Here is a 72,089-nt window from a genome sequence, read left to right as displayed (position 1 = left end):
TCTGCAGGTTTCCCTTAACATCTACCTTCTCACACATGCTTCAGCTTTGTGGTGTTCATTTTTTATATTGTGTGTATATCAGTAAGATTATAGCTTGGAACTCTATCTCTATGTATACCATGTTTTCACCAGATTGTTCATGTATGTTTGTATATAGCAATGCATTTTTCGATGCTTATATCATATTACAATTTCATCTTTAAGAGTTAACCATCATATATGAAAGAACACATGCCCTCTTTCCCCTCCTGAATCTGATTCTCTTTATTCAACACAGTATCGTGCGTTCAGGTGTGTATGTGTATTGTGTGTGTGTGTGTGTGTGTGTGTGTGTGTGTGTGTGTGTGTACATGCTGCTACAGGTGCACAAACTCAGGGCCTCATGCACTTGCTTGCCTTTGCCCTCAAGGCTGGTGCTATACACCTGAGCCAGACATTTCCTACTTGCTCTTTAGTTAGTTGGAGACAAGTTTGCTGAGTAGCTAGGATTATAGGTGTGAGTCACCAGTAACATGTGCAACATTCTACACAGATGAAAGTCATTTTCCATTTTCTGATTTGTGTTGAAGAAAATTATTGATACAGTTTGAAATAATATATAATCCTTTTTGGGCACGTAATCCTTCCATCTTGATTGCCAAACAGTGAGAATACACATATCCCAATATTATTGAGTACATACCTGTTGATATCACAAAATTTGATGGGTTCAGATATTCATTCTCTTCCTATCATTCTAACATTGAAAATGATATCAAATTACACATCTTATATCCATCCACCCCTCCATCCCTCACCTGTGGAAATCTGTAGAGCTCCAGCAATGTTCCAATCTCAGCAGAAGTTATTCCCAGAGGTCCTGTAAGTGCTACTATAGACTTGCTGTCTCTTCCACAGGAGTAGTTTGGGATTGTGTACTTCCCAAAGAGCCAAAGGAAGGGATTCTTAAATACTCCCCAAGCTCCATTGTAAATATCATAGACATCAAATCCAAGAGTGAGGTTATGTAAAAGTTCAGGGTTTTTGTTGATCTCCTCAATAGCAAAAGCCAAGGCCAAAACAAATTGATAGTTCTTGAAGATGAACCTGCATTGTGAACATAGAAACTGAGGAGAAGTATTTCAGAACTCATGGATTTGATAGAATATTGTCTCCTTGATAACATTGGTGCATCACTTCTCAGCAAAATACTGACAAGTGGAATCCAACAACAGATGAAGAAATTCATACACTAAGATAAAATGCAATTCATTCCAGGGATGCAAAGCTGATTTACCTTATGTAAGTGCATCAACAAATTACTGAACATTACCAGAGGAGGAAAACACCAGGGAAACATCTTGACAGATGTAGGAAAAAAAAACCTTTTCTGATTAAAGGGCTTTTTGATTAAAAATAAAACAGTCCTTTTCCATAAAAGCTCTAGAGAAGTGAGGATTGCATGGAAATATCCCAAATATATTAAAGGCTGTATTTGACAAAAATACAAACAGCATTATTTTTAATATGGTGAAAACTAAAGTCATCTCCCCTATTTTGTGCTCCTAGAAATAAAGAATTAACATTGTGAAACTGGCAATTCTGCTCAAAGAACTTTATAAAGTCAATTCAATATCCATCAAAATTTTTCAAAGACAGAGAGAAGACTCCAACAGTTCATAAAGACTATAAAAAGTCTAGAATAGCAAGGGGAAGTATAAGCAAGTGGAAGAGTATAACAATAAGAAACTTAGAACCCTTTAAAGAGCCTTAGCAGTGAAAATAGATTGGTACTGGCACAGCTATAGGACAGCTGCCCAAGGGGACAGAATAGAAGTTCCTCAAATGAATCCACAGACCTATACCCATCTAGTATTCAGACCCAAAAGGAAAGGAAGGCAGCTGATTCAACAAAAGCTGCAGGACAAATTGTACTTCTTGGTGTAGAAAACTGAAATGTAATCCTCAGGCATCACCGTGCACCACCATCAATCCAAAATGGGTCTAAGAAGACCACAATGCAAAGACAGCAAAGTGAATTGTTTACAGGAAAGGGAAATGGAGATACTAGGACTCCTGGGCACAGATCAAACTTTCTAAGTAAAATTCTAGAACCAGAAATATTTTTTAAAGAAGGGTTGATAAATGAAACTCCATCAAAAGTAAAATTTCTTCACTGACAATGGCATTTGTAATAAGTTAGATCAAAAGGTCTCAGAATGGGAGACTTTTACCAGCTATCCTTCAGAGATGGGCTTCAGTATATAATATACACAGAGCTCAAAATATGCAATCCCCCAAGACTATACAACCCAACTAGCAAATGAGCTAAGGACTTAAAGAGAAATTTTCAGAAGGAGAAATAAGAATGACCCGTAGACACATGAAAACACTGTTCAACAATCCCAGCCGTAAAGGAAATGCAAGTCAAACCAACAGTGCAATTGTACCTCACCCCAGTAAGAATGGCCATTATAAGGAACACAATAACAAATGCTGACAGGGATGTGGCCAGAGGGGAACTGTAAGACATAGTTGTGGAAGTGTAAATCATTTCAGCCTGCCTAGAAAGCAGTAGGGAGCATCCTCAAAACACTTAAGCATCAAACCAACCTGTGACCCAGCAAGTCCACTTCTGGGCACATACTCAATAAAGAATGAACAAGGATACATTAAAACCACCATTTCCAAGATATAGAATCATCCTAGATGCTTCTCAACGTGCAAATGGATCAAGAAAATGTGGTCGATACACAGAATGGAATTCTGTGCCATTCATTCAAATGGCAGTGAAGCCTTCATAAGGAAATCAAAGAATTGCAGAGGATTATGTTAATTGTAGACAAACACAGTTTGAATGATTTCTCTCTTTACTGCCCATAAATCTAGAAGAAAGCACCCAAGCATTTATAAATGGATTAATTGAAGTATAAGGGAATCAGTAGAGAACACGATTAGTGTAATTCTCACTACTGGTTAGCTCACTAAATAACTACTGAAGTCTCTAAAATAAGAGAAAGTGTGGAAGTAGCTTCAAGAAACCTGGAGAACAAGTTACATAATGGCGGCAGTGAGGAGTGACCTGTCAACATAGATTGTGATGGAAATGAAGGAAACTACCCATGAAAGTTAGAGAAGCTGAATGAATGAAAACTCTAGGCCAAAACAAATGTTTTGTTTCCAAGAAACTCAGTCCTTCACTGACTGTAAAATAAAAATGACTGAATGGGTGACTGAGAGAAACACAGGTGATAAAAGTCTCACAGGATTTCCTGCCTGAGCTGGCATCAAATCTCAATCCTCTGCTATGAGCCACCTCTGATATCACTAGTTTGGATTACAGGCATGAGCCACCAAGGTCACAGTAAGAAATTGTATCAATGCCCTCAAAATTCAGGTGTTACTAGAGAAGTTGTCAGACTGATGGCCTAGGGTGGAAGGAAATTTGGCTGCAGCATGTTAGTACAGAATTCATGGCAGTGATTTAGATTGCTCAATAGAATCTCACTCCATTTTCTTTCGTGAGTACTGAGGTGGAGGAGATACAGGGATGCTGGAGTAAAGTGAAGAACTTTCTGATGTGCAAAGGAGAAGCCACATGGCAGGAAACAAAGTTCTCTCCTACTAGCAGGCAGAAAATCCCTCAACACTCCAAGCAACACAAAGGTCATGAAACGTAGCTTCCCTGGTGTGCTAGGGGTGGGAATGGACTGTAGAGGAGACAGAGAACAAGGATCTGTGCACCCAGAGTTCCTCCCCCATCCAACACCCTCAGAAGAACACAGCAAATGGGATTAAAATGATGAGTTACTTACGGCTTGTGCTCTCCTTGCCTGGAAGCATCTCTGCTACTGCGACCTGTTCCCATAACGTAGACAGGGGAAAACCCTCCTATCATCACATCTCCATCCATGTGTGCTCGGTGCTTCATGGTAGACAAGCAGCTGGTGCCAGCCAAAGACCTGACAAGGAGGGGAAGCTGGAGGAGAAGGAGTGTTAGAATCAAAGAGAACATCCCAGAAGCCTCTGCCACGCTGAAATTCTGGCTAGAAGTGAGGCTTGCAGTGTCCAGTACATATTTCATATGTATTTTGATATGTACGTATGTGTCTTTTTATTCAGAGATACCGTCACTATAGCTCATGTCATGAAAGCCTCTCGTGAGTCCCCAGAAACCCTGTGTAAAACTTCCCTGGGGCTCTGCATCTGTGGCCCGGCATCCAGGAGAAAAACATGAGTTGGAGAACATGTTTGCCCATTCTCCTCATTTCATCCTGTGATTTCATCTAAGATCACAGAGAGTGAGGCCCCAGAGATGATGTTACCTTGGGTGATTTTGTCTGACATCTGTGTCAAGGAGGTACTTTCAATAAAGCCATTTGTAAGGACACAACTAGATTACCTTTGGGGATACAATGTCATGTACATGGAGGGTTTTTTGGGGGGGTTCTCCAATCCATTTGATTCTGATTTTATTTTAATAATTTTTCCATCTACTGGATTAGGTTTAGTTTAACCTTCTTTTTCCAGGACCTTAAGGTGCATCATTAAATTGATGGTTTTAGATTTCTCCAGTATGTTGATATAGGCACTTGGACTTTAAATTTTCCTCTGTCTTTGCTCTATCCCAAAAGTGCAGGTATTTTGTGTGATCCTTTTTGTTGAAAATCATAAACTCTTGAATTTCTGTTCAGTTCTATTCAATGTCCCACTGGGGTTTCAACCATGTGTTGTTCAGTCTCCATGACTTTCAGGATTTTCTATGGTGGCCTTTTGTGTTGTGTTCCAATTTTATTCCATTGTGGTAGGAGAGAATGCAGGGAATATTTTCATTATTTCTGAATTTGTAACAGATTTGTTTTGTTTGTGCCTTAAAATGTTATAAATATTACAAAATATTCCATGTGCTGTTGAAAGGAGCATACATGCTTGTGTTGCTGAACGGAATATCCTATAGATTCTCTGTATGTGTTTTTTCAGTTCTGAAGTTGCTCTGTTGAGTTTTTGCCTTGTTGATCTATCCAGAGATGACATTGGTGTGTTAAAGTCAACAACGACCACTGTGTTGGGATCTATGTGCATTTTTAGTGTAAGTAACATTTGTTTGATGAAGATGGGTGCACCAGCATTTTGTGTATAGATATTAAGAATAATTTTATCCTCCTGTAGGAGATGTCAGCTTTTACCTCCAGGTCCTTGATCCATTTGGAGTTAATTCTAGTGCAGGGTGACAAAGAAGGATCCAAATTTAGTTTTCTTCAGGTGCTTAACCAGTTCTGCCAGCACAACTTGTTGAAGAGGCTGTCTTTCTTCCATTCTATTTTTTTGGCTCCCTTGTCAAAGATTAGGTGGCCATAGCTCTGTGGTTTAATATCTGGGTCCTCAGTTCTATTCCATTGGTCTTCAGGCCTGTTCTTGTGCCAGTACCAAGCTGTTTTGAGAATTATAGCCCTGTAATACAGTCTAAAGTTTGGAATTGAAATTCCTCCAGCGCTGCTCTTTCTGCTAAGAAGTGTTTTTGCTATACGGGGTCTTTTATTATTCCATATGAAATTTTGAATTGCTTCTTCTATTTCTTTAAAGAATGCCATTGAGATATTGATGGGTATTGCATTGAATTTGTAGATAGCCCTTGGCAAGATTGTCATTTTCACAATGTTGATTCTTCCAATTCAAGAGCATGGGAGGTTTTTCTATTTCCTTAGTTCTGCTTTAATTTCCTTTTTCAGGGTTTTAAAGTTTTCATCAAAAAGGTCCTTTACGTTCTTAGTTAAGCTAATTCCTAGGTACTTTATTTTCTTTGAGGCTATTGTGAAAGGAGTTGATTTCCTGATTATTGAGTCGTTCCTCTCACTGTTGGCGTAAGGAAGGCAGTTGATTTTTGAGGGTTGATTTTATAGCCTGCTACTCTTCCAAAGTTTTGAATCAGCTCAAGGAGCTTGGGAGTAGAGTCTATAGGATTCTTTAAATACAGAATCATGTCATCTGCAAAGAAGGATAGTTTTATTTCCTCTTTCCCTACTTGGATCCCATTTATGCTTGCTTCTTGCCTTATTACACTGGCTAGGAATTCTAGTACTATGTTAAAGAGGAGTGGAGAGAGTGGGCATCCTTGTCTCATTCCTGATTTTAGAGGGAATGGCTTTAGATTTTCACCATTAAGTGTAATACTAGCTGTGGGTTTCTCATACACACTCTTTATTTTATTGAGGAATGTTCCATGGATTCCTAGTTTCTCCAGAGCTTTTAACATACAGGGTGTTGGATCTTGTCAAATGCCTTTTTCGCATCTATTGAGACAATCATGTGATTTTTGTCCTTGCTCCTGTTGATGTGTTGAATTATATTAATTGATTTGTGTATGTTGAACCAGCTTTGCCTCCCTGTGATGAATCCAGTTTGATCATAGTGTATAATTTTTTTGATGAGTTGTTGTAGACATTTGGCCAGTATTTTGTTGAGAAGTTTTGCATCAATGTTCATCAATGAAATAGGTCTATAGTTCTCTTTCTTTGATGAATCTCTGTCAGGTTTGGGGATGAGGGTTATACAGGCTTCATAGAATGAGTTTGGTAAAGAACCTTCATTTTCAATTTCATTGAAGAGCTTGAGGAGTATTGGTGTGAGGTCTGCTTTGAAGACCTTATAGAATTCAGCTGTGAATCCATCTGGCCGCAGCTTTTCATGGCTTGGAGCGGCTGAGAGAGGTGGGGGAGGGGTCCTCGCTTTCTGAATTCTTTGATAAAGTTGGATGTGAGCTTTAACTGGATTTCTTTTCCGGTTTGAGTCCTTCTGCGTTGCTTTTTGAGTTTGTTGTTGTGGATTTCTTAAGAAAATTGGCTCGTGGGACTCCCTGGTTCTCTCTTTTTGTGAGATAGATCTAGGAAGCGTCCCTATTGTGTCAGCGCCATCTTCCTTCTGCAGTGAACATCTTTATGCTAGTGGCTTTAGTATGACAATTTTTATAGACTTGGGTAAATGCCAAGGAGTAGGATTGCTGGGTCATAGGGGAGCTCTATGTTTAGTCTTTTGAGGAATCGCCTTACTGCTTTCCATAGTGGTTGACGAGTTTACATTCCCATGAACAACAATCCCTCCAGGTTACTGACCAATTTTTTTATGAGTACATTTCTTTTTTAATAGTGTTGACCTCTTCCCTCCTTACATATTCATTCTTTTTTCCATATATTTTTATTGTAATTAATAGAAGGGTTACATTACATTCGCCAGATGGAAGGTGCATTACTTCACATATATTGATACCCTTTCTCATGTCTTGGTCCCCATTTCCCTTCCCCCCACTCCCATCCTCATCTTGGTTTCCCCCCTTTCCTATCCAATTTCAAATAACCAAATACAAATATATCCAATATATCATATAACAAAGTGAGATACTGTAACAATATGAGATAACCAAGGGACAGCAAAAGAGATGAGAGATATCATAGTACATTAAGGACAACAATCACTCATTATATGCCTTTTGTTTCTATATCCTAGAGGTCATACTATATGGCCTTATGTATCTAGGTTTTGCTCTATTGCAAATCTCTGCTAGAAGAGGCCAAGGTTTCTACTGATTATGACGAATGAGGGAAACCATTGAGCCTATGTTCCTTTGAGTCTGGCTTACTTCACTTAATATGATTTTTTCTATGTCTTTCCATTTCATTACCAATGGGGAGATGTCATTCTTTCTGACAGGAGCATAGAATTCCATTGTGTATAAATACCACATCTTGTTGATCCACTCATCAACTGAGGGACATCTGGGTTGGTTCCATATCTTTACTATGGGAAATAGTGCTGCACTGAACATCGTTGTGCTAGCGGATGTAGTATGTCCTCGTTTCTGGACAAATGGGTAAATGCCAAGTAGTGGAATTGCTGGGTCATAGGGGAGCTCTATGTTTAGTGTTTTGAGGAACTGCCATACTGCTTTCCATAGTGGTTGAACGAGTTGGCACTCCCACCAGCAGTGTAGTAGTGATCCCTCCTGGCCACATCCCCTCCAGCATCTGTTGTTATTAGTTTTCTTGATCCTGGCCATTCTAACTAGAGTGAGGTGGAATCTTAAGAGTTGTTTTGATTTGCATTTCTTTCATGACCTTACTGGCCAATTTTACAGGAGATAGACACATATCTAAAATACTGTGCAGACATTTATTTATTTATTTATTTAGTCATGAGGGGTGAACTCTGGCCTGGGTGCTGTCCCTGAGCTCTTCAGCTCAAGGCTACCGCCCTACTCTTGAACCACATCCCCTCTTCCTGTTTTCTAGTGATTAATTGGAGGTAAGAATCTCTTGGCTTTGTATTTCCTGGGCTGGATTTGAACTGTGATGCTCAGATCTCAGCCTCCTGAGTAGCTAGGATTACAGGCATAAGCCACCGCGCCCGGCACACATACACATTTAAAGAAAATAATTGGGGAGTGACAGTAAGAACAATGTGTCTCTTAAGCTGTCACTTTGTTTAACTCCTCAGCAATTACATCTCTCTACACACTACATCCCAGGTGTGGTGAAGGAATCATGCATGCGTATGTGAGACCATACGCATGATGTTGATAAAGAAGTAGGAGAGGTAGAGACTGGAAGGTTAAAGAAAGAAGAAAGATGAGAAAAAGGGGAAAGTAATGGATAAAAATCACCCTAGGAAATGGCAGCTGAAATCTATCTCCTCATCTTTTTTCTTTCTTTCTTTTATGGCCAGTGATCAGTCAAAGAAAAGTAAATGAAGAGGGTAAATGCAAAACCAATTTTGTTGCTGTTCCAATGTTCCAATGTGCTAAGACATATAAAATTAAACAACGTACTCGGGTCTGGAAGTGAAGATATTCATTGTGGTATAGCCAATAAAATTAACTATGATTGAGAAAACTCCTTTATGTCACATGTTAACCTGAAAAACAAAATCAAAGAAAGATATTGGGGTTGTAATTCAAGCTTATTTAAAATGTCTTCTAGTAGACTAAGAACCATCACCTTGACTGAATGAACCTCAGCTGAAATTATAGCTTTACCCACAGACACACAACCACTCTGTACTGTCCCTACCTTACAATGACTTTATTAAAGCGTTTTTCTTTTTAAAAAAATAAGGAAAAATATCTTTCTCATCTTAGAAAATTTAAATATTTAATTTCATAGAGTAAGACACCCTCTAGTAAATATTTTGTTTATGGTGTGTGCCTTGTAAAATAAAATAAATCACCTGTGAAGGGAAAGGCACTGGTTCTTCTCTATTTCCCATTGTTTGAACTTCTGTTTGATGAAGAAGCATCTCATAGAGAGCCTGGGCCACCTCATACACTATTGGAGATATTATAACTGTCTGTACACATATCATGTCAAATGTGTGCCCAGACAGCAAATCCAAGGAGTCATCATGAGGACAATTGTCCCATGTCACACAGTCAGATTCAGAATCTGAGCAATTAAGAGAAACCACAGCCTTGCAGAAAAAAAACGTCCTCAGTATTTTTGGAAGGGTTAGCTGCCTTGACAAAAATTTGTGAATCCAGAAACAGCTGCATGATGGCATGAAAAAATAAAAGGTACCTAGGATGAGCCTAGCATGAAAAATTACTTTCTCATGGATAAATCCCACTGTGAGTTCATAATACAAAACTTGCTTTACCTAAAATTTGCTCCATACACACTATTAAATCTAGTTGTAAATCATTATCATGATTTATAATGAGGACATTTGCTGAAGGTTTATTTATTTGATTATAAAATGCCATTCATTTGAGTATATGTGACAAGACATGTCTTGAGATCACTAGCCCATATGCTACCCAAACTCTGTTCTTGTTTCTTCTTTCAGCTCAGGAAAACATTCTCATCTTGTGAAGTCAACAGCCCTACCTCATTTCATCCAGCTGAAGTGAAGCAGTAAGGACACCATGGCAGGGGCTATTGCTGTGTCCGTTGTTGCCTGTTAATAGAGAGTTGGAAATTTGTTATGATCACTCAGGGCCTGATCAAAAGGTCTGAAGGTTAGCTAAAAATAGAGACAGACATTGGATACTCCATGAGTAAGAAGATTGCCATCCATCACAATCTCAGTCTTGCATTCTATTAATAACCAGTTGACATGATTGCAGGTAATATTTGGTTTTAGGTTATGAAAAAATTGCATTTATTTTTCTATAGTTGTACAACATCTCAATTTATTTGTAAAATTCCTCTTGGTCTTTGTCACTATTTCCATCACTCGTCTCTATTAACAAACCCACTATCTGAGTTTGCTAATTCTATTTTCACCTATGTACATTGAATTTTATGCTGTTTTTCCCCACACATCCATTCAGTGTTCCTTTATATTTTCCCTCTAACATCTGCTCTTCCCACATGTGTTTCAGCTTTGTGGGGTTCATTGTTTTACACTGACAGTAGATCAATAACTTTACACCTTGGAACTCCAACCCTATATATACCATACGTTAGTGAAAGTGAGTGTGTAAATGGCTGTGTATTGATTCATTATTGATTTCATATTACATGTTCCGATTTTAGATCTAACTGTCATATGTGAGGGGCCTATTTCTCCTTTTTCTTCAGAAATCTGACTTTATAGAAAAGTAAAGAGGAAGGATAGGGTTCCTGAAAAAAAAATCATGACTTTCTACTTATAATTCTAGAATCAAAATAAGTTAAAAAGAATTGATGAATGGGGCTACATCATACTTAAATTTTTCTGCACTGTCAAGGCCATAGGTGACACATAATGGGCATAGGTGACATAGAATGAACACAGAATGGGAGATTTTCACTGGCTCTACATCAGATGAAAGACTGATGTATACAACTTTCCAACTTGGGGGTAGAACTGGGGCTGGAAATACAAAATAGCTGTGGTTATAGCCAATTGAAATCTTCAGTCCAGTGAAAGAAATGGTGGGAAAGAAAAAAGAATCATTAAAAATCTTGCTAGCAATTCATCTCACAGAGTCTGAATAGCATAGTGAACCAAACTCTGAAACCTAAATACCAGTAGGAAGAAATCCAATAAAAAAGATATTTTTATTAAAAGATTTCATTAACACTGATTTTTTACAACATATTTCAAATGTTAGGTTTAACAAACAAGTATTCAAGAGTGGAATCTCTATATGCAATCACTGGCACACAAATATAAGAACAAAATAAAAATGAAGCAGTGAGTTTGTATGTCATAGCTACATGCCGATCTATATAACATTATGTCTATAGAATATAAATCCTATCATAGACTTATATGTCTATGTAGCTATATTGATATCCCCAAGATCATGTCAATGACCTTGAGAACCCAAGTATTGAGTCTTCACTCTTACACTGTTTGCATGTAATATCCACATACCAAGGAGACCATGCACCTTGTGTTCCTTTGGTCTTGACTTATCTCACTCAACATGATTTGCTCTAGTCCTATCCACTTCCCAGCAAATGCCATTATTTTATCTTGTCTGTTGGCGATGTAGAATCCCATTGTATGTATATATATATATATATATATATATATTGTATGTGTATATATATATATATATACCACAATTTTGTGTATCCATTCATCTGTACTGGGGCATCTAGGTTGTTTCCATCGCTTGGCTAATGTGAGTAGTGCAGAGATGAACTTGGCTGAGCAGGTGACCTTATCATATCCTGGATTATGATGCTCATGGTAGATGCCCAAGAGTGGTATGGCTGGATCATAGGGAAGATCTATTTTTAGTTTTTTGAGGAACCTCCAACCTGCCTTCCACAGTGGTTGCACTAGTTTACATTCCCACCAGCAGTGCAGTAGGGTAAGGAACAGATATTTTAAACATTAAAAACTATAAATATAGAATCAGTACAGAAAAAAGTATTCAACCATTTGGAGCATTCAGGAAAACTATCAGTTACCCATGAACCCAGGAAGAAATTGCAGTTTAGCGCTGGTAAATAAAAATTAAAGCTTCCTCAACAAATGACCTTTACTGATGTCTTATGCCTGTAATCCTAGCTGAACAGGGGGCTAAGAGCCAAGGATCCTGAGTCAATGCAAGATGCTTCAGAAAAGTTCAAGGTACTCTTTATCTCCACTTAACAACAACAACAAAAAGCTCATTGTGGAGATATGGCTCACATCTTTGAGGGAAAAAGCCAGAAAGAGTGCAAAACAGGCCAATAGTGAGTGACTCATTCCTAGCTACCTCAGAAAGGTGAAAGTGAGCAAAAGAAATTAGAGAGTGAAACAAAAGATGTGTGAGAAGATATGAAAATGATCATAAAAGAGTGGGTGGTTGGGAGCCGGAGTGTAGAGGTAGACTGACCCATGAATCTGCATAACTCAGTAAGATAACCACACAAAGATATGAGCTGTCATGTATGGCGCCATGCTTAGGAACTTTTGAGCTACACTGTCTGTGTTGTGAGCTCCCTGACCTTACTGATGTCTGATGTGTGATGTCTAATTAGAGTGTTAGTGGATAAATTTGCTAACTGTAGTCAATACCATATATAAAATGTAACTGACCCAGACTAGCCTTTATGCTCTATCTGTGGGTAGCTAAGGAACATGCTTCGGCTGAAACCATAATACTCGATGTATCTATATTAGCATATTGAAAAAAGTACTCAAATATATTTTCAGACATTAAGAGAATGAAAATAATATAAACATGGTGAATAGTGGGGAATAAAAAAAATGAGTTAAACCAGATACGAGAGCCTCAGGCTTGTCATCTTAACTATTCATGAGGTTGAGCTCTGAGGATTGTGGTTTGGAGCCAGTTTAGGCAAGGAAGTTTATGAGACTCATCTTTATTTAGACACCCAAAATGCCCTAAAGTGGAGCTGTGTCTCATGTGCTAGAGCACTAGCCTACAGCAATAGTATTCAGGGAAAGCCAGGTTTGGGCTTGTTAATTGGAGATAAAAGTCTCACAGATTTTCCTGCCAGGACTGGTTTCACACCTGGATCCTCAGATATAAGCCCCATAAGTAGTTAGGATTACAGGCATGAACCACCAGCCCACAATAAGAAATTTTATAAATGTTCTCAAATTATAAGGTTTACTAAGGAAAGTTCTCAGAATACCTGACTAGGGTGGAGGAGCTATAACTGCAGCCTTTTAGTACAGATCTGGTGGCAGTGACTCCAGTTGGTTTTAATAACATCACTTCATTGTCTGTAATGACAGCTGAAATGGAGAATATACAAGGATGCTGGAGTAAAGAAATGACTAACTTGGAAAGGACAAGCTGCATGAAAGGATAGACTCTTCTACAGGCAGAAAAAAATCACTGAAAAGTAGATGTAAGATAAAATAATGGAATTGTATAGTTCCTGGTGCAATAGGGATGGGAATTCATGTAGAGGACACAGAGAACTTTGATGTGTCTACCCAGACTTCCCTCGCCCATTACTGTCCTCGTGACTCCCTATCCCAATTGATTCATTCTTTATCCCACTCTTTCCGTCATTCACCTTTCTTCCCCAAACCATGATTCAGGGGCAAATTCCAGCATACATTGATGAGTAAAGTTTTAAGGCAAATAAACAATAATAATTTTATATGGCTACATTTTCCTTGCTTCTTTGTTCTCTTATTCTTACTCCTCTCCTATTTATCTGGGAACTTCTCTCTCTGCCTGCCATACTTTCACCTCTGCTTCAACACATCATCCATTCATGTGTACATTCTCTTCACTGAAGAGCAAAGAGCATTGTATAAGTTTGCTGAAATCCTGATGAAGAGGAAATTAACAAGAAATACAAAATGATGTTCAAAAACACTAAAATTCAAACAACTTCACACATTGAGGGTTCAATATTTATCTGAGTAATATGAAATTATAAAATTTCCCAAGTAAGTAAGATAGAAAAAAACTCAATAGTCTATTGAGTATTTTGATCATATATTGTTTATCTTACTGAAAAAGTTACATGTATAGTATAATTACATTTACATATGTTAAACAGTATGCCCTCAAAAGGAGAATATGGACACAGTAATTTTGTAATATAATGTTATATTCTCTACAAAATATTTCATTAATACAAGCGTATAGTTGGCTTTTCATAAGAAATGTAAATGTGAGAAGAAATTCAATCAGCCTAGCCAGAAAAGTTCATGAGACTCTTATTTCCACTTAAACACAAAAAAGCTAGAAATGGAGTTGTGATTCAAGTGGTAAAGCAGGCTTGAGTGAAAAAAAGTTAAGGGAGAGTCTAGACTCGGAGTTCAAGAATGCATAAATAAATTTAATTAGTAGCAGAATAACCATGGAATGAGACTTCTAACAGACAATAAATGATTGTGTTTATGTCCATAATTCTTAAATATGTGATTCCGTAGAAATAATATGAACCCACTATGTCAACATATTTGAAATAAGCAATGCTTCTCTTATCAATTTAAGTTTTGAAACGTGACACATAAAAATTCTCTTATGTCAATAGATTGTAAACTATGATACTATTACAAGAAACATTCTTATTTATATTTAGCAAGTAAACTTCTATATACCAAAATAATAAAGAGTGATTAAAAACAATTAATTGAAAGGTATATCCAGGGAAAGAGGAGCAAACAATGATACATTACAGACTTTAATCTGAAGAGAAACTCAAAATATCATAGACATTGTAATTCTAAATGGAGAATATTTCTGGAGTGTATGGATGTCATTCCTAAAGTTATATCAGGAAAGCAAAGTGAGAGGGAGTGGAAGAGAGAGAAGGAGAAGGAAAATGGCAGAGGGAAAGAGACCAAGGCAGATACATAAAGATCCCACAAGAGTCTAAGAAGTATTACAAAAGGCAAAGCTGTGACTAGAATTACAAAAGTATTGAATAAACAGTCTCTTAAGGATCATATTAAAAGGTGAAACTTTCTAAAAAGGAAAATGCTAAGGAAATGTGTTAGACGTTCACACACCATGGTAATATGTAGACAGGAAGTTACTGTATGTGAAAATTTGGAAAAATAAGAGATCAGTAAAAACTAACTGAAGACAGGAAAAGCAGATTAAGTACAGATTAAATAGGAAGAAAAAACTATCCAAAAATATTTAAATTTAAATGGTGATTACCACTAAATTTAGCTGCAACTATTGAAGTAAAAAAATTCCAAAATACAAACCAATATAACAATGGAAAATCCCTATAGATTTAGAGCAGATATTCTATATAGAAATCCAGCATATGAATTTAATGACAAGAAAGCTAATTTCTCCTACTGTGTCTTTTCTCCCTGAAGCCATGCAGAGATTTTCTATTGGGCATTAACATGATGATGTAACACTTTGGGGCAAAAATGCAGCCCAAAAGGCCTGCACTGGAGGCCAAGATGGAGAAGACCTCCACAGCCACCATCACCTTCCCCTTGGCACTGTGGTAGACAGGCAGGAAGGTGAGCCACACACTGCAGAACACCAGCATGCTGAAGGTCAGGAACTTGGCCTCATTGAAGGTGTCAGGCAGGTTCCTGGCCAGAAAAGCCACCGTGAAGCTGGCCAGGGCCAGGGAGCCCAGGTAGCCCAGGACACAGTAGAAGGCAGTGAGGGAGCCCTTGTTGCACAGGATGATGATGTGGCCATGTTCAGAGTGTGCATCTGTGTCCACAAAGGGAGGAGAGCTTCCCAGCCAGAGGCCACACAGACTCACCTGGATGAGGGTGCAGATGGGGATGAGGAGGTTAGGAGCCCCAGACACCAGCAGCCACCTCATCCTCCTCCCTGGACAAGTGGCCTTGAAGGCCAGGACCACAGTCACCGTTTTGGCCAACACTGTGGAGACAGCCACCGTGAACACAACTCCAAATGTGATCTGCTGCAGGATGCAGGTGGCTGTGTTGGGATGGCCGATAAAGAGCAAGGCACAGAGGAAACACAAGATGAGGGAGATGAGCAGGATGTAGCTGAGAGCCCGGTTGTTGGCCTTGACAATGGCAGTGTCTTGGTGTTTCATAAATAATCCCAGCACAGCAGCAGTGAGTATAGAGAAGCAAAGAGCCATGCAGGCCAGAGCCATGCCCAAGGGATCTCCAAAAGCCAGGAAACTTGCAGCTCTCAGGAGGCACTCATCTCTCTGTGTATTGGCATACTGGTGATCTGTACACCTCACACACTGCTCCATATCTGGAGAGAAGTGTAAGCTACCATCAGTTCTTGTTGTGAACTTCATTTTCTTCAAAGGAATTTGGATAGAATTCACTTAGATATAATCCTAACATGTTAACATTTACTATCATAAAAGCATTTTTGTTTCTCTTCTAAAGCATAAAACTTTCCCATTCACATAACCTTCTATATTCAGGGTTTATATTTTGATGTTTTTCCTTCATTGACTATCATTTATATTGATAACATACCCTTTGGGGCATCCTAAATTAACAGTATTTTCTTTACATTTTCTCACATGTTGTACCAAGTAGAACTGTGTACAGTTCTGCAATCCAGTCAAAAAATTTAAATAATATACTTACGTGTCTCTATAAACATTACCTTTCAGTGGGTCATGGGGCTTGAACTCTGGGCTGGGCACTGTCCCTGAGCTCTTCAGACCAAGGCTACCACCCTATGCCCTGAGCCACATTCCCACTTCCCCTTTTCTAGTGATTAATTGGAGATAAGTGTCTCAAGTTCTTTAGTGCCTGAGATAGCTTTGAACTGCAATCCTCAGATCTCAGCCTCCTGAGTAGCGAGGATTATAGGTGTGAGCCACTAAGCCCGACCAACATTACTTTTATTCTTATGGTATATAGTTGAATTCTTCTTATTTTTATGTGTCCAAATCATTTGTGAAGCACTCGAATCACAGAAGCAACTTTTGGATAGTTTAAATAATGTGAACTTATTTTTTTCTTTATTTTATTTTATTATTGGGATAATGTGTAGAATTGTTACAGTTACATTTGTCAGGTGGTAGGTGCATTACTTCTCAGATATTGATACCCCCTTCTCATGTCTTCTCACTTTTTTTTGCCAGTCCTGGGCCTTGAACTCAGGGCCTAAACACTGTCCTTGGACTTTGTCCTCAAGGCTAGCGCTCTACCACTTGAGCCACAGCACCACTTCAGCTTTTTTCTATGTATGTGATATTAGGAATTGAACCCAGGTCTTTGTGCATGCTACACAAACACTCTACCGCTAGGTCAAACTCCTGGTTCCCCCTTCTCATATTTTTGTCCCCCATTTTCCTCCCCCCACCTCTCCCAGTCATCTTATTTTCCCCCCTTCTCTTCAATGTTAACTTTTTAAACTGAATCCACATTTCTGAGCACATTTTCTGTGGCATGACCAGTTCTGGGAAGTAAGAATTATAGATATGCACAATTCATGTTTTCTTTGAGGACTCAATGCAAATTTTAAATGAACACTGTCCTTATGAGATTTGTGTTTAATTTCATATTTTATACTTATTTTACCCTTAGTGATAAGAAAGGTATGTGGACATAACTTTCCCTGCAATAGAGTAGAAAATATTCCTACACTATTTAAATCAGACCTATAATATATCAGATTTCAAATAGCAATACCAAATACTTTCAATATTAAATTATTAACAATGAAAAGTAAAGTGGGTAGTGTAATCATAATGTATAAATTTTGCATTCATTCGGTTGGATTGAGAAAAATTAGAGTGAAATGCAGAATTTCTTCACAATTCATGAATTTACCTGTCTCATTAGCAATCTCATTCTCTGGGCAAGCTGTACAATCAAAGCAGCAGGCAGCCTTTCCCTCTTGAGGAGATTTCCTGAATCCAGGACCACAACTCTCACTGCAGACAGAATCAGGAATCTGAGGAAAAGCAGGAATATGTCAGTAACTTCAGATTTATACCTACCACTCTAAAAATCGATTGCATGAAACAATTGGATCAGCAAAATAATGTTTTCATGTAGCTAAGTGTAGTTGGTTACTTGGAATATTGAACAGTATCACATCTTTAAAAGGTAGAAACTAATGGTGAGAAATAAGTTTTAGTGCACAACCCTATGTAAAATTCTTGTATTCAAGTCTCTATCTGTAGTCACTACTCATCTGTGAAATGGGGAAAAGCAAGGAGGAGGTCCTCCTTTTCATAGCATTTGAGCACCCCAGGCCCATCATATCTTCCCCTTAGTTTTCCAGTGGCTCTGAATTCAGCATCTCAGAGCTGCCTTCCATGTTTCCTTTCACCAAAGGTGCCTAAAGTAGGAAGTTGACAAAATCTTGAATGAACCTTCCATAGAAGAGAACAAAGTAAACCTTTTAAGCACCTAAAGTGATCCTCATGTACTCTATCGCAACACAGGAAGCCCACTGGAAAGATGTACTTTATATTTTGTGTTAATATTCTATCATCAGTATTTTGAAAAAACATTAACTTTCATATTGTTTATACTGGAGTTGAACTCAAAGTCCTGGAAGTAACTGCGAGCTTTTATTGCTCAACTTCAGAATACTACTAAAAGGAGACATGGCTCTACTTCCAGATTTTTTTGTGTGTTTATTTAGAGAGAAGAGTCTCACACACAGTGACCTTAAACCACGATACTCAGATCTCAGCTCTCTGAATATGTAGGGATGGAGGACAAAGTTGCTGCGACTCAGCCAGGTTTAAATTTAAAGGAAGACATTGAATTACACATATGCCTTTAAAATCATTATAATTAGATTCAACCCACCTCTGTAGCTCCTATGGCCCACTCTACCATATCTTCAGATAAAGACAGTTGATTACCATGCCGAACATATGGAGAAAACATTCCCACTTTCACCCCAAGTTTAAGTCCTTCTGGAAAATTCCAGATGTTCAGAATGTCATACTCTGGCTCCAATTTCCTTTTCTCATCCAAAATCACTTGATCACCAACAGGATTGTAAAACTGGATGTTCTTCAGAAAAGGATGCAGCTAATAGAGATATAACATCTTATGGTAAAGAACATTCCAGAATTTAGACAGAAACCCGGAACTAAGGAAAGCTGCTGTGCGCCCTTAACTTCTAAATTAGAATTCAAGCAAAGATACCTAGTGAAGTATTGAAGAAGAAAACCTATAGAGGAACACAAAATAATCAGTTTCATTCTATTCACCCAGAAAAGGACATTCTTTGAAGAGAAACTAATTCCAGGTAAATAGCAATGAATGAGACAATTTCTGAGTTGCCCAACTACAGCTTGTGAGAACTATTAGTTCTATTATGCATGTCGATAGACTGATCCTGTCCCAGATTTTAAATGTGAAGTTGAATGGAGCTAGATGCCAGGAAAAATATTCATAATTCTGTTCAGCAGGTCATTCTTAGCTAATACTGAAGAGCCATACAGGGAAAAGCTACATATATAGTTTTGAAAACATTAGGTATGAACATGTACAGATTGCTTGTGAATAAACACACTTATAACTTGGGTACGGTTAGCTCACACCTTTAATCCTAATGATTCAGGAGGCTGAGATCTGAGGATTGGGGTTCAAATGCAGTCTGTGCAGAAACATCTGTGATATTCTTATCTCTACTAAAGTACTGAGATAAAGCTGGAAGTTGTGTTCAACTGATAGAGTGCTAGACTTGAGCACACAGGCTCTGACGTCAAAACCCAGGGCAGGCAAAGAAATTTATACAAACATGGAATGCATCTTATCTTTTCTACTGGTCATTCTTGTTTATGGGAGAGGATATAAACACAATCTACAGTAACTCACAGACTTTTATACAAAAATAACAACCTGGGAGTTGGAAAAACACTGGAAATATTTAACTTCATAGAGTAAACAACCCTCTAAGGCTGCCTTTGCTCATGGTGTGTACCTTGTAAAATAGAACAAATTACCTGTGCAGCGAAAGGCACTGTCCCTTTTGGATTTCCCATTGTTTGAACTTCTGTCTGATGAAGAAGGATCTCATGGAGAGCCTGGGCCACCGCATAGACAGTGTTATATATACTGTAACTGTCCTCAGACATACTCGTGTCAAACATGTGTCCAGGCAATAACTCCAAGGAGGCGTCAGGAGGACAGTTCTCCCACATTACACAGTCAGACTCAGAATCTGAGCAATTAAAAGAGACAAGCCACAGCCTCGCAAGAAAATAGTCTTCTGGGTATTTGGAAGGGTTAGCTGCCTTGACAAAATCTGTGAATCCAGAAACATCTGCATGGTGGTGTAAAAAAATGAGAGGCACATGCAATGAGCCTAGCAAGAAATATTTCTTTCGCATGGTTAAATCCCACTGGGAGTTCATGATACAAACCTTGCCTTTCACTAAAAGTTGCTCAATACATATCATAAAAGATTGCAGTGACTCATTATCACCATATATGATGAGGACATTTGCTGAAGATTTATTTATCTGGTTATAAACTTCTATTAGTTTGAATATTTGTGACACACCTTTGCTTGAGATCAGTAGTTCATAGGCCACACAAACTCTGTTCTTGATCATCTCTTCTTTCAGTTCAGGAAGAATCCACAAACCATTCTCATCTTGTGAGGTCAGCAGCCCCACCCAGTTCCAGCTGAAGTGAAGCAGTAAGGAGACCATGGCGGCAGCTATTGATGTGTCCTTCTTGGCCATCTGATAGAGAGAAGGAAACTTCTCATGGTCACTCAGGGCATCATCAAAAGGCCCAAAGGTTAGCTAAAAGAAAAAATTGGAAAGTCAATGAGTGAGATTTCCAGTCATCACAGTCTGATTTGAAGTATTCTGTATTGCCATCAGAAAGAATGCCATTGCCTCATTTGTAAGGAGGTGGTAAGACTTGGGAAAAAAAACATATTAAGTAAGCTAGACCCAAAGGAACATAGGAAATGGTTTCCCTCATTTGTAATAATTAGTACAAACCTAGGACTCTCCTAGCAGAGAATTACAGTAGCTCAAAACCTAGATACATAAGGCCATATAGGGTGAGGCTAAATGAAAGGATCTCCAGGATATGGAAACACGAGCTTTACATTGTGTAATTGTTGTTCTTAGTGTAGTATGTTATTTCTCTTCTCTTTTGTTGCCCCTTGGTTAATCTCATATTGCTACAGTATCTTATTTTGTTACCTGGTATACTGTCATACATTGATTTGTTTATTCGCGATAGGGAAAGGAAGGGAGGAAAACAAAATGATTGGGAAGTGGTGGGGGAGGGAAATGGGGACAAAAACATGAGAAGGGTATCAATGCATGAGAAGTAATGAGCCTTCTATCTGGCGAATATAACTGTAACCCCTCAATACATTACAATAAAAGGAACCACTTAAAGTAATTAGAGGGTACTTTTAGTTTTTGAAATAGTGAGTTGATTTTTAATTGTTATACAACATATTTATAGTGCATGTTGATCTTTATCACTATTTACATCAGTTCTTTCTATGTTTAAGAACCTCACCCATTCCCTGAGATTCCTAATTCCATTTTCACATATGTACATTGAATTTTATGATGTTTTTCCCCATGCATACATCCCTGGAAATTTCCCATAGTATCTACACCTTTCACGTATGCTTCATCTTTGTGATGTTCTTTTTTTCATACTATCTGTAATTCACTAAGGCCACACCATGGCATTCTACCTCTTTGTGTACCATATTTTAGTTAGATTGATCATGTATACATGTATATACCTATGTAAATGTTCTATTTGATTTCATACTACATATCCATATTTTAGATTTTACTTTCATAGATGAGAGAACACATGGCCCCTTTCTCATTCTCAGCCTGGACTTACTTTACGCAACATAAAATCTTGCATGCGAGTGTGTATGTGTGTGTGTGTGTGTGTGTGTGTATACAATTATAGATACATGAACTCAGGGTCTCAGCACTTGCTTGAATTTTTCCCTCAAGGTTGGTATTCTAGCACTTGAGCCAGATAGTCACTTCCTGCTTGTCGCTGGTTAATTGTAGATAAGTTTCCTGAATAACTACGATTAAAGGTATGAGTCACCAGTACTCTGCTCTTCATATCTTCACCTTTGAAAGTCATTTTCCATTCCATAATTTGCTTGGATAAAATTATTGATAAGGTTTGAAACATGAAACCATTTGTTTGAGTAATATCTCCATCTCATTTCTCATGATCTTTGAGTACTTGCTTGTTGATATCACAAACTTTGATAGGCTCATGAACTCATTCCTTTCCTATCATTCTACCATCTAAAATGGCATCAAATTAGACATTTTTGTATCCATCCACCCCATCAACCTTCACCTGTGGAAATCTGTAGAGTTCCATTATTGTTCCAATCTCAGCAGAAGTTATTCCCAGCGGTCCTGTAAGCGCTGCTATAGACTTGCTGTCTTTTCTACAGGAGTAGTTTGGGGTTGTGTAATTCCCAAAGAGCCAAATGAAGTGATTCTTCAATACTCCACAAGCTCTGGTGTCAACATTATAGATATCAAATCCCAGAGTGAAGTTATGTAAAAGATCAGGGTTTTTGTTGATCTCCTCAATAGCAAAAGCCAAGGCCAAAACAAATTGATAGTTCTTGAAGATAAACCTGCATATTGAACATGGAAATTAAGGAGGAGTATTTCAAACTCTTAACTGGATGGATTAAAATACTTGCTTCCTTGCCAATGAGTATGTTAAATATTACTCTCATTTCAGTAGGAAAAAGGGTGTATTGTCTTATGCTGGTATATAGCTTTAGGTACAGATATGAAGGGAATATAGGTCATGAATGAGTTTCAGAAATTTACTTAAGCCAAGAGAAAGCTTGCTCTTTTCCTACTAACCCATGCACCAAGCAAAAAGCTGTTATTATCCATTAAACATGGCTTATGCTGAAAGAAGACATCAAATATTCTGTTTCCTTTATCTTAAGATAACTAGCTTCATCTGTGGAAAAATACAGCTTGTGTTTTGAGTCACTGGGTATGTGTTATATGTTCATCTAGCAGGTCATGTTAATTCACAAATGTTCAATTTAGTAGCAACATTCAGAAACAAAATGTCACTTAAGGAAGATTCTATAGAAGGTCTGCTAACAGACTCAGCATATTGAACACAGTACCAACCAGAAGAAGAGCTCAAACATTCAAGTTTGTGGATTTTATTCTTATTTCATTTATTCTTATTTCTGTAACAAAACTAAAGGGATACATCCAACTCAAAAGAACTGATTATGGGGAGAGACTTCTAGATGGGGGATGAATAGATTATTGTATGCAAGCTATACATTAGAGTCCCAGTGTCAGGGCCACCATGGTAAAAAGCAGTGATCACTACATTCTTCCCAATATATTTAGCTTGAGACACTGAAAAAAAAGGAGTGAATAGTAGGGTATAACAAGCATCAAAATAAGTCCATTGCAGTAGCTCACGCCTATAATCCTAGCTACTCAGGAGGCTGAGATCTGAGGATAGCAGTTCAAAGCCAAGCCCAGGCACTAAAGTCTGTGAGATTCTTATCTACGATTAACCACAAGAGAACTGGAAGTGGTGCTGTGGCTCAAGGGGTAGGCTATAGAGGAAGAGTTCAGGGTCAATGCCCAGGCCCAGACTTCAAGTCCCACAACCATCAAAGTATATTTCTTTTATTTTTTTTCTATCATGTATGTGGGTGGAAATGTGTGGGTATGTATATATGTGAGCACATTCTAAAGAAATGAAACAACGGAGGCATGATGGAAACAAATGAAAGTATTAACTTCTTCAACATATATAATGTAAACATATGTGAAATTACCACCATGAAACCCTATTATGTGAGTGATAGAAGAAAGCAGTGAGCTTGAAGAAAAGCTGATTGAACAGTCAATAATGGAAGAATAAACTGAAACAAGTGTGAAAATGTGTGAATAAAACAATTTGACAAAAGGTGATAACGGCATTCAAAATGTATTGCCAATTCAGTAAATGGTTGAGCGTGCCAAAAGGTGAAAATGCTTGCTCTAATAAAGAGTGATAAATTTAAATTCCCAACATATACAAGAATGTAATGCAAGATACCTAAAGATGAAGGTTTATCAAATGTTGACCATGAAATCTACAGCATGCTGTCATTATCAAGATCTCATTAGTGAAATATATATATATATATATATATAAAGATTTCATCAAGGAGAAGAGAAAAGGAACCCATAAAACATAGGTATGCCCATTTATCCCTAACAGCTGATTCCTTAGTAGAGACTATGGCAGGCAGGAAAGCATGGCAGGAGATCTTTATATTTCATGTAAATTGGGCTAGGAATGTGGCCTAGTGGTAGAATGCTTGCCTTGCATGCACAAAGCCCTGGGTTTGATTCCTTGGTACCACATACATAGAAAAAGTCAGAAGTGGTGCTGTGACTCAAGTGGTAGAACAATAGCCTTGAGAAAGCCCAAGGACAGTGCCCAGGCCCTGAAATCAAGCCCCAGGATTAGAAAAAAGAAATCATATAAATTTTCAACCAAGCATATTGTACCTAGCTAAGATAACTTATAAATGAAGGAAAGAAAGAGATGTTCATAGACAACTACAGTTAATAGAATATATCTCCACCAGAGCTCAAACTCGTTCAATCACTATGGAAAGCAGTATGGCAGTTCCTCAAAAGACTAAACATAGAGCTCCCCTATGACCCAGCAATTCCACTACTTGGCATTTACCCATTTGTTCAGAAACAAGGACATACTAAATCCACTAGCACAACGATGTTCATTGCAGCACTATTTACCATGGCAAAGATATGGAACCAACCCAGATTTCCCTCAATTGATAAGTGGACCAACAAGGTGTGGTATTTGTACACAATGGAATTCTATGCAGCTGTCAGAAAGTATGACATCACCCCATTTGTTAGAAAATGGAAAGACTTAGAAAAAATCATATTAAGTGAAGTAAGCCAGACTCAAAGGAACATAGGCTCAATGGTTTCCCTCATTTGTCATAATCAGTAGAAACCTTGGACTCTTCTAGCAGAGATTTGCAATAGAGCAAAACCTAGATACATAAGGCCATATAGTATGATGCTAAATGAAAGGACCTCTAGGTTATAGAAACAAAAGGCATATAATGAGTGATTGTTGTCCTTAATGTACTATGTTATCTCTCATCTCTTTTGCTGTCCCTTGGTCATCTCATATCATTACAGTATCTCACTTTGTTACCTGATATATTGGATATATTTGTGTTTGGTTATTTGAAATTGGATAGGGAAGGAGGGAAAACAAGATGAAGGTTGGGGGAAGGAGAGGGAAATGGGGACCAAGACATGAGAAAGGGTATCAATGTATGTGAATTAATGCACCTTCTATCTGGCAAACATAATGTAACCCTTCTATTAATTACAATAAAAAAATAGGAAAAAAGAATATATCTCCACCAGACCTTTCCTACAAAACATACTACAGTAAGATTTCAGTCTAAAACACATTACCATTAGTGAACAAGAAAATATACAAGAATGTATACCATTTATCCTGTCATACCACAACATAATAATAGAGTTCAACAGCACAAACCGTCACAAAATACTCAAACTCATGCAAACAGAATAATTAATTGCTGAGTCATTATTGGGTCATTGAGGAGAAAAAAAGAAGTTTAATTATTTCTAGGATTCAATATAAATGACAACACTCATGCCAACTACTTTAGAATGAAGCAAAGGCACAGGAAAATACTTGTATCAACAAATTAGTAAAACTTCAAATCAACAACCTAATGATGCTTCTCAAGGTTCAAGACAAACCAAAACCCAGGGGACAGAGGAAATAATTAAACTTAGAGAAAAATTAAGAGCAATAGAAACTAAAGCAAAAACCATGCAGACAAGCTGTAAAATGAAAAGGCGGCTCTTTAACAAACAAAATGAGCTGGGTGAGGTGGCTCATGCCTGTAATCCAAGCGACTGAGGAGGCTGAGATCTGAGGATAAAGGTTCACAGCCAGCCCAGGCACAAAAGGACCTGAGATTTCAATTAACCTCTAAAAATTGGGAAATGGCGCTTGGCTCAAGAGTACAGTGATCGCCTTGAGCTGAAGGCTCAGGGACAGCACCCAGACCAAGTTTAAGCTTCATGACCCACAATAAATAAACAAATAAATAATAAAATTGATAGGTTGTTTACAAACTTAACTAAGAAAAAAGAGGAAGCCACCCAAATAAGTAAAATTCCACAGGGGAAACATCACCAGAGATTCAAGCAAAATTTTAGAATTTTTTAAAAGGGAATACATCATACACTTTTGTTGCAACAAATATGGTATGCTCATCTGGCATAAATACACTCAAACTGAGTCAAGAAGGCATACATGAGCTGAACGGACCCACACAAGCAATGACATCAAATTAACAATAACAGATGTCCCTTCCAGGAAAGATCAGGACTGATGTCTTCATAGCCAAACTCTTTAAGACCTTTAAGGGAGAATTACCATCAAATACTCCTCAAATTCTTCAATGAAATTTTTGCAGTGTTAATGACATAGGTAAAAAGTTAAATAGAAAAATTTTAGAATGGGAGATTTTACCAGCTATCCTTCAAAGAAGGGCTTCCTATACAAAATATACATAGAGTTCAAAATACTGAATCCTCAAAGAACCAACAATACAATTAATAAATGATCAATGTCTTAAAGACAGATTTCTTTTTTGCTTGTTGGTTTGTTTGTTTGTTTGTTTGTTTTGCCAGTCCTGGGCTTGAGCTTGTCCTTGGACTTTCTCAAGGCTAGAGCTCTACCACTTGAGCCTCAGCACCACTTCCGGCTTTTCTTTTTGTATGTGGTACTGAGGAATTGAACCCGGGTCTTTATGCACTAGGCCAAACTCCCCGCCCCTTAAAGACAGATTTCTAAGAAGAAAGATGAATGACCAATAGATGCTGGAAAAATATTCAACATCTCTGACCATAAAGGAAATGTAAGTCAAAGCAAAAGTGTGATTGTGCCTCACCCATTAGAATGGCCATTATCAAGAAAATAATAACAAGTGCTGGCAGGGATGTGGCCAAAGGGGAACTTTATTGCATTGTTAGTAGGAATGTAATTTGTTCAGCCAGTCTGAAAAGCAGTAGGCCAGGTCCTTGAATCACTAAACATCAACCTAGCCTATAACCTAGTAACACTACTTCTTGGCATATATCCAAAAGAACATGGACTGGGATACCTTAAAGTTGCCACCACAATAAGCTTTATTTACTTCAGCCAAGATATGGAATCAGCCCACATGCCTCTCAATGGACCAATGCATTAAGAAAATGGGATCTATAAACACAATGGAATTATGCTTTTTCGCGAAAAAGAATGAAATTGATTGCATGCTTAAACATGAGAAACAATGACATTGAACCATCCATAAAAGACAGAAAATATAGATCCAAACACAGTAATCATTGTTGACTTTAACACACCACCGTCATTTCTACAAAGATCAGCAAGGCAAAAGCACAAAAGAGAAACTTCAGAACTGAACAACTGCATACACCAACTAGAACTAACAGACATCTACAGAACATTCCACCCAGCAACACCAGAATATACATTGTCTCAGCAGCACGTGAAACATTTTCCACAATAAATACGTCATAGAGCCAAAGCAAATCTGCAAATTCAGGAATGCTGAAATGATCCCCTGCATTTTCTCAGAACAAAATGGAATAAAATTAGAACTCAGCATCAAAAACTACCATAGAAAAATCCTTCTCTCATTGAGTCTGAACAATACATTTTTGAATCATCAGTGGGTCATTGAAGAGGTCATAACACAAATTCAACTTTCGTAGCATTTAACATAAAGGCATACACAAAACAACTTTGAGATACAGCAAAGGCAATATTCAGAGGAAATTTTTTAGCTGTGAGTGTCTACATTAATAAATTGGAGAAATATCACCAACAATTCAATAATGAACCGTAAGCTCCTATAAAAAGGACAGGAAACCAGACCCAAATCCAGTAGATGGAAATAAGCATTCAAATTTAAATCAGAATTAAATGAACTAGAGTCCAAAAAATACATAGAAAGGATTAACAAAATGAAGAGTTAATTCTTTGAAAAAAATTAACCAAACTGACAGAGCCGAGCAAATTTTACCAAAAAAAGAAAACACAAAATAAACCAAATCAGATTATAAACATCACGTCAGAAACAAAGAAAATTCAGAACATCATAGAGAACTACTTTGCAAATCTTTATGCTACTCAAGTTCAGAATCTGGGAGAAAGGGAAGAAGTTCTAGTAAATACTCATATGTCCAAAGGAAACCAAGAAGATTTAGACCAACTAAATAAACCCATTTTAAGTAGTGGAAATGGCAGTAAGATACATATCATCCAAGAAAAGCCTGATGAATTCACAGCTGAATTCTATGACATTCAAAGCACAGCTCACACCAATTTTCCTCAAACTCTTCAATGAACTTGAAAGTGAAAGCTTTCTACCAAACTCATTCTATGAAGCCAAAATCCCCCATCACCCCCATTCCAAAACCAGACAGAGGCTCAGAAGAAAGAGAACTATAGACCCATTTCTTTGATGAACATTGATCTAAAACTTCTCAACAAAATACGGGCCAATTGACTTCAACAACTCATCAAAAAAAAATTACACACCACGATCAAATAGGATTCATCACAGGGATGCAAAATTGGTTCAATATACACAAGTCAATTAATATAATTCATCACATCAACAGGAACAAGGACAAGAAACACATGATTATCCAAATATCCACAGAAAAATTATTTGATAAGATCCAATAACCCTTTATGATGAAAGTGTACTAACCTATCAGGATTCGCTGTCTAATTCTGTTTCTGTGAAAATATTTAAACTGCTTGATCACCTGCGTGTGGTGTTTCCTTGTCACCACCTTCGTGTGGCATTTTCCTGGTGCACAGGACCACGTGTGTGGTGCTCTCCTCTAAAAGTTCTGCCCCACGGAAGGTGGAGGCTGCCCTCTGTCAGCCCAAAAGTGGAGATTAGCTACTGCACGGCTCTTAAACTGACTCCGAGATCCATTCATTGAGTGCTGGTGACTCTATTATTAGGGCTCTGAGACACCCTTCCCCAAATAGCTGGGATATTACAAAAGCACTGAAGAAAGTAGGAATCTATGGAACATTCTTCATATAGTAAAGACTGTGTATGACAAACCTACAGCTGGCATTATACTTAATGGTGAAACTAATGAAAGCCATTTCCTCAAAAATCAGGAATGAGAAAAGGAAGTCCACTCTGTCCATCCCCCTTCAATATAGTGTTAGAACTCCTTTCAAGACTAATAAGGCAAGAGCCAAACATGAAGGGAAGCCAAATACAGAAAGATGAACTGAAATTTTCCCTCTTTACAGATGACATGATTCTGTAAAGAGCCCTATAAACTCCACTCCTAAATTTCTTGAGCTGATTCAAAACATTCAAAAGTAGCAGGGTATACCTAAATACATAAGGCCATATAGTTGAAGCTAAATTAAAAGACCTTCAGAATATATATACAAAAGCCATTTAATGAGTGAGTGTTGTTCTTAATGTACTATGTTATCTCTTTTGCTGTCCCATGGTTATCTCATATTGTTACAGTATTTCACATTGTTATCTGATATATTGTATATATGTTTATTTGGTTATTTTAAATCTGATAGGGAAGGGGGAAAGCAAGATGAGGGGTGGGGGTTGGGGAAGACAAATGGGGACCAAGATATGAAAAAGGGTATCAATGTATGTGAAGTAATGCACCCTTCGATCTGGTGAATATAATGTAACCCTTCTATTAATTACAATAAACTATATGAAGAAAAAAATTAGCCCTCAAAAATCAATGGCTCTCCTGTATGCCAACAATGAGAATAGTAACACCCTTTCTAATAACCTCAAAAACTTAAATATTTAGGAATTAACCACAGAAGTACAGGACCTCTATGATGAAAACTTTATAAACCTGAAAAGGGATATTAAAGCAGAACAAAGAAAATGGGAGAAAACCTCCGATGCCACTGAGTAGGGAGGATTAACATCGTGAAAATGACAATACTGCCAAAGGGTATCTACAAATTCAATGAAACACCCATCAATATCTCAATATCTTTCTTTCATGAAATAGAAGAAGCAATATAAAAATTCACATGGAATAATAAAAGACCTTTATCATGAACACAACAAATGGGACTGCATTCAACTCCAAGAGCCTTTGTATGGCAAAGTACACAGCTAGCAAGATAAGTAGAAAGTCCATGAATCTGGAGAACTTCCCTAGCCATAGAACGATGACCTCATATCTAACATATTCTTAGAAGTGAAACGATGAAATCCCTCCAAAACAAACCATTAAAGAAACAATCACCCCATTCAAAAGTGGACTGAAGACTTAAAGAGAGACTTATCTGAAGAGGAAATAAGGAAGGCCAAGAGACATATAAAGAAAGGCTCAATGTCTCTGGACATAAAAGAAATAGAAGGCTGGGGAGGTGGCTTAGTGGAAGAGTGCTTGCCCAGCATGCATGAAGCTCTGGGTTTGATTCCTCAGTACCACATAAAGAGAAAAACTTGAAGAGGCACTGTGGCTCAAGTGATAGAGCGCTAGCCTTGAGCAAAAGACGCTCAGGACAGTGCTCAGGCCCTGAGTTCAAGCCCAGGACGGGGACACATCACACAAATGCAAATCAAAATAACCCAGATTTCACCTCACCCCAGTTAAATGGCCATTATCAAGAAATCTAATACCAACAGAGGCTGACAAGGATTTGGCCAAAGAGGTATGCTACTACACTGTTGGTGGAAGTGTAAACTCATTCAACCACTCTGGAAAGCAGTATGAAGGTTCCTCAAAAGATTAAACATAAAGCTCTCCAATGACCCAGCAATCCCCCTTCTGGGCATTTACCCAAATGTCCACAAACAAAGACACATTAAAGCTACCAGCACAACCATGTCCATTGTAGCATTATTTACCATAGCTAAGATATGGGACCAACCCAGATGCCACTCAGTAATTGAATGGATCAAGAAAATATGGTTTATATTCACAATGGAATTCTATGCTGCCATCAGAAAGAATGCTATTACCCCATTTGTAAAGAAATGGAAAGACTTGAACAAATTCATATTTTGTGTAATAAGCCAATTCAAAAAACATCGACTCCATTGTTTCTCTCATTTGCAATGTCTAGGATATGTCTAGAATTCTCTTGCAGATAGCTCAATAGCTATATAGCATACATATGACCCTAGAAAATAATGCTAAGCAAAAGGAACTCCAGGATATCAAAGCAAGACATTTTTCTTCTTTGTGGTTGTTGTTTTTAATGAACTATGTGAAGATATTTTTTCTTTCTTTATTTTCCCCTATGGTTTATCCCTTGTTGTCACTCTATGTTATTTCTGTACATAGAGTATTATGTAAATGTATATTTATGTGAGGGAAGAAAAGGGAAACAACGAAATGGTGAGACAAAGGACAGAGTGTGAAACAATGTTACAGTGATACTCACAAGATAATACGTTGGAAATTGACAATTGTCAGGTGGTGTGGGATTGGGGGAAAGGGAAAGTAGAAGCAAATGTTAGATGGGTAATCATATTCAAGAAGAAATGGACCTCACTATCTTACATATGTAACTGTAACACCTTGGTATATCACCTTGACAATAAAATTGTTTTTTTAAAAAGGAAAGATTGGAGAGGATTACGGTAAGTGAAGTAAGATAGACCCAAAGAAGCACAGATCATAAATTCACTCCTCAATGGTGACTGGAATGTGGCTATAACCCTAGAAGCAAGCAAACAGGGTGGTACTCAAGCAATTCTAAATGAATTAACTAAAAAGTAACAGAATTTATGGAGAGCCCAGATAGTATAATTACTTAGAAAGGTAAACTCAAAGTCCAACAGAATGGGTAGGAGGAATACCAGCGGGGTGTGGAAAGTCAAATGCAGAGGAATAGAAGTATGAGGGTGGGAAATATGTCCAATGCACGCATTCTACATACATTGTGTGTATCTGCCACAATGTATCTGCCACAGAACTGGTAAAATCAGGGAAAGGATGAGTAGAAGGAGTGAAGCCTATTGAAGGAATCACACAGATCAAGATACATTGTACATATAAATTGCTGTATGAAATGAAAAAAAATCAAAACATATCTAAAACTTAGAAAGTTGAAGGAAGGGGTGTTGTCCCAGTGTGGGGTGAGAATGTTGAAAAGGGTGACATTGATCAAGAGACACTGTATTCATAAACAGCTCCATTGAATAGCAAACCATGTGTACAGTTACCTACAGAAAATACAATTTAAATAAAATATTAAACCCGCTGGCAAGAGTGACTATACAAGTTAGCTGAGAATGTTCCAAGATTGTCATTGTACTCTACAAATTGTACACATACTTCTTCCAGAGGGAAAAAATTAGTAGATAAATAATAACCATAGAATTTTACATTGACTATTCAATATTACAATTGATGGGAGGAATACAATACAGTTGCAGTGTTCATTTGGATGTCTTTAATATTTTATCTTAAAATATTAAATGAAAAGTTTCATTAAATATGAAATGAAAAGATTTCATCATAATATTGCTGAACATTTAGTAATTGGATTATAGCTCTACTAAGTGTGTGCATTATCCCTTTTTTTTTCATCCTCTTCATCACGGATTGTTGTCAAATTTCCAAAAGAGCTTGTTGTAATCTATTTTGATCTGAGTAGCACAAAACCTATAACAGACAAATGAAAACTCCTAATCAATAAATCAAAGTTCACTGCTATTAAACTCACTTAATGACTATTGAAGTCTCAAAAAAGAGAGAAAGTGTGGAAGAAACTTCAAGAAACCTGGAAAACAAATTACATAATGGCAGCAGTGAGATGTCACCTGGCAACAATGAAATATAGGAAATTCTACCAACAAGAGTTAGAATGGCCAGACAATGAGTTGATTCCAAGAAACTCAGTTAATCCACCAGTGTCCCTTAGTGACTTTAGTAAAGTAATGGAAGCCAGAACAAAACAGTAAAGGGGAAGATAAAGATGAGTTACTTACGGCTTGTTCTCTTCTTGCCTGGAAGCATCACTATAGCTAAGATCTGTTCCTAAAGTGTAGAGAGGGAAAAACCCAGCAATCATCACATCTCCATCCATGTGAGCTCGGTGCTTCATAGTAGAAAAGCAGGTGGTGCCAGCCAAGGACCTAACAAGGAGGGGAAGCTGGAGAGTAAGAAATGTTAAAATCAAGGGGCACATCTTGAAACATCTGCCAAGCAGAAATTCTGACTGGGAGAAAGGCCCAGAGTTTCAGGTACATGTGCAGTTATGTCTCTTTATTGGGTCCCTGAAGTTATGCATAAAACTCTTTCCTGGGGTTCCACATCTGTGACCCTCATCCAGGAAAAAAACATGACTTGGAAAACATGTTTGTGGATTTGCCTTCTTCATCCCAGGTGCTATGATTTAATCCAAGGTAGCAGTTAGTGAGGCCCCAGAGATGGAGTTACCTTGGATAACTTTTTTGTTCAATGTCTATGTCAAGAAACTTTTCATGGAAATCATTTGGGATGATGCAGCTGGATTTCCTCAGAGGATTTCATGTCACATGCATGATGAAATGGCCAGAAAACGTCTATGTCCCTTCACCCAGAGGGTTGATTCACACAAACAACGTCCTTAACAACCACAGAACAATGGCAGTTGATATAGAGATGCTTCCATAAAGAATCCCATATGCAGAGGCTCCAGAAATGCATACATTTACTATTCTGAGGAAGTAATGTTGTTGAAACTAGAAATTACATATCTGTCAGGGTCCTTCACCGTCCCCAGTCCCTCTTGAGGAGGGATGGGGAAAAGCACACCCCAACCAGCCCAAGCCGCGAGAGGAGAGGGCCCACTGTCCTCCCGCACTCAGCCTTGCTTCTCCGGAGCACGAACAGAAACGCCACGCAGCTTCATCAAGGCAGGAATCTCTCTCTAACACTCCCCTCCTTATATTGGGTGCGGGAGCCTATCAGCACAACAGGTGGGCAAGATAAAGAGGTCCACTTGTTTACCCCTACTACAGGTCTCAGCAGAAAGTTATTAGAATGGTATTACTCGGCCCCCAACACATATCAATAAATCAAGGTCAATGCTGACATTGCTCTACTTTTCTGTTCTGAATTTTCATCTTTAAACAGGAAATTATTACTAAAGTTGCAAACATAGATGAAGATATTTTCATGACACACTGCCTTCAGAATTTGTGATAGTAGAGGAAATTCTCTATCACAAACCTAAATCAATGTCAGAACCACCTCTGTATTTTCTACTTGTCAACCTATATTAGACTCAAATTCCATGCAGAGACTTCAGTGACCATGAAGATAATTCAGGAAGTGGACATAGTCTACACAAGACTGTAAAGTTGGTTGCATATCATGGTATAGTTGCCTACAATCATGCATGGCATAGCAGAAAATATACATCACAAATGCTGGCGTTCTGCTTGCCAGTGGCTCACGCTATATTCCTAGATATTCAGATGGCTGAGATCTCAGAATTACAGTTCAAAGTCAGCCTAAGAAGGAGAATCCATGATATCCTCATCTCCAAATAATTACTAAACTTTGGAAGTGGAGCTGTGGCTCAAATAGTAGAGTATTAGTCTTGAGCACAAAAGATCACAAATGCCCAGTTCTATTGTTCAAGCTTCTAGGCTGACCAAAATAATTCTAGATGGACAGACCCTTAGCAAATCTTGGCCAAAAAGAAAGAAAGAAGAGGGCTCACCCAAATAAACAAAATCAGGGATGAGAATGGAAATATCACAACAGAAATTACCAAGATCCAGAGCATCATAAGGGAATACTTTTCAAACCTTCATGACAAATTTGAGAATCTAGATGGGATGGATCAATCTCTAGCAAGTATTTGTTTAGTGTTTTGTTTATTTCTATTTATTTTTATATTATTTTATTGTTGGGGTGATGTAGAGAGGGGTAACAGTTATATTGATCAGGTACATTACTTCTTGAACATTGTTTTCAAACATTAATGCTAACAAATCTGAGAATCTGAAAGTAATGGAAGAATTTCTAGCAAATACTGACATAACCAAACTAAACCAAGAAGATCTAAATGAACTAAACAGACCCATTTCAAGTAATGAAAGAGAAATGGCAGTAAAAGACCTTAAATCCAAGAAAAGCCCAGGACCTGATGGATTCACAGCTGAATTCTATAAGGCCTTCAAAGCAGAACTCACACAAAACTCCTCAAACTATTCAATGAAATTGAAAGTGAAAGTTCACTTCCAAACTCATTCAATGAAGCCTGCAAAAGCCTCATCCCAAAACAAGACAGGGACTCATCAAAGAAAGAGAAGTAATAGACCCATTTCTTTGATGAACATTGATGCAAATCTTCTCAACAAAATACTGACTAATCGACTACAACTCATGAAAAAAAATATATACACTATGATCAAACAGGATTCACTGAGGAATGTAAAGCTGTCTCAGTACACACAAGCCAATTCATGTAATTCACATCACCAGGAGCAAGGTCAAGAATCACATGATCATCCCAATATATGCAGAAGAATCATTTGATAAGATCCAATACTCATCTATGATGAAAGCTCTGGAGAAGCTAGGAGTCTGTGGAACACTTCTCAGTATGATCAACACTGTGTAGGACAAATCTACAGCTAGCATTATACTTAATGGTGAAAGGGTAAAGCTATTTCTTCTAAAATCAGGAAAGACACAGAAGTTACCCCACAGACCTATTGCCTTGTAATCTTCGACAAAAGACTCACAAACTAGAATGGAAGAAATAACGCCTCTTCAACAAATGGTGCTGGCAGAACTGGCTCAACACATGCAGAAAACTAAAGTTGGATCCTATTTGTCTCCCTGTCTTAGAATTAATTCCAAATAAATCAAAGCTCTTGAGGTAAAAGCAGATACCCTGAACACTTTACAGGAAGGAATAGGAGATACACTAGGGCTCCTTGGTACAGGGCAAAACTTTCTTAAAGGTCCAGAAACACAACCAATTAAAGTTTGGATAAATGGGACTACATTAAACGGCAGAGCTTCTATGTCAAAGGACAAGCTAGCAAGTTAAATAGAATGCCCACAGAGTAGGACAAGGTCTTCACCTGGTTCTTATCTTGTGAATAAAGTAAATGAACTTTTAGTTTCTTTTTAATACTGTATTGTCCTCAAAATAATTTGGGAAATTCCCTATTAAATATAATTTTACCAAGACGGGTGGGGGGGGTGGGGGGGAGGGTAATGGGTACCAAGACATGTGAAAGGGTATCAATGTATGTGAATTAATGCACCTTCTATCTGGCAAATATCATGTAACCCTTTTATTAATTACAATAAAAAATAAAATAAATATGATTTTAATATATAAGTACATTTGAAACAACACATGTAAATATTACTAGAAGTATTTAGTGTTCTTTTGTGTCTCACTTGTACTCAGGAACCATGCCCTCATCGTCACACTCTATTTTTCATTCTAAGTAAAAATTTTCCTCCAATGAATATTACATGTATGATGTGTCATCATTGTCATTTTGATTATGCTAATACTTTTTTGTGCCACTTCCCTTTGCTATTATAGTTATTCTTATAGTTCTGTCATAGCTCTATAACCTTCAAACATAATATAGCTTACAATTTCCTACTTGTCCCTGTGAAATATAAATGGAAGCCATGTGGTACTTTCATATTTTTTTTATTTTTTATTTTTTGCCAGTCCTGGGCTTGAGCTCAGGGCCTGATCACTGTCTTTGGATTTTCTCCAGGCTAGAACTCTACTACTTGAGCCTCAGCACCACTTCCACCTTTTTTCTATGTACGTAGTACCAATAAATCGAACCTGGGCCTTTGTAAATGCAAGGCAAGCACTCTACCAATAGGCCAAAATTCTGGCCTTCTTATTTTTTTGTTATTTTTTAATATTTTTATTGTAATTAATAAAAGGGTTATATGATATTTGCCGGATAGAAATTGCATTAATTCACATACATTGATACTCTTTCTCATGTCTTGGTCCCCCTTACCTTCCTCCCCACACCCCCATCTCGGCTTTCCCCCCTTCCCTATCCAATTTCAAATAACCAAATACAAATATATCCAATATATCAGATAACAAAATGAGATACTGCAACAATATGAGATAACCAAGGGACAGCAAAAGAGATGAGAGATAACATAGTACATTAGGGACAACTATCATTCATTATATGGCTTTTATTTCAATATCCTAGAGGTCCTTTCAATTAGCTTCATACTACATGGTCTTATGTATCAAGGTTTTGCTCAATTGCAAATCTCTGCTAGGAGAGCCCAAGGTTTCTAATGATTATGACAAATGAGAGAAACCATTGAGCCTAAGTTCCTTTGAGTCCGGCTTACTTCACTTAATATGACTTTTTCTAAGTCTATCCATTTCCTAACAAATGGGGCGATGTCATTTTTTCTGACAGTAGCATAGAATAACATTGTGTATAAATACCACATCTTGTTGATCCATTCATCAACTGAGGGACATCTAGGTTGGTTCCATGTCTTTGCTATGGGGAATAATGCTACAATGAACATTGTTGTGCTGCTGGATTTGGTATGCCCTAGTTTCTGGATGGTTGGGTAAATGCCAAGTAGTGGAATTGCTGGATCATAGGGAAGCTCTATGTTTAGCTTTTTGAGGAACTGCCTTACTGCTTTCCATAGTGGTTGAACGAGTTTGTACTCCCACCAACCATGTAGTAGTGATCCCTCCTAGCCACATCCCCTCCAGCATCTGTTATTAGTTTTCTTGATCCTGGCCATTCTAACTGGAGTGAGGCGGAATCTAAGCGTTGTTTTGTCATTTCTTTTATAACTAGAGATGTTGAGCATTTCCTCATGTGTCTATAGGCCATTTTTGTCTATTCTTCAGAGAAGACTCTCTTTAAGTCTTTGGCCCATTGTTTAATGGGATGGTTATTACTTTGGAGATTAGTTTTGGAGTGATTCAATTTTTTGAGCTGTTGATATATTTTAGATATAAGGCCTTTGTCGGCTGTGCAGATGACATATTACTGTACTTAAAGAACCCTATAGACTCTACTCGCCAAGCTCCTTGAGCTGATTCAAAACTTTGGAAGGGTAGCAGGCTATAAAATTAACCCTCAAAAATCAACTGCCTTCCTCTACGCCAACACTGGCAGGAATGAGGCAATAATCAGGAAAGAAACTCCTTTCACAATAGCCTCAAAGAAAATAAAGTACCTAGGAATTAGCTTAACTAAGAATGAAAAGGACCTTTTTGATGAAAACATTAAAACTCTGAAAAAGGAAATTAAAGCAGAACTAGGAAATAGAAAAACCTCCCATATTCCTGGATTAGAGGAATCAACATTGTGAAAATGACAATCTTGCCAAGGGCTATCTACAAATTCAACGCAATACCCATCAATATCCCAATGTCATTCTTTAAAGAAATAGAAGAGGCAATCCAAAATTTCATATGGAATAATAAAAGACCCTGTATAGCAAAAACACTTCTTAGCAGAAAGAACAGTGCAGGATGAATTTCAATACCAAACTTTACACTCTATTACAGAGCTATAATTTTCAAAACAGCTTGGTACTGGCACAGGAACAGGCCTGAAGACCAATGGAATAGAACTGAGGACCCAGATATTAAACCACAGACCTATGGCCACCTAATCTTTGACAAGGGAGCCAAAAAAATAAAATGGAAGAAAGATAGGCTCTTCAACAAATTGTGCTGGCAGAACTGGTTAAGCACCTGCAGAAAACTAAAGTTGGATCCTTCTTTGTCACTCTGCACTAGAATTAACTCCAAATGGATCAAAGACCTCGAGGTAAAAGCTGACACACTGAAAACTTTACAAGAAGGAATAGGAGATGCACTAGGCCTCCTTGGCACAGGTCGAAACTTTCTCAATAAGGACCAAGAATCACAACAAATCAGAGAAAGACTGGATAAGTGGGACTGCATTAAACTGCAGAGCTTTTGTATGGCAAAGGACATAGCTAGTAAATTAATTAGGAAGCCTACAGAGTGCCTTATTTTTTTTTATTTTTTTTGCATTTTTTATTGTAATTAGTAAAAGGGTTACATGATATTTGCCAGATAGAAGGTGCATTAATTCACATATATTGATACCCTTTCACATGTCTTGGTACCCATTTCCCTCCCCCCCCCACACCTCCCACCTGTCTTGGTTTTCCCCCCTTCCCTATCAAATTTCAAATAACCAAATACAAATAAATTCAATATATCAGATAACAAAGTGAGATACTATACCAATATGAGATAACCAAGGGACAGCAAAGGAGATGAGAGACAACATAGTACATTAAGGACAACAATCATTCATTATATGGCTTTTGTTTCGATATCCTGGAGGTCCTTTCAATTAGCTTCATTCTATATGGCCTTATGTATCAAGATTTTGCTCTATTGCAGATCTCTGCTAGTAGAGCCAAAGGTTTCTACTGATTATGACGAATGAGGGAAACCATTGAGCCTAAGTTCCTTTGAGTCTGGCTTACTTCACTTAATATGATTTTTTCTAAGTCTTTCCATTTCCTAACAAATGGGGCGATGTCATTCTTTCTGACAGCAGCATAGAATTCCATTGTGTGCAAATGTCACAACTTCTTGATCCACTCATCAACTGAGGGACATCTAGGTTGGTTCCATATCTTTGCTATGGTGAATAGTGCTGCAATGAACATTGTTGTGCTAGTGGATTTAGTATGCCCTTGTTTCTGGATGGTTGGGTAAATGCCAAGTAGTGGAATTGCTGGGTCATAGGGGAGTTCTATGTTTAGCCTTTTGAGGCACTGCCATACTGCTTTCCATAGTGGTTGAATGAGTTTGCACTCCCACCAGCAGTGTAGTAGTGATCCCTCCTGGCCACATCCCCTCCAGCATCTGTTATTCGTTTTCCTGATCCTGGCCATTCTAACTGGAGTGAGGTGGAATCTTAGAGTTGTTTTGATTTGCATTTCTTTTATGACCAGAGATGTTGAGCATTTCTTCATGTGTCTATAGGCCATTTTTGTTCTTCTTCAGAGAAGACTCTCTTTAAGTCTTTGGCCCATTTTTAAATGGGATGGTTGTTACTTTGGAGATTAGTTTTGGAGTGATTCAATTTTTTGAGTTGTTGATATATTTTAGATATGAGGCCTTTGTCCGTTGTTTGGTTGGTGAAGATCTTCTCCCACTCTGTAGGCTTTCTATTTAATTTACTAGATATGTCCTTTGCCATACAAAAGCTCTGCAGTTTAATGCAGTCCCACTTATCCAGCCTTTCTCTGATTTGTTGTGATTCTTGGTCCTTATTAAGAAAGTTTCGAGCTGTGCCAAGGAGGCCTAGTGTATCTCCTATTCCTTCCTGTAAAGTTTTCAGTGTGTTAGCTTTTACCTCCAGGTCTTTGATCCATTTGGAGTTAATTCTAGTGCAGGGTGACAAAGAAGGATCCAACTTTAGTTTTCTGCAGGTGCTTAACCAGTTCTGCGAGCACAACTTGTTGAAGAGGCTGTCTTTCTTCCATTCTATTTTTTTGGCTCCCTTGTCAAAGATTAGGTCTGTGGTTTAATATCTGGGTCCTCAGTTCTATTCCACTGGTCTTCAGGCCTGTTCTTGTGCCACAGAGTGGCCTTATTTTTTTAGCATTAAATTCGTCTCTCTTCCTCATCTGTGAGTTTGAAGTCATGTCATACACAGTACTTACACCTAAAATATAAAACTTTCTGCTTCGAGTACTTGCTTTGTGACAAAAATATTCATGGATAATGAAGAGTATGGGTGTGTAGATTCATGATTAGATTGTGAAATATATGTACATTTCAGAAAGATGAAGACTGTCTTTCCTAAGGCTTTTATTTAATTTCAAAATAGAGTGAAAGGTAAGTTGATATGATAAAAGATTTTTCCCTGGAATTACCATACTTGAAATGGAATAGAAAATATTAATGAAATATGCAGTTCAATACCCTGATTTGTAAATGTTCAGGAGCAATATCATCCATTGCTACAATTACATCACTCATTGATGATAGTTCATTACAAGCCTGTGTCAAGGTAGTTCTTGCATGACAGTCATCTACGGTGCAATTGGATCACATCAAAATGCAATCTCAAAGTAAAGGTGAAACAATTGCAAACCACTGTTTTTCTTCACTCATTATTTTCAGTTAAAGACCAAAAGCTAAAAACAGAGCTGAAGTCCAAGTGGTAAAGCAGCCTTGAGTGAAAAAGTTAAGGAACATACAATGAACACTAGAAGAAACAAAAAAAAGAATACAATTCTGTCCATATGTCTTAAATATGTGATTCTGTAAAAATAGTATAGAACTTGCTAAGCCAACATACTTGAAGCAATAAGTAATGCTTTCCTTATCAAATTGAGATATTGAAATGAAACAGATAAAAAGTTTCGTGTGTTGGGGCCGGGAGTTTGGCCTAGTGGAAGAGTGCTTGCCTAGCATGCACGAAGACCTGGGTTCCATTCCTCAGTACCACATACATAGAAAAAAGCCGGAAGTGATGCTGAAGGTCATGTGGTAGAGAGCTAGCCTTGAGAAAGCCCAAGGACAGTGCTCAGGCCCTGAGCCCAACCCCAAGACTGGAAAAAAAAAGTTTTGTGTTTCAACAGATTGTAGGAAGTACATTGCAAGAAAATAACCTTTATTCAGTTTGGCCTAGTGGTAGTTTGCCGAGCATGCACAAACACCCCGGCTCGATTCCTCCGTACCACATACACAGGAAAAAAAGGCCAGAAGTGGTACTTGACTCAACTAGTAGAGTTCTAACCTTGAGTAAACCCAAGGACAGTGCTCAGGCCCTGAGCCAAGCCCAGGACCAGCAAAAAAAAATAACCTTTATATATAATATTCAAATTTTATGTTTTATGTATCAAGTTAATGAATCAACAATATATAACAAAGTATATCCAGACAGGAATAGGCTTTAATCTTTTTTTTGCCAGTCCTGGGCTTGAGCTCAGGGCCTGAGCATTGTTCTTGGACTTTCTCTACCACTTGAGCCTCAGCACCACTTCTGGCTTATTTTCTATGTATGTGGTACCAAGGAATCGAACCCGGGCCTTCGTGCATGCTAGGCAAGCACTTTAACCACTAGGCCAAACTCCCAGCCCCGTCTTTAATCTTTTTTAAAGTATGATTCCCGATTTATTATTTCAATGAATAATTATAAAAAAATGCACAAGCTATTTTTATATATTCTGAATACTAATATATAATTACACATCAGTTAAAAATGACAGAATCATATATTTTAGAAACTCAGGTTTTGCCTATTTCAATATAATCAATCCCCCGTTTGCCCTGTGTGGGTAAACTGAATTTTCTAAATAAGCTGTGTTCTTATCCCCTATTTTCACATTTCAAATTTTCACATTTCAAAGCTATATATATAAAACATTCAAATTTTATGTATCTAATTAATGAAGAATGATTAATCAACAATACATTACAAAGTATATCTAGACAACTATAGACGTTAATCTTAAGAGAACCGTCAAAAAATCAATACATTGTAATCTTGAAGTGTATTTCTGCAGCATATGAGATATTCCTGAAGCTTTATCAGGAAAGCTAAGAGAGAGGGAGGAGGAAGAAAGAGAAAGAGATGGAGACAAAGAGACAAAGAGAAAGAAAGACAGAAAACAACGCCCTCCATAACAGACTCAGGATTATTGCAAAATGTGAACCTCTGAGTAGAAATGCTCAAGTATTGGAGAAAGGAATCTCTGAAGATTATATGAGAAGATGAAAATTTGTGAAGAGGAAAGTGTTAGGAAAATATATTAAATGACAATGCAAAATGATGTTCACAGAGAAAGTTAATATACTTAAAACTTAGAAAAGTGATTTACAAACAAAATAGTGAAATAACACTGAGAAGTGGAGATGATAGAATCAAGTATATTTAACAGGAGGAGCCAAAAATATGACAAGTAACCTTCCAGTTTAAATGGTTATCGGCACCACTTGTGACTACCATGAGTAAAAAAATGTACAGTAGATTCTTACACACTGAAGTAAAAGTTTCATAATATAAACTATTACAAGAAGGGAAAATTGCTGGACACTTACTTGGGAAAGTCTAAACACAATGCAGGCATATGGGTTTAACCTTAAGAATTCTGATTTTTTTCCTCTAACTATGTCTTTTGACCGGAAAGCCATGCAGAGAAATTTTATTTGGCATTGATAAGATGACAAAGCACTTTGGGACAAAAATGCAGCCCAGGAGCCCTGCCCCAGAGGCCAAGATGGAGAAGACCTCCACAGCCACCATCACCTTCCCCTTGGCACTGTGGTAGACAGGCAGGAAGGTGAGCCACACACTGCAGAACACCAGCATGCTGAAGGTCAGGAACTTGGCCTCATTGAAGGTGTCAGGCAGGTTCCTGGCCAGAAAAGCCACCGTGAAGCTGGCCAGGGCCAGGGAGCCCAGGTAGCCCAGGACACAGTAGAAGGCAGTGAGGGAGCCCTTGTTGCACAGGATGATGATGTGGCCATGTTCAGAGTGTGCATCTGTGTCCACAAAGGGAGGAGAGCTTCCCAGCCAGAGGCCACACAGACTCACCTGGATGAGGGTGCAGATGGGGATGAGGAGGTTAGGAGCCCCAGACACTAGCAGCCACCTCATCCTTCTCCCTGGACAAGTGGCCTTGAAGGCCAGGACCACAGTCACCGTTTTGGCCAACACTGTGGAGACAGCCACCGTGAACACAACTCCAAATGTGATCTGCTGCAGGATGCAGGTGGCTGTGTTGGGACGGCCAATAAAGAGCAAGGCACAGAGGAAGCAGAAAATGAGGGAGATGAGCAGGATGTAGCTGAGAGTCCGGTTGTTGGCCTTGACAATGGCAGTGTCTTGGTGTTTCACAAATAATCCCAGCACAGCAGCAGTGAGCATAGAGAAGCAAAGAGCCATGCAGGCCAGAGCCATGCCCAAGGGATCTCCAAAAGCCAGGAAACTTGCAGCTCTCAGGAGGCACTCATCTCTCTGTGTGTTGGCATACTGGTGATCTGCACACCTCACACACTGCTCCATATCTGGAGAGAAGTGTAAGCTACTATTAGTTCTTGTTGCAAACTTCTTTTTTGTCAAAAAAATTAGGAAATTGTTCAGTTAGATGTAATTCTTACATGCCATTATTAACTATTATGAACACACATTGCATTTCTTTTCTAAAGCATAACCCAATCCTATTTCATTTCTTCTTTATTCAGGTTTTTTCACTCAACTTGTTTTCTACAGTAATTATGATATGTATTTATATTGATCAATTTGGGCCAACAACAACTTCAAACACTTTTTCTTCACATTTATTAATAGGTAGACTCATGCCCTATTCGAAAATCCAATTGAAAATTGCAAAGAACACATATTACATGTTTGTACATATCTCTGTATGTCATTAATTTTATCCATTTATTCACTTATTTCATCTCATTCTATTTTTCTTTCCATCTCTTGTGTGAAGCAGTAAGCACAGAGAAACCACTCTTGAATACTTTTTAGGCATGCTCACTTCTGAAAGTCAATCCACATTTATGAACACTTACTCTGTATCACGAACAGTTCTGGGTAGAGAGAAATAAAAATATGCAAGATGTATGTTTTTTGTGTGATCAAAATGTAAATTTTAAGATCAACACTGGCCTTATAAGACTTGTGTATATCTTCTCTTAACCCTTACTGATAAGAGGGATTTATAATTTGGCCTATAACAGACAAGAAAATATTACTAAAATATGTAATTCAAAGGTATGATCTATCACATTTTAACTAGTAATATTACCACTTGCTAAAATTAAATTTTTTACAGTGAGACAGAAAGTGGTCTCTGTAATCATAGTCATAACCCATAAGTTTTACATTGACTTGATTGGATTAAGGAAAACTGGAGAGAGATGAAGAATTTCTTCTTAAATCACAGATTTACCTGTCCCAGTAGCAATCTCATTGTGTGGGCAAGAGGTACAGTCAAAGCAACAGGCAGCCTTTCCCTCCTGAGGAGATTTCCTGAATCCAGGACCACAACTCTCACTGCAGACAGAGTGAGGAGTCTGAGGAAAATCAGGTTTGTCAGCCACTCTTCATTCTTACATAGCTAGCATTCCAAAGTCCATTGTTTTAAAGAATCAGATTGTTGAGCATGATGATTTTTACCCAAGTCAGTGCAGTTGATTAGTTAAATTCTGTTACAAATTCCACAGCCCACGATTCCCAAAGACTTATGTGACAGAACCGTGATTTCTACCTTGTTGAAATATTGAGACCTTTAAAAGGTTGCAACTAATGCTGAGGAAGTAAATACTAGTGTACTGCTCTACAGAACTTTTGTGAATTCGTGTTATTGTATGTTGTCTCTGACTCATCTGTGACATGGGGAAAAGCAAGGAGGAAGACCTCCTTTTTATGGTTATGGGCATCCCAGGCTCATGATATTATCCTCTTAGGTTTCCAGCGGCCATGAAGAATGAATTGCTCACAGGTGCCTTCAACAATTCCTTTCACCAAAGATGCCTAAATAGAGAGGTCAGTAAACCACTGAATAAAACCTCTACAGAAGGGGTCAAAAGAAAACTTTCCAAACAAGATCATTGGAAGGGGCTGAGGGGAGGAAAAGGGGAAGAAAAACATGAGAAGGGGTATCAATGTTCAAGAAGTAATGTACTCACTACCTGATGAATATAACTGCAACTCCTCTACACATCAACCTGACAATTAAATAAATAAATAAAATAAAGCTTTGCACCACATGAAGTGATTCCTCAGGCACTTTTTCACATGGTACAAAAACCTACTAGAAAGCTATTGTTTGTATTTTATTTTTTAGTCACCCAATAATGTTGCATTTAATAATACTTCCCTATGCATTCAAAACTGATTAACAAAGATGAATGCTATATTATATATATATAATATACAGCACATATATTATGTATTATAATACTAGGTGTTTTATTAAGTAGTTATATGTATCCACAATTAAAAAATAATAATAAACCATGTATCTTTTTAACTCTTATAAGTTAATGATTACAAACAGTAGAAAATTAGGAAATATTTTTTCATACTATTGTTTCTCTTAATTTCTGCAGAACATATCTTCTTAGATTACAACATCATTATGATTTTTGTTCTTCTTTGAAAATTTAAGTATACTTTGTAATCTTAAAGTGTAGGGATTGTTTTTTCTTTCTTTTTATCCCTTGCAAATATACACTATGTCCAATTAAATGCTGGCAATTTTAGACCACGATAGCTACCTCCCTCAACTCATAAATAATCACAGAGATTAACTTTAACATTACTAAAATAATAAATTTTATCTGTCAGGTAGTGTTTTCAAAATAATTTCTAGTGATAAAACCTAAAACTAAAAACTATTGTATTTTTCAATGTGACTAGAGTCAATTAAAATATTCATTTAACTAGCAGAGATTTGCAATAGAGCAAAACCTTGATACAAAAGGCCATATAGTAGGACGCTAAATGAAAGGATCTCTAGGATATAGAAACATAAGCCATATAATGAATGATTGTTGTTCTTAAGGTACTATGTTATCTCTCATCTCTTTTGCTGTCCCTTGGTTATCTCATATTGTTACAGTATTTCATTTTGTTATCTGATATATTGGATATATTTGTATTTGGTTATTTGAAATTGGATAGGGAAGGGGGGAAAACAAGATGAGGGGTGGGGGTGGGGGGGAGGGAAATGGGGGCCAAGACATGTGAAAGGGTATCAATGTATGGGAATTAATGCACCATCTATCTGGCAAATATCATGTAACCCTTCTATTAATTACAATAAAAAATATATGAAAAAAAAGAATGCAAGGAGAGGGGAGACTTTGATGATGTACTGAGCTCTACAATGACATCTTCAGCCAAAGAGAAGAATGGTTTATCAACCCCTGTTGGGGACCAACTGTGGGGTCAATGACCTTGGACCTGACCTTGGACCTACACAACTGTATACACAAGGAAGTAACTCTTATCAGGATAACTTTAAGTAATGTCAATCAGTTCTTATCAGGATGACTTTAAGCAATGTTAATCCTTTCTCATTTATCCTATATGTGACTTGTTTACTATTTTGTATGAATGTAGCCTCTGGCAGTTCCCTAGTTTTAAGAAGAGTATTTAAGGTGGGAACTTAAAATAAACAGGACAGTCTTAGGCGGCAGTCTGGAGCTCAGAGCCTTCTTGGACTGCTGACTTGGGCTGTAGTCCTTCTGAACTCCATCTGTTTGTCTCTCTTTTAATTTTTCCTAGTCCTTGCCCCTATTTCAGGAATCCCAATCTGCGAACCCTGGTTTGCTGCCGGCTGGCCCCGGCAAACCCCCATCAGCCAGATGATATCAAGATTTTGTATCATGAACATAATGTTACCCTGCTCTCCAGGATCTAATCCTTTTCATTAGGGAGTACGTTTGCAAGCAATGACTTCTAACACATGAAGAACAGAATCCAAATCTTACATCAAGACCTTTGTACCACATTGGAGGCAACAGACCTGGGGTTAAAAAACTGTTCCAAATCTAACACTCAAGCTCTTGCTTAAAGGAAATTTTCCCAAAATGAACCCCCAAAGAAACTGAAAAATGGCATGAACATGCATCCTGTTACTCAACATACCCTGGGTTTCATAATGTGAGGTCAGGAAGAAAAGGTGCCAACATTCCTAAATGTTATATTCATTAAGGAGCAAACTCTAACTATTCCCACACTTGAATACTAAAGGGAAGGGATAGTTTGCTCTCCTCCTCGCTTACAGAATCACTGTAAAACCATATGCACCAAGTTAGGCATCTAACGCTAATGCTACCTGCCATTCCCCCTGGGGGAACTTTTGGGGTTCATCCCAGAAAACGGGCTTAATAAAAGCAAAGATATCCTATTTGGAAACAGAGTCATGAGCCCTGATATTAATAAGCACTTCCAAACTTCAAAGTATTTTTACAACCATTGCCCTAATGCAATCACACAGCCTCCAGGAGAGAAGACAAGCTTTGTCACTTCCCAAAGCACAAATAAAGGAATAGAGGGAAAGCCCTAAGGAGGATGTAAATATCTTCTACCACACTGTGTAACCCCCTGAGCGCCAGTCCATTTTAGACAAAAGTACAATGTTGACATTGTATGTTTCTTTCTTTTACCACATGGTGAAAGTCAAACAAGAGATTTACTATGCATTGTGTTGGTTAAAAGCAGCAGATCTTATTATGTACGTTGGACCTAGGGATTCGCTTTCTCTAAGTTTTCATTTCTTCATTTGAAAAAAGGAGAGAATAATTAACCTACCAAGATGTCCTTTTTCTTTTGTTTCAAATATTAGCTTTATTTTCTTAAGCACAGATTAGTTGGGCAATGTGAAGGGCTTTGTAGTGATATGTCCATACATATCTGCCATGTACTTTTATCACAGTCAACCCCAATTACTGTTTTTGACACATAAAGTTTTTTAAAGTTCAAAAAAATATTCATTTAATTAACTTATTTTTTTATCTGTCATGGGGCTTGAACAATGGGCCCTGTAGTTGTCCCTGAGCTCTTGGGGTCAAGGCTATCACTCCACCATTTTGAGTCACAGCACAACTTCCAGTTTTCTGGTGGTTAATTGAAGATGAGTCTCACTGAATTTCATGCCTCTCCTGGCTTTGAGCCACCATCCTCAAATCTCAGCCTCCAGAGTAACTAGACAGGCATGACCACCAGTACCCAGCATATTTATTTTTAGAAATATTAGATTAATAGAAAAATTAACCTACAGCATTGACAGATAGTATATATCACTGCTATAAAAATTATATCAGAGGCTAGGAATTTAGCCTAGTGGTAGAATGCTTGCCTACCATGCACAAAGACCGGGGTTCAATTCCTTGGTAGTACATACATAGAAAAATCTGGAAATGGTGCAATGGCTCAAGTGGTAGAGCTCTATCCTTGAAAAAGCTCAAGGACAGCGCTCAGATCCTGAGTTCAAGCCCCAGGACTGGCCAAAAAGAATTATCTCAAATTTATAGACTATAAGCATATTGTTTGTATTTTTTAACATTCTCAATCAACCATTAGGAACACATTTCAATTTTTTTCATTCTGATCCTGGGGTTTGAACTCAAGGTCTAAGCATTATTTTGCTCAAGGTTATCATTGCTCTATTTGAGTCACAGCTTCATTTCCAGATTTTTGGCAGCTATTTTGGGGAAATAAAAAGTTCCCAAATTTTCCTGCTTCTCCTGATTTAAACTGTGATATTCAGATCTCAACAGGAATAGCTAAGATTATATGTGAAAGATGTTACTCAGCCAGGTCTAAATTTAAAGAATGACTTTTTCTTAAATATTTGTCTTTAAAATCATTATGATTAGATTCAACCCACCTCTGTAGCTCCTATGGCCCACTCTACCATATCTTCAGATAAAGACAGTTGATTACCATATGGAGAAAACATTCCTACTTTCACCCCAAGTTCAAGACCTTCTGGAAAATTCCAAATGTTCACAATGTCATATTCTGGCTCCAATTTCCTTTTTTCATCCAAAACCACTTTATCTTCAGCCAGATTGTAAAATGGAATGTTCTTCAGGAAAGGATTCAGCTAAAAGAGATACATCATGGTATCGTAAAATACATTCCCGATTTATAACATAAAACCTAAACCAAGAAATTCTCCTGATTGCCTTTAATCTCAGATTCTGAATCCAAGAATAACAGTGATATCTACTGATTTTCTTCTAGGATACTAGAAGAAGAAAATCAACTGGTGAATAAAACAATTGTTTGGAATCCTGCTCACTCAGAAAAAGACTATAAGGCCTTTTTCCCCCACAAGAAAAACCAAGATGATGTAAATTTCCATGAATGACACACTTCTCAGTTGTTTGGTAATAACTTGACATATGCATGATTCTTATGCATGTCTGTAGTTTGAACTTGCTAAAAAATGTTAATACTTTTATATTTCAATATCTTGGTATTCTTCAACTTTGGTTGAATGAAACTAGATGAAAAAGATGGAAAATTCTTTTTAGCAGGTCATCCTTTCCTACTAGTCCCAAGGAAAAGCTGAATTTTCAGTTTTGAAAACATTAGCTATTGAGCATATTGAGGTTATTTGTAACTATGTGAATTTATCTGCTAGTTCTGGTGTCTCACGTCTCTGATCCCAGCTACTCAAGAAGCTGATATTTGAAGATGGCAGTTTGAAGCCAGTTTGGGCTGAAAAGTCTATGAGACATTTTTCCAATAAATTCCTCAGCAAAAGACTAGTACTAGTGTGGTTCACATGGCAGAGCATTAGCTGAAGTAGAAAGAGATCCAGGGAAAGTACACATGTCCTGACTTCACACCCCAGAACCAGAAAATCAAGTAATTTACAGAACCATGGAATATGTTTTATTCTTGTTAGTGGCCATTTTTTTCTCAGGAGCATATGAACATATGTGTAGAGTACCTCACAGACATTTAAACAAAAGTAATTTCCTGGGCTTGGGAAAAACACCTGAAATATTTAATTTCATAGAATAACACACCTTCCAGGAAGGCCCTTTGCTCATGTTGTGGGTCATCGAACATACATGAAATTACCTGTGCAGGGGAAAGCACTGTCCCTTTTCTATTTCCCATGGTTTGAACTTCTGTTTGATGAAGAAGCATCTCATGGAGGGCCTGGGCCACCGCATATGCAGAGTTGTAGATAATGTAACTGTGTCCAGACATGGTCATGTCAAAAATACGTCCAGGCAACCAATCCAAGGAGGCGTCATGAGGACAGTTGTTCCATGTCACACAGTCAGACTCAAAATCTGAGCAATTAAAAGAGAGAAACCATAGCCTACCAAGGAAAAAGTCCTCTGGGTATTTGGAAGGGTTAGCTGCCTTGACAAAATCTGTGAATCCAGAAACATCTGCATGACGGTGTGAAAAAATGAGAGGCACATGCAATGAGCCTAGCATGAAATATCTCCTTTTCATGATTAAATCCCACTGCGAGTTCATAATACAAACTTTTCCCTGTATTAAAAACTGTTCAATACATCTCATTAAAGTTAATAGTGATTCATTATCACCATATATTATGAGAACATTTGCTGAAGACTTATTTATCTGATTATAAACTTCCATGACTTTGAATATATGGAATATTCCTTGGCTTGAAATCACTAGCTCATAGGCCACACAAACTCTGTTCTTGATCATCTCTTCTTTCAGTTCAGGAAGAATCCACAAACCATTCTCATCTTGTGAGATCAGCAGTCCCACCCAGTTCCAGCTGAAGTGAAGCAGTAAGGAGACCATGGCAGGGGCTAGTGATGTGTCCTTTGGGCCCATCTGATAGAGAGCAGGAAACTTGCTATGGTCACTCAGGGCCTGATTGAAAGGCCCAAAGGTAAGCTAAAAGGAAAGAAAATCGGTCACTCCATGAATGAGAAGATTACCATCCATCAAAATCTCAGTCTTGAAATATGTTTAAAAACAAGTTGAGGGGCTGGAAGTTTGGCCTAGTGGTTAAAGTGCTTGCCTAGCATGCACGAAGACCCGGGTTCGATTCCTTGGTACCACATACACAGAAAAAAAAAGCTGGAAATGGTGCTGAGGCTCAAGTAGTAGAGCCCTAGCCTTGAGAAAGTTCAAGGACAGTGCTCAGGCCCTGAGCTCAAGCCCAGGACTGGCAAAAAAAAAAGAATAAAAACAAGTTGATGTAGATAGCATGTAGGTTTTATTCTAGTTTTTGAATAAATAATTTGTTTTTAAATAATTGTACAACATACATACTAATTTCTTTGTAAAATGGGGCTTGAACTCTGAGCTCTTCAGCTCAAGGCTATCACTCTACCCCTTATGTGACCCACTTTGTCACTATTTCATCTTGATCTTTCTCACTATTTCCATCAACTCTTCCCATCAATACCAACCCCACCCACTCCCTGCCTTTCCTAATTCCATTTCCATATACATACTTGGACTATTGTGATTTTCCTTACTCATTTATTTCCCCTTCCTTTGCTTTTTCCCCTGAACACCTCCCTCATTCAAACAAGATATGCTTCAACTTACTGTTATTCATTTTTTATACTATCAGTAGATTAGAAAAGTCATAGCATGGAGTTTGTTTCATACATATATAGATATATATTATAATACATATGCATATACATATCTTCACACTATAGCAGTCATACTGATCATATGCATATATGTGTTCTATATCTATTTCATACTACATGTTCATATTTTAGATCTAACACATTCTGCCTTCCTTGATCGGAGCCTGATTCACTCTGTCCAACATATCGTGTGTGTGTGTGTGTGTGTGTGTGTGTGTGTGTGTGTGTGTATGCCCGCATGTGCTTGCACATTACATGCCAGTACAGGGGCACAAACTCATGGTCCCATGCACTTCTTTGGCCTTTCTCCCCAAGGCTGGTCTGCCACTTGATCGACACATTCACTTTCTGCGTTTTGCTGGTTAATTGTGGATACAAGCTTTCTGAGTAGCTAGGATCCTGCTCAATGTATCTACACTGCAAAGAAAATTATCAATAAGGCTTGAAACAATATGTTATCCATTTATGTGCACTAATTTTCCATCTCCTTTTCTGAATAGTGAAAAAATTATATACCCCACTATCTGTGCATAGGTGGTGTGTGATACTAAAAAAAATTGATAGGTTCATAAACCCAGTCTCTTCCTCTTATTCTTTTATAACACATGAAATGACACTAAATTAGACATTTTGATATCATTACACACCTTCCACCCTCACCTGTGGAAATCTGTAGAGTCCCACCAATGTCCCAATCTGGTCAGATGTTATTCCTGATGGTCCTGTAAGAACGGCTATAGACTTGCTGTCTCTCCTACAGGAGTAGTTCGGAATCTTGTATTTCCCAAAGAGCCAAATGAAAGGATTCTTAAATACTGTCCACTTTCCAAAGTGAACATCATAGACATCAAATCCCAGAGTGAAGTTATGCAAAAGATCAAGGTTTTTATTGATCTCCTCAATAGCAAAAGCCAAGGCCAAAACAAACTGATAGTTCTTGAAGATAAACCTGCATAAAGATCATCAAAATTGAGGAGGAGTATTTCAAAACTTACACATTTGGTGGATTGAATTCTTGATTCTCTACTAATTAATATTTTTATATTTTACACTAACTGGAATCAGATGTGAATGTAATGTCTTATGGTTGCATATAGAATTAGGTAAAAACTTCAAGGGAATTTGTCAGGAATGAGAATCAGAAACTTATTTAGTCTGAAAGACAGTTTGTTTTTTTTCTCCACTACCACATGCACTGGCAGAAAAAAGTTGTCCCTTGGATTAGGTTTTCTCAGAAGGCAAATATTCTGTTACCTTTATCTTGGTAAGACTCATGCCACCTGTGTGAAAAATAAATACTGTGTTTAGAGTCATCCACTTTTGTATTTTTTGGACCTAGGGAGTGTCAGGCTAACTAAGCAATACGCAGTTTAAGAGCAACTTTCAGAAGCAAAGTGTTAATTATGAAATAATCTACAGCATAAACTGCTCACTGATCCAAAGTATTGAAAATCTCTTCCTTCGATATCAACCATGACAAGAGCTCACTATCAGGTGAGGGAATTTTATGTTTATGTATTATGTTTATTTATGTAACAAAGCAAAAGGGATCTAACTCCAAAGAACACATTATGGAGAGGGGAACCTCCAACATGGAGGATGAGGAGAAAATTGAAAAGAATTACATTGAAATCCCAGTTCCAAAGTCACCATGGTAAAATACAGAGAACAGTATTCCCTTCCCAATACATGTAGAGTGACATAATGGAAAGGAATAGCAACAGAGAGAAATAACGAGGATCAAGGTACTTTTCATTTCTCTCTGTGCCCTGTATGTGTGCACCAGTGTGTGTATGTACACACACGCACACACAAATGTGTGCACATTCCAAAGGAATTAATAGAATGAAGTGATCAGGCACTGTTCTGAAAAGGAAACAATAAAGGTACTTTAGAAAAGAAAGACATGTGAAAGGGTATCAATGTATGGGAATTAATGCACCATCTATCTGGCAAATATCATGTAACCCTTCTATTAATTACAATAAAAAATATATGAAAATAAAAGAAAGATACCAACACCACCGAGGAAATCAAAACACAAGGGCAAAATAGGAATCAGATGATTATATAATGTGGATGACTCCATATCATTACTCAGTAAATGGTATGCACAAGTTGGAGGATAGAAGGAAGGGATCCCCCCATTAACAAAAAGAAAAGAATTACTTTTTTTAACCACGAAGTTTGAACTCTGGGCCTGGGCACTGTCCCTGAGCTCTTCAGATCAAGACTAGTACTCTACCCCTTTAGGCACAGCACCACTTCCAGATTTCTGGTGGTTCACTGGAGATAAAAGTTGCACAGAATAAAAGACCCCGTATAGCAAAAACACTTCTTGGCAGAAAGAACAGCACAGGAGAAATTTTAATACCAAACTTTAGACTCTATTACAGAGCTATAATAATCAAAACAGCTTGGTACTGGCACAAGAACAGACCTGAAGACCAGTGGAATAGAACTGAGGACCCAGATATTAAACCGCAAACTTATGGCCACCTAATCTTTGATGAGAGCCAAAAAATAGAATGGAAGAAAGACAGCCTCTTCAACAAGTTGTGCTGGCAGAACTGGTTAAGCACCTGCATACAACTAAAGATGGATGATTCTTTGTCACCCTGCACCAGGATTAACTCCAAATGGATCAAAGACCTCAAGGTCTGAAGACTTTACAAGAAGGAATAGGAGATACACTAGACCTCCTTGGCACAGGTCAAAACTTTCTCAATAAAAACCAAGAAACACAACAAATCAGAGAAGTCTGGATAAGTGGGACTGCATTAAACTGCAGAGCTTTTGTATGGCAAAGGACATAGCTAGTAAATTAATTAGGAAGCCTACAGAGTGGGAGAAGATCTTCACTAACCATACAATGGACAAAGGCCTCATATCTAAAATATATCAACAACTCAAAAAATTGAAACACTCCAAAACTAATCTCCAAAGTAACAGCCATCCCATTAAAAAATGGGCCAAAGACTTAAAGAGAGTCTTCTCTGAAAAAGAAATAAAAATGGCCTATAGACACATGAAGAAATGTTCAACCTCTCTGGTCATGAAAGAAAGGCAAATCAAAACAACTCTAAGATTCCACCTCACTCCAGTTAGAATGGCCAGGATCAAGAAATCTAATAACAACAGATGCTTGAGGGGATGTGGCCAGGAGGGATCACTACTATACTGTTGGTGGGAGTGCAAACTTGTCCAACCACTATTGAAAGTAGTATGGCAGTTCCCAAAAAGACTAAACATAGAGCTCCCCTATGACCCAGCAATTCCACTACTTGGCATTTACCCAATCTTCCAGAAACAAGGGCATACTTAATCCACTAGCACAATGATGTTCATTGCAGCACTATTTACCATAGCAAAGATATGGAACCAACCCAGTTGTCCCTCAGTTGATTAGTGGATCAAAAAGATGTGGTATTTATACACAATGGAATTTTTTTATTTACTTAAAACTTTTTTTCATATATTTTTATTGTAATTAATAGAAGGGTTACATTATATTCGCCAGATAGTAGGTGCATTACTTTACATACGTCGACACCCATTCTCATGTCTTGGTCCCCATTTCCCTCCCCCCACACCCTTCATCTTGTTTTCCCCCTTCCATATCCAATTTCAAATAACCAAATACAAATATATCCAATATATCAGATAACAAAGTGTGATACTGTAACATCATTGTGCTAGTGGATTTAGTATGTCCTTGTTTCTGGATGGTTGGGTAAATGCCAAGGAGTGGAATTGCTGGATCATAGGGGAGTTCTATGTTTAGTGTTTTGAGGAACTGCCATACTGCTTTCCATAGTGGTTGAATGAGTTTGCACTCCCAGTCTAGTAGTGATCCCTCCTGACCACATCCCCTCCAGCATCTGTTGTTATTAGTTTTCTTGATCCTGGCCATTCTAACTGGAGTGAGGTGGAATCTCAGAATTGTTTTGATTTGCATTTCTTCATGACCAGAGATATCGAGCATTTCTTCATGTGTCTATAGGCCATTTTTATTTCTTCTTCAGAGAAGACTCTCTTTTAGTCTTTTGCCCATCTTTTGATGGGATGGTTGTTTCTTTGGAGATTAGTTTTGGAGTGATTCAATTTTTGGAGCTCTTGATATATTTTAGATATGAGGCCTTTGTCCGTTGTATGGTTAGTGAAGATCTTCTCCCACATTGTAGGCTTTCTAGTTAATTTGCAGCATAGATTCTTTAGTACAGTATTGGTACTCCTGATTCAGCAAGGGTCGTTACAGTTTCATTTCATCATTGTTTTTTTGTTTCTATTGTTTCTGGTATTTTCTTCTTTATTTGTTCCAGTTGATTTCTTGAAATTTGTCTTGACAATAATTTATTTAATCACGTATTAATCATTATATTAGATCCTTTAATTAAATTAAATTTATGGTTTGTAGAGATGAAAAATAATTGCCCCCAGACCCAAAATTATTCCCTTTCAATAAAAAGAATAAAAGAATAAAAAAAAAACCCTCCGATTCGAAAATTCTCCAAGGACCCAAAGACTGAATAAACAGGAACTTCTGGACCCTAGTCGGCCATTGTTCGCACAGGTGTCCATAAGCTCCAGGAACTAACCTATTTTGTGTCAAAATTAGACTGCACGTATAGCATCGTATAGCATTTGTTTCCCAAACCATAAAACTACTTTTTGACAGTTGAATGGTCCAGCCGGCGTGAGAACTTCCCCTCAGTTTCCACCGGCCTGGGAAGCTCCCTAATCCCTATCTTATCTCACTCGACCACCTGATGGGTGTAAACCTGTGATTTTTGCCTTTAAAAAGACTGTGAACCCTGACTGTCAACTCTCTCCTCCCCCCCCCACCTCACTGCCTCACTGCTTTGGGGTGCGCGAGGACAGAGTTCCTTGCCTGGCTCGTAACCCGCAATAAACTTTGCTTTTGCATTTCGGACGCCTCTATCTCAGTGGTTTTCTTTGGGGACCCCGTCTCAGGGCACAACATTTTGGCGCCCAACGTGGGGCGTGTCCGGAATCCCCCAGGAACCCCACCGGGACCCCCTAGTGCCCGAAGGTTTATTGCATCCTGACCAGTAAGAGCGCTCACTTTTTGTCTGGGTCATTGTCCTTTCACCTTTGTCTGTAGCAGTCGATCGGTTGCATTTGTATTTGCAGGCTCTCACTGGGGCAGACGTGTCCAGATAGTGATCCTGGAGGGAACGGGAGACGTTCCAACCCCCACCTTAGGCGGGGGTCCTCTGGACCCTGAGCGGTTTGGAGGCACCAAGGAGGTGTCTGTCTGGTTTGACAAAACTCCACAGGGAGGGGAAGGAGTCTCTTTGATTCCTCCCTGCACCAAGTGGAGTGTATTTGGGCAACTCCTGATCGAGAGTGAGGGAGTGCCATCTGGTAATCGGCCCGGGGACTTTCTATGAAATTTGTCTTTTTGAATTTGTTGGTTATTGTCTGTTGTGCGTTTTTCTAACTCTGTTTTACTACTCCTTTAAGATGGGGAATAACACCTCTTCTCCCCTAGATCTGACCCTTGCACATTGGCAGGATGTGCAAGAGACTGCCAATAACAACCGTATAATAGTTAAGAAGAGAAAGTGGGTCACTTTTTGCTCCTCCGAGTGGCCTACATTCAATGTCAGGTGGCCCACTGGTGGAACTTTTGATTTAGCAACCATTCAGAAAGTGCAGGAAGTTATCTTTTGCCCACGCACAGGGCATCCTGACCAAATTCCCTATATAATCACGTGAAGAGAATTGATAGAGAGAGGGGGAGGGCCCTATCCTTGGGTTAAATCATTTTTGCCTCCACAGGTATCTAACCCAACTGTTCTGGCCACCCAGACCAAGAGATCACACACTCGTGCTCCCATTTTGCAAGGGGTCACTAGTGAGGCTGAGCTCTTCCCCCCCTGCCTACAGCCCCTCAACAGCTCCAGAGGAACCTGCGGCCCCAGATTCTCAGGGCCCAGATGAGGGCCCGGATCACTCCACCCGGAGCAGACGTGGGGGAACCGTGCCGGCCGATTCCACTGTTGCTCTACCCTTGCATCCAGTTGGACCCCAGGAAGCCCGGGGCAATCAGGGCTTTCACTACTGGCCTTTCGCCACCAGTGATCTTTATAATTAGAAGGCTCAGAATGCCGCCTTCTCTAAAGATCCCCAAGACCTCACTAACTTATTAGAAACTGTTCTCTTTGGGGGAAGGAAGATGGCGCCGAGACAATAGGGACCCAGCCTAGCTCTCTCTGACAAAAGGAGTGAACCAGGGAGTCCCAAGAGATAACTACCTAAAGAAATCCACAACAACAAACTCAAAAAGCAACGGAGAAGGACTCAAACCAGAAAAGAAATCCAGATAAAGCTCACATCCAACTTTCTCAAAGAATTCGGAACCCGAGGACCCCTCCCCCACCTCTTGCCCAAAGCCGCGGAAAGCCGCGAAAAGCGGCTTGAGCAGGTGCCGGCTCCACGCGGGGAAAGCGGCAGCGGGCGCCGGATCTAATCCACGAAAAGCGGCGGCAGTGGAGGGCACCAGGCTGGGAGCCCAACGGCTGCAGAAACCAGCACAGAACCGGGCCAGCGAACGGCGGAAGCAGCGGAACCCAGATGCGGAACCAGAACAGCAAGCAACAGAACCCAGGCAGAACACAGGCGTCGGCGGAGACCCGAGGGGAGTGAAAGACTCCCCACCACCGTGGAGCACCCGCAGACAGACGCAGAGGCGTGAGTAATACAGCGCGTCATAAACACATCGGGAAAGCAGAGCAGGTGCCAAGCAATAGAATTTAACTCAGATCCCTCCACTCCACCCGAGAAAGACTGGCGGGAGCAGGGGGGCAAGGAATTTAGAATACTGTCCCTTCCCTCAACAGCCCCCTCCCTCAGGCCATTGACTGGAGATTGACAGGCGGGCTACCCATAACACCCAGCACCCCACCAAGGGAGGCGGGGCTGTTCCAACTCCCACCCGCCCAACGGGCTCAACCCTCAGCCCTCTGACTGGAGACTGACAAGCGGGTGGACCCTAAGACTCAGCACCCCACCAGTGGAGGCGGAGCTGTCCCAGCTCCCACCCACCCACCAGGCTCCTCTCCCAGGCCACTGGATCTGGAGAGTGGAGGGCGTTGGGACCCTGCCTTACAACAGTGGGTGGGGGTGTGGGAAAATAGGAGCCAGCATCTGCCCCCCCTCAATTCCTGAGCGGGGCATCCTCCAGCTGTGAATCCTGAGGAAGACACCACTGAGGGGCCCCCCCACAGTCACAGACTCTGACAAAGCAGTGGAAACACAGCAGGGATCTGAAGGGCCTACCAGCAGCCAAGCTCCCCTGCTGAGAACCAAAAAGGCATGGCTCCGCCCTTGGAGCCCACGTCCCCTGCTGGGCCCCGCCCCTGGGAACAGAAGGGTCTCCTGCTGGTCCTGCTGAGAGCCCCTGAAACTCTCAATCCCCAGACCCTTGGCTTGAGGCCGCCCCTGGAAGCAGCACAGGAAAACGTCCACCAACCGCGCTCAGACGGAAGCTCGCAGAGCCATCCCATGGTCCACTGTGAGGCCACTGGTTGGGCTAAGAGCTAGTTGTGCAGCAACACATGGTTTTATTCTAATACTTTCCAAACTTTGTACTCAAATACTCTACCTACTTTACCCCCTGACCTGTCTCATTCTATTTTTCTATCTCTGGACCTCTGCTCATCTTTCAACCCTTATACTGCATGGATCTACACTTGATGGCTGTTGAGCAACACTGTATATCTAGGTGTTTAATTATTCTCTAGGCTCAGAGGGACTTAAAGACAATAGAGATTGGATTGAGAGGCTTATTGTTTTGGGTATAAATCGTTTATCAGTGGATTATTAGACTGGTCGGTAACTGCACAAAAAGAAAGAGTGATAACACCAATCAAAACTTGTGAACATCTAGAGTCTGCCAGTTACAGAGGTCTAGGTTGGTTATAGCTGAAAAACTATAATCGTGTTTAGTATTAATCTTGCTCCCATTTTCAAATGGGCAGAACAAGAAACTCAAGAAAAATGTCAAATCAAGAAACAACATCCCTCACCCCCCTCACCCAATGTAAACAGCCAATGGAACAGTCACTGGCAAACCTAGAGGAGAGTCTTCCAAGTGCTGTACAAATGCAATTGATAAACATCATTAATGAAAAATGTGAAAATATAAAGAAAGAGATAAGGGAGGAAGCCATAGCTGAACAAAAGGAAACCATAAACAAGGTGATAAGTGAAAAAGAAGAAGCCATAAAGGAGGCCATAATAAAGGTTTTTCAAAGAAAGATGGATGAATTCACAGAATCCACAAATAAAAAGGTGACCGAACTCCAGCAAATGTTCAAAGAAAATAAAGCTACTGAGCTAACCACTCAAATGGAAATCAAGGAGCTAAAGAAATCCATACATGATCTAAATGAAGAGATGAAAGGCATCAAAAATGAGCAATTAGTAGCAAGGGAGATGAAAAATAAAGTAGATAGCTTTGATAGCAGGTTAGACAATGCAGAGGAGAGAATTTCCGGGGCTGAAGATAATTTAGTTATTATAGAGAAAGAACAGAAAATGAGTCAATCCAAATCAAGGAAAAATGAGAGAGCACTTCAGGAGGTCCAAGATACAATTAGGAAGCCTAATTTAAGGCTAATTGGTATTGAGGAGGGCGTGGAGAAAGAGGTCAATGGTATTGGAAATATACTTCAGGGAATCATCTCAGAGAATTTCCCAAACATCCAGAAGGGCAGGCCCATCCAGATACAAGAAGCTTTTAGAACCCCAAACAGACCTGACCAGAAAAGAACATCCCACCGCCACATCGTAATCCGAACTGGATCAATAGAAACCAAAAAAGGATCCTAAAGGCAGCCAGGGAAAAGGATTCAGTAACCTATAAAGGCAAACCAATCAGAATAACCCCAGATTTCTCAGCAGAGACCATGCAAGCAAGAAGTGACTGGAAGCATATATGTCATACCCTTAAGTCAAATAACTACCAACCAAGAATCCTGTACCCAGCTAAGCTCTCATTCATAACTGAGGGAACAATAAAAACATTCCATTCCAGGGAAAAGCTGCAACAATATGTCGCAACAAAACCAACACTACAGAGACTTCTCAAAGATGTTCTATGCCGCGACTCCCTCGGCCGGCAAGGAAGGACACGACAAAGATAACTTCTTCTCGAGCAGCAGTTTATTCAGCAAGCTAGTACAGCCATGCTGGGTCGACCCCAACTTCCTCAAACATAGACCTTAAATAGGCCTATCAACCAATCACAATTATTTCCTTAACACTAACATCCAATCAACTACAGCATATCTCCAGCACACTCCAGACATACAGCAATATGGCTACATGCATACTTCCGATCACGCATTAAGGGCATGAATAGTCAAATCTCTTCCTGGACACTTTTAGATAAACAACTCAGAAAAGCAACCACGGAGGCGGATGTCAGCGCCATCTTGTAATGGCGATTGCAATGGCTCTCTACATCTCCCCCTTTTTTCTTTTGGCCAAAATAAAACAAAGCAGAGTGGAAATCCGGAGGCTGGCCGAACCTTCGGACGTCCCTCTTGCTCTTAAAAAGGTAAGGGATCATGCCTGTCTTAGGTTGGAGAGATGCCTCTTGGTTCTTACCCGTCATCAACATCCGATGCTTAAGTATCGGAGTCTGTCTTAGGTTGATACCAAGATCAATCTCTACACTTACCCGTCCTTGACTACTGATCCAGCATACCCAGCCAAACCTGGGGGGAGAGATTCGATTCCAGAGCAATAAGAGCTTGTTTCACAATATACTTATCATGTCTCCTCTGTGCCTGAAGTTGTCTATACATGATTACAACAAACCAACAAAATAAAACAAAACTCACACATAATATTACAATCAAAAACACACTTCCAGCCCACTCCTTGATCCAATTAAAGGAGTTGGAAATCCAATTTACAAAATCTTCAACTGTAGCAATATTAACATGGGTAGAATTTACAATCATAATTTCATAGCGAAGTTGAGTGGTTAAATTCTCAAAATCCTTGGACCAAGATTCTCTCAACATATTTCCTAATTGTCTGGACAAATTCGCTGCTCGAGAATAATTATAATAGGGTAAAGAAGTAATACACAACCCAGTGCCTATACCCACACAAGACAATTGAGCATAGGAAAACATCAAATCAACTTGTTCCTGAAGTAAGTCCACTCTTTGATTCAATAACATGACACCGTGTGCCAAATGCTGGTTAATCTGTAACTGCGTGTCCATAGTTTGAGATACCGCCTCGGACAGGGTAATCACGGTAGTTGCGGTCTGAACTGTGGTGACTAACGCGGCGGCGCTGGCTGCGGCGGTGGCGAGTAATGAAGAAACCAGGACCACCAAAGCAGTGATTCCAAGATCACGACGAGGTCTCTTCAACTGCACAATTAAATCCTTCTCAGGCACTTCTACAGGAACAGGAATAAACGTTGGCAAACGCATAACGACAACAGAATTAAACTCACTAGCATTCCAACACTGACTTAAAAAGCAGGGACAACTAGAACAATTCAATAAAGAATTATTTCCAATACAATTACTTTCAAAAACTAAAAACATAAAGGGGGGCCAAACACATACAGGACTAGCTTTATACTTAGTCTTAAATTTACAATTATCTTCCAAAGTAACATTTAAGCTTTCTCCTACTAGGGCAGCTCCTTTCTGTATAACCGAATTACTCACTGTAACGGAGCAGTTACAGTACCAAATTTCTCCCTCTTGAATAAATCCCAAAGCATTTGCTGTGGTACAGGCAAATTGTCCACATAACAGCCAAGCATTAAAAGGATTTTCAGCATCCTCCCGAGTACCTTGAAAATTAAATTTAGACTCATGAATAAAAGTAGTATTTCCAGCAGTATGAATTTTAGGAGAAAAGGTAAATCCATATCCTATCGAGGAATATCGCGGGCTTTGACACCCTGTCCATTCCCAGGGCCAATTCAATGGACTAACACATTTCGGATACACTAAGGGAGGAGGAGGGTTCCAAGCTTTATAAGAAAATATAGGGATTCTAGCACTAAATCCTACCACTACAGTTTTGGTCACATTCCCATTCTTAACACTAGGATATTCTGTACTATTAAACTTTCCTACCTTATGCTCTTGTAAGTATATACAAATATCACTATAAAATTGATTCAGGGTAAAACACAAGGATGAAGATAACATTACAGATAACGAATAATTTCCTTTCTCATAACTATAAGGTAAAAATGGCAATTTCAAGGAGTTACTACTGGTAAAAAGGTATGGAAACACTCTGGAGGTATTAGTCACAGGCATTGGAAGTGGGAAGGTCTTCATTACTGCCCATAGTAGGCGAGGCTCCACCAGCAGACAAAGTAGTATTATCAGTAATATTTTCTTTGCGGCCATCTTCTTGCGCTTTTCTCACCAGGCGTTCCGGCACCCAAATGGGATCTTGTGAATTCTGTGGAAACACACAAACAGCTCCTCGTGCCCAGGAGAGCACGGGGTCTGGCCCATTCCATTGGCCTGTTAATATATCTTTCCATTTTACCATTCCTTTATATAGTCCCACAATTGGAATAGTATGCCGCTCTGCAGCGGAGTGGCCTTGAGTGTCCAAATTTTAAAAATTTATGGTAAAAAGGGCTAAGGAAATTCTTTCTTTTGGTGTCCTATTCTGCCCAATTCCCTCTTTTTGTTTTTGTAAATAAATTTTTAAGGTGCGATGAGCACGTTCCACAACGCCTTGCCCTTGAGGATTATATGGTAATCCATGAGAAATTTGTACTCCCATGGTTTGGCAGAAGGCAAGAAATTGTTTACTAGTATAGGCAGGGCCATTATCAGTTTTTAATAAGTAGGGCATTCCCCAGGAAGCCCAGGCTTCCAAGCAATGAGTAATTACATGATGAGCTGTTTCTCCACCCAAAGGGGTAGCATGAATAATTCCAGAACATGTATCAGTTGATACGTGTAAATATTTTAACTTTCCAAATTCCATAACATGGGTAACATCCATTTGCCAAATTTTTAGTGGAAGTAAACCACGGGGATTAACACCTAATGGCACAACTGGAAGATGGGTAACACATTTTGGGCAATTTAAAATAATTTGTCTGGCTGTCTGTCGAGACAGCTTAAATTGAGATTGTAAGGTGCGAGCATTAACATGAAATTGATGATGAAATTCTTGTGCCTGCATTTCCGGGGTAAGAGCAACAAAGGCCATTTGCAAACGTGTACATTTATCCACTACATTATTGCCCAAACTTAAGGGCCCAGGTAAACCAGTGTGAGCACGAATATGCAATGGAAAAAAGGGGGCTCTACGAGCGCAAATTAATTCCTGCAACTGAATAAACAAATTACATACAGTGCTATTTTTATTTATGGGTCCTGCAGCTTCTATGAACTGCAAAGCATTAACTACAAATGCAGAATCAGAAATAAGATTAAAAGGAAAATGACAATTTTTAAAAACAGAAATTACAACCTGCAATTCTATTCTCTGTGCTGATCCAGGCTGAAACTGGCATAAAACAGGCTCTTGGCCTTCAACCAAATATGCTCCCATTCCATTCTTGGAACCATCCGTAAAAATATTGATGGCTCCAGGTATAGGTTGTCTGGCAGTAATAGTTGGGAAAATAATAGGGTGTTCCTTAAAAAACTGCAAAATTGGACTTTTTGGATAATGATTATCAATTTTTCCTGTAAATGAACAAATTAAAACAGCCCACTCAGTAAAGGTGGCACTTAAGACTTGCATTTGCTGACTGTTATATGGAATTATAAGAAAATTAGGCTGAGTGCCAAAATGCTGCACGCTAAATTTTATTCCCAAAATAGCTAGATTGGCAACGGCGGTGGGATAATATTCGACAGATTTTGCAGGAGATATTTTCGGATGAATTCATGCTAAGGGACCATCCTGCCACAACACCCCTGTAGGCTGTTGAGATGAGGCCAAAATAACTAAAGAAATTTCTTTTCCCAATTCTATTCTTTTTTGAAAGGCCAGTTGTAACTTTTCTTCTAAAGTTTCTAAAACTTTTCTTGCTGCAGGGGTTAATTCCCTTGGCGAATCCAAACCTGATGGGCCTTGCAATAACTCATACAAAGGTTGCAACTCCTGATTACTCATAGGCAGGGAGGTTCAAATCCAATTTATATTTCCCAAAAGTTTTTGAAAATTATTCAAGGTCTTTAAATTATCTTTTCGCAACTGCCAATTTAATGGAATAATTTTTTGGGCTGTTATTCTACTTCCCAAATAATGTACAATATTGTTCTTCTGTACCTTTTCTGGGGCTATAAATAATCCTTTATTTTCCAGACACTTTAATAATAAAATAAAAGCCTCATTCAATACCCTTTGATCTTTGGAAGCCAACAAAATATCATCCATATAGTGTAAACACCGTACTGATGAAAACTTTTCCCGCACAGGAATTAAAGCTGCATGTACATACAATTGACACAATGTGGGGCTATTGGCCATTCCCTGAGGTAACACAACCCATTCAAATCGCTTATCAGGGCTCTCTTGATTAATGGAGGGCAGGGTAAATGCAAACCTACAAGTATCCTTAATATTTAAAGGAATAGAAAAAAAGCAATTTTTTATATCCAGAACAATTATGGGCCATTCTTGAGGCAAAGTAGAAAGTAAAGGCAGTCCTCGCTGAACAGGCCCCATGATTTGCATTTGACTATTAATTGCTCGCAAATCATGTAATAGTCGCCATTTCCCAGATTTCTTTTTAATAACAAATATAGGAGTATTCCAAGGCGACACTGAGGGGCGTACATGTCCTAATTTTAACTGTTCTTTTACTAAATTATGGGCAGCTGCCAATTTCTCGGACAGGAGGGGCCATTGAGGAGCCCATACAGGGTCCTTGAAAAACTGGGCATTCGAGACAAAGTTTCTTTTTGTACTTGTTGCCAGACCTGGGCATGGCGAGTACGCCCAGTTCCCTCAGCATGAAAAGGAGGGGCTGGTGGGGGAGGAGCAACTAACCTAGGCATTTCTCCAAGTTCCTCCCTTTTCGACCTTGATCGAGGCAATGGCCCTGGGTCTGCAGGAAACTCTTCAAGGTCAGACTCCGCCAAGTCTCCGTCTCTTGGCAGTGGTGGATAGATAGAGAGTATATGCCTTTCACTTTTCACACTACTCTGCCTAGATGCCATTCTCTCTTCTTTAAATTCCTCCAGCGCTATTTTTCCTTCCACTAGAGCGCCGGAGCAGCGCTCGTCGGCCAGACAACTCCTGACTAACCTCCATATAGGGTTCACTCCAGGCCCCAGTCTACTCTTCTCATCAGCGCTATCTAAATCGTTTCCTAATTTATCCCAAGCTGGCAAAGATAGATTTCCTGAGACTGAAAACCAAGGAGCTACCTCCTCCACATTTGACAAGAACAGTCTCAAAGTACTTGGTTTCACTTTTAAATTCTTAGCACGCAATAATGCGTCCAAGGCTGTAACTAATTGAGATGACTCTGAGGCTCCCATCTTAAAACTGGAGCTTCTCCCCGCTCTTTCTTTATCTACAGAAAAGAGCAGAAGTAATCGGTCCCTCTTACCTGGGACTTTAATTGGTCCCTATTACCCGGGACTTTAATTGGTCCCTCTTACCCGGGACTTTAATTGGTCCCTCTTACCGGGACTTTAATTGGTCCCTCTTACCGGGACTTTAATTGGTTCCCCTTACCTGGGAAACTTACCGGTGCACCACCTCGAGTTCTGAAGTCTGCTGGAAATGAAGGTCTTGGCGTATGGGCGTCCCCGTACGGGCCACCAGCTGCCGCGACTCCCTCGGCCGGCAAGAAAGGACACGACAAAGATAACTTCTTCTCGAGCAGCAGTTTATTCAGCAAGCTAGTACAGCCATGCTGGGTCGACCCCAACTTCCTCAAACATAGACCTTAAATAGGCCTATCAACCAATCACAATTATTTCCTTAACACTAACATCCAATCAACTACAGCATATCTCCAGCACACTCCAGACACACAGCAATATGGCTACATGCATACTTCCGATCACGCATTAAGGGCATGAACAGTCAAATCTCTTCCTGGACACTTTTAGATAAACAACTCAGAAAAGCAACCACGGAGGCGGATGTCAGCGCCATCTTGTAATGGCGATTGCAATGGCTCTCTACAGTTCTATACATAGAAAACCAAAATAAATGCAATATAGGGAAAGAAATGGCACCTAAACAGCATACCATCTAAGGACCACAAGAACTGTCAAGACACAGGCCCAAATAAAAGCTTTTAAAAATGGTAGGACCTAATAAATATCTCTCAATCCTAACTCTCAATATCAATGGACTTAACTCTCCAATTAAACGGCATAGGCTGTCTAGTTGGATCAAAAAGCAAGAGCCATCGTTCTGCTGTCTTCAAGAGACACATCTTACCCAAAAAAACAATCATCTTTTGAAAGTGACAGGTTGGAATAAACTCTATCAAGCTAATGGCCCCCATAAACAGGCTGGAGTTGCCATCCTCATATCAGATAAAATAGACTTCAAACTAAAATTAGTAAAAAAAAAAAAAAAAAGACAAAGAAGGTTACTACATACTACTAAAGGGATCTTTCCTCCAGGAAGACATAACGATCCTAAATATTTACACACCCAATCCCGGAGCTCCAAACTTCATCAAGCAAACTTTACTTACACTGAAACCATACATAGATCGAAATACAGTGATTGTCGGTAACTTTAACACACCACTTTCACCTATGGACAGATCAACAAGGCAAAAACTCAACAGAGAAACCTTAGAACTGAACAACTATATAGACCAACTAGATCTAACAGACATCTGCAGAATATTCCACCCAGCAACAACACAATATACGTTTTTCTCAGCAGCACATGGAACATTTTCCAAAATAGATCACATCTTAGGCCATAAAACAAACCTGGACAGATTCAGAAACACTGAAATTATTCCATGCACACTCTCAGACCACAAAGGCATCAAACTGGAACTGAACACACATCTCCACCAACCAAAACCCTGTAACTCATGGAGACTGAACAACACATTGTTGAATCACCAATGGGTCATCGAAGAGATCAGAACAGAAATCCAACAGTTTACGAAATTTAACAGTAAGGAGCACACAAAATACCAAATCCTTTGGGACACAGCAAAGGCAGTACTCAGAGGAAAATTTATAGCGCTGAGTGCCTACAACAACAAGTTGGAAAAATTGCAAACCAACAAGTTAATGTTTCACCTTAAGCTCCTGGAAAAAGAGCAACAAACCAACCCTAATCCCAGTAGAAGAAAGCAAATTATTAAAATCAAAGCAGAATTAAATGATTTGGAATCCAAAAAAACTATAGAAAGAATCAACAAAACAAGGAGTTGGTTCTTTGAAAGAATTAACAAAATTGACAAGCCCTTAGCAAATCTTACCAAAAAAAGAAGAGAGCATATCGAAATAAACAAAATCACAGATGAAAATGGTGATATCACGACAGAAATTACCAAGATCCAGAATATCATGAGGGAATACTTCTCAAACCTTTATGCCAACAAATTTGAGAATCTAGATGAAATGGATGAATTCCTAGCCAATATTAACATACCCACACTGAACCAAGAAGAACTAAGCCAACTCAACAGGCCTATTTCAAGCTCTGAAATAGGAATGGCAATTAGAGAACTTCCACCTAAGAAAAGCCCAGGGCCAGATGGATTCACAGCTGAATTCTATAAGGTCTTCAAAGCAGACCTCACACCAATACTCCTCAAGCTCTTCAACGAAATTGAAAATGAAGGTTCCTTACCAAACTCATTCTATGAAGCCAGTATAACCCTCATCCCCAAACCAGACAGAGATTCATCAAAGAAAGAGAACTATAGACCTATATCTTTGATGAACATCGATGCAAAACTTCTCAACAAAATACTGGCCAACCATCTACAACAACTCATCAAAAAAATTATACACTATGATCAAACTGGATTCATCACAGGGAGGCAAAGCTGGTTCAACATACGCAAATCAATTAATATAATTCAACACACCAACAGGAGCAAGGACAAAAATCACATGATTGTCTCAATAGACGCGGAAAGGGCATTTGACAAGATCCAACACCCCTTTATGTTAAAAGCTCTGGAGAAACTAGGAATCCATGGAACATTACTCAATGTAATAAAGGCTGTGTATGAGAAACCTACTGCTAGTATTACACTTAATGGTGAAAATCTAAAGCCATTTCCTCTAAAATCAGGAACGAGACAAGGATGCTCACTCTCTCCACTACTCTTTAACATAGTACTAGAATTCCTAGCCAGTGCAATAAGGCAAGAAGCAAGCATAAAGGGGATCCAAGTAGGGAAAGAGGAAAGAAAACTATCCCTCTTTGCAGATGACATGATTCTGTATTTAAAGAATCCTATAGACTCTACTCCCAAGCTCCTTGAGCTGATTCAAAGCTTTGGAAGAGTAGCAGGCTATAAAATCAACCCTCAAAAATCAACTGCCTTCCTTTATGCCAACAGTGAGAGGAACGAGGCAATAATCAGGAAAGAAACTCCTTTCATAATAGCCTCAAGAAAATAAAGTACCTAGGAATTAGCTTAACTAAGAATGTAAAGGACCTTTTTGACGAAAACTTTAAAACCCTAAAAAAGGAAATTAAAGCAGAACTAAGGAAATGGAAAAACCTCCCATGCTCCTGGATTGGAAGAATCAACATTGTGAAAATGACAATCTTGCCAAGAGCTATCTACAAATTCAATGCAATACCCATCAATATCCCAATGTCATTCTTTAAAGAAATAGAAGAGGCAATCCAAAATTTCATATGGAATAATAAAAGACCCCGTATAGCAAAAACACTTCTTAGCAGAAAGAACAGCGCCTGAGGAATTTCAATTCCAAACTTTAGACTCTATTACAGAGCTATAATTCTCAAAACAGCTTGGTACTGGCACAAGAACAGGCCTGAAGACCAATGGAATAGAACTGAGGACCCAGATATTAAACCACAACCTAATCTTTGACAAGGGAGCCAAAAAAATAGAATGGAAGAAAGACAGCCTCTTCAACAAGTTGTGCTAGCAGAACTGGTTAAGCACCTGCAGAAAACTAAAGTTAGATCCTTCTTTGTCATCCTGCACTAGAATTAACTCCAAATGGATCAAAGACCTGGAGGTAAAAGCTGACACACTGAAAACTTTACAGGAAGGAATAGGAGATACACTAGGCCTCCTTGGCACAGCTCGAAACTTTCTTAATAAGGACCAAGAATCACAACAAATCAGAGAAAGACTGGATAAGTGGGACTGCATTAAACTGCAGAGCTTTTGTAAGGCAAAGGACATAGCTAGTAAATTAATTAGGAAGCCTACAGAGTGGGAGAAGATCTTCACCAACCAAACAACAGACAAAGGCCTCATATCTAAAATATATCAACAACTCAAAAAATTGAATCACTCCAAAACTAACCTCCAAAGTAACAACCATCCCATTTAAAAATGGGCCAAAGACTTAAAGAGAGTCTTCTCTGAAGAAGAAACAAAAATGGCCTATAGACACATGAAGAAATGCTCAACATCTCTGGTCATAAAAGAAATGCAAATCAAAACAACTCTAAGATTCCACCTCACTCCAGTTAGAATGGCCAGGATCAGGAAAACGAATGACAACAGATGCTGGAGGGGATGTGGCCAGGAGGGATCACTACTACACTGTTGGTGGGAGTGCAAACTCGTTCAACCACTATGGAAAGCAGTGTGGCAGTGCCTCAAAAGGCTAAACATAGAACTCCCCTATGACCCAGCAATTCCACTACTTGGCATTTACCCAACCATCCAGAAACAAGGGCATACTAAATCCACTAGCACAACAATGTTCATTGCAGCACTATTCACCATAGCAAAGATATGGAACCAACCTAGATGTCCCTCAGTTGATGAGTGGATCAACAAGTTGTGGTATTTGCACACAATGGAATTCTATGCTGCTGTCAGAAAGAATGACATCGCCCCATTTGTTAGGAAATGGAAAGACTTAGAAAAAATCATATTAAGTGAAGTAAGCCAGACTCAAAGGAACTTAGGCTCAATGGTTTCCCTCATTCGTCATAATCAGTAGAAACCTGGGCTCTACTAGCAGAGATCTGCAATAGAGCAAAATCTTGATACATAAGGCCATATAATGTGAAGGTAATTGAAAGGACCTCCAGGGTATTGAAACAAAAGCCATATAATGAATGATTGTTGTCCTTAATGTACTATGTTGTCTCTCATCTCCTTTGCTGTCCCTTGGTTATCTCATATTGGTATAGTATCTCACTTTGTTATCTGATATATTGAATTTATTTGTATTTGGATATTTGAAATTTGATAGGGAAGGGGGGGAAACCAAGATGGGTGGGAAGTGTGGGGGGGGAGGGAAATGGGTACCAAGACATGTGAAAGGGTATCAATGTACGTGAATTAATGCACCTTCTATCTGGCAAATATCATGTAACCCTTTTACTAATTACAATAAAAAAATATGGAAAGAAAAGAAACTGTTCTCTTTACTCACCAGCCAACCTGGGATGATTGCCAACAGCTCTTGGGAGTTCTGTTCACAACCGAGGAGCAGAACAGAATCCTGGAGAACTCCCGCAGGCTGGTTCCAAGCCCTACTGGTGACCCCACCACGGACCCCAGTCTGATAGCAGCCGCTTTCCCATCTGAACGCCCCAACTGGGACTACCACGAGGCGGAAGGTAAGGAGCTATCCAAGTCTATCGCCAGGCTCTGTTTGCAGGTCTCAAGGCTGCAGCTCGCAAGCCTACTAACATGGCCAAAGTTTATGATATAAGAGAGGGGGCTACTGAAAGTCCGGCAGCTTATTTAGAGAGACTCATGGCAGCCTTCAAGCAGTACCCCCCTTATGATCCTGAGCTAGAAGAGAGCAGACAGGCAGTTATTCTAGCCTTTATCAACCAGGCAGCACCACACATCAAGAAGAAATTGCAGTCCTTGGAAAGACTTGGTG

General features: G+C 38.9%; 2 protein-coding genes and 2 pseudogenes across 2 annotated transcripts; 1 reads left to right on the top strand and 3 right to left on the bottom strand.

Moving 5' to 3' along the window:
- Nucleotides 1–3,910, bottom strand: part of LOC150068768 (vomeronasal type-2 receptor 116-like) — a 17,261-nt pseudogene extending 13,351 nt beyond the window's left edge.
- An 11,269-nt stretch (nucleotides 3,911–15,179) lies between these two features.
- On the bottom strand, nucleotides 15,180–43,025 carry LOC150068767 (vomeronasal type-2 receptor 116-like). The gene is made up of 7 exons (XM_090329057.1): nucleotides 42,997–43,025; nucleotides 32,906–33,052; nucleotides 22,147–22,435; nucleotides 19,776–20,582; nucleotides 18,628–18,855; nucleotides 17,635–17,758; nucleotides 15,180–16,093 (listed from the first exon to the last, which is right to left on the bottom strand). The coding sequence occupies exons 1-7, from the start codon at nucleotides 43,023–43,025 to the stop codon at nucleotides 15,180–15,182; spliced, it is 2,538 nt and encodes an 845-aa protein (XP_090185183.1).
- A 35-nt stretch (nucleotides 43,026–43,060) lies between these two features.
- Nucleotides 43,061–57,704, bottom strand: LOC150068766 (vomeronasal type-2 receptor 116-like). The gene is made up of 7 exons (XM_090329054.1): nucleotides 57,633–57,704; nucleotides 57,106–57,224; nucleotides 52,696–52,984; nucleotides 50,516–51,322; nucleotides 49,308–49,526; nucleotides 44,859–44,982; nucleotides 43,061–43,965 (listed from the first exon to the last, which is right to left on the bottom strand). Exons 1-7 carry the CDS (start codon nucleotides 57,702–57,704, stop codon nucleotides 43,061–43,063), a joined length of 2,535 nt encoding a protein of 844 aa, XP_090185180.1.
- A 13,893-nt stretch (nucleotides 57,705–71,597) lies between these two features.
- Nucleotides 71,598–72,089, top strand: part of LOC150068765 (uncharacterized) — a 4,476-nt pseudogene continuing 3,984 nt past the window's right edge.

The sequence above is a fragment of the Megascapheus bottae genome, chromosome 1 (assembly GCF_031878675.1).
Source record: "Megascapheus bottae isolate mThoBot1 chromosome 1, mThoBot2.hap1, whole genome shotgun sequence".
Lineage (NCBI taxonomy): Eukaryota > Metazoa > Chordata > Mammalia > Rodentia > Geomyidae > Megascapheus > Megascapheus bottae.
Note: the sequence above shows the minus strand (reverse complement) of the source record. Positions and strands in the feature narration are given on the sequence as shown.

Bases quoted from the DNA above. Each gene is read 5' to 3' on its own strand.
- LOC150068767 (XM_090329057.1), bottom strand. From the start codon at position 43,025: ATGCCTGCATTGTGTTTAGACTTTCCCAA. The intron at 20,583-22,146 runs GTGAAGGTTGAT...TTTTTCTTTTAG, and splicing joins AACTCTACAGATTTCCACAG to CTAACCTTTGGGCCTTTTGA. The intron at 18,856-19,775 runs GTAATTTGTTCT...TATCTCTATTAG, and splicing joins CAGTGCCTTTCGCTGCACAG to CTGCATCCTTTTCTGAAGAA.
- LOC150068766 (XM_090329054.1), bottom strand. From the start codon at position 57,704: ATGGTTGCTAAATCAAAAGTTCCACCAGTGGGCCACCTGACATTGAAT. The intron at 57,225-57,632 runs GTGACCCACTTT...CGTTCCCTCCAG, and splicing joins GCCACTCGGAGGAGCAAAAA to GATCACTATCTGGACACGTC. The intron at 43,966-44,858 runs GTAAATCTGTGA...ACTTCTCTCCAG, and splicing joins TGAGATTGCTACTGGGACAG to ATATGGAGCAGTGTGTGAGG.